The sequence below is a fragment of the Impatiens glandulifera genome, chromosome 5 (genome assembly GCF_907164915.1).
Source record: "Impatiens glandulifera chromosome 5, dImpGla2.1, whole genome shotgun sequence".
Classification (NCBI taxonomy): Eukaryota; Viridiplantae; Streptophyta; class Magnoliopsida; order Ericales; family Balsaminaceae; genus Impatiens; species Impatiens glandulifera.
Genome location: NC_061866.1, coordinates 15,273,926 through 15,346,014, shown reverse-complemented (window position 1 = coordinate 15,346,014; position 72,089 = coordinate 15,273,926). Strand labels below are relative to the sequence as shown.

The 72,089-nt window shown below is 36.2% G+C and overlaps 3 protein-coding genes and 1 pseudogene across 3 annotated transcripts in view; 2 read left to right on the top strand and 2 right to left on the bottom strand.

The window, feature by feature from the left end:
* The window catches only part of LOC124937869 (CBL-interacting serine/threonine-protein kinase 9-like), a 14,303-nt gene extending 12,184 nt beyond the window's left edge, over positions 1-2,119 (top strand). Inside the window, exons 13-15 of the mRNA XM_047478199.1 lie at positions 1,435-1,509; positions 1,608-1,724; positions 1,821-2,119. Coding sequence (XP_047334155.1) covers positions 1,435-1,509; positions 1,608-1,685 — 153 coding nt within the window. The 3' untranslated portion in view covers positions 1,686-1,724; positions 1,821-2,119. The remainder of the gene's footprint in view (positions 1-1,434; positions 1,510-1,607; positions 1,725-1,820) is intronic.
* A 31,169-nt stretch (positions 2,120-33,288) lies between these two features.
* On the top strand, positions 33,289-35,055 carry LOC124939983 (protein GRAVITROPIC IN THE LIGHT 1-like). Its single transcript, XM_047480452.1, has one exon. It carries the CDS (start codon positions 33,629-33,631, stop codon positions 34,922-34,924), a length of 1,296 nt encoding a protein of 431 aa, XP_047336408.1. The 5' UTR covers positions 33,289-33,628; the 3' UTR covers positions 34,925-35,055.
* Positions 35,056-37,603: 2,548 nt separating this feature from the next.
* LOC124939065 (eukaryotic translation initiation factor 5B-like) lies at positions 37,604-38,575 on the bottom strand. Its single transcript, XM_047479577.1, has 2 exons — positions 38,399-38,575; positions 37,604-38,302 (listed from the first exon to the last, which is right to left on the bottom strand). The coding sequence occupies exons 1-2, from the start codon at positions 38,573-38,575 to the stop codon at positions 37,604-37,606; spliced, it is 876 nt and encodes a 291-aa protein (XP_047335533.1).
* An 8,967-nt stretch (positions 38,576-47,542) lies between these two features.
* LOC124940164 lies at positions 47,543-51,595 on the bottom strand (annotated as a pseudogene).
* Between the last annotated feature and the right edge of the window lie 20,494 nt (positions 51,596-72,089).

Genomic DNA, 72,089 nt, shown 5'->3' with positions numbered 1-72,089 from the left:
GAACTCTTTAAAAAATCCTAGGATAAGGAGGATCTAGAAAGATCCATCCACTTGTATATAAACAAGTCTTGTACAACCTGTAGACACACCACACACTATTTCCTAAATAATATATAATACAACTTCATATTCTTCAAGCTCTTTCTTTCTCAAAATGTTCATTTTTCTTGCATCTTTTAATAGGCTGACTAGCTAGTATTGAGGCAATCTAGACTAGTGCCACACAAGACGGGGAGTTATTCGGTGACCGAGTTTCTGCTCTATTATAGGTTCCACTAGTATTAGTTTTGCTTCTAAATGACTTATTTCTTGGATTCGGTAATAACAGACTTTCCTTTGTTGGCCAATATTCCTGAAGTTTGATTAGTTCTTTCTCGGGACTTAACCATTCCCATAGCATCTGCAAGTGAATCTGCTTTCCGTATTTGAATTGGATTCACAATTGTTTTTCTTTCAATTCATTGACATATCCTTTGACATGAATATTCTTTTGTTAACAATTTTTCTATCACATTAAGGTATTTTTGTACAGAATTCCTTGACAGATGCCATTTATTTCAGGACTTTCCACTCATCAAATGGATCATCAAATTCACTTAAACCAAATTCTTTCAATACTAGCTCCTTCAGTTCATTCCAGGTCATAGCTCGTCTTGGAAGTAGATGTTGCAGATGAGAATTAAACCAACATCATCCCCACCCGGTCAAACGTGCGTAAGCATATTCACTCTTCGACTCTTCCAATGTACGATGCACTTGAAAGAAATCTCCACACTATAAATTCAATCGTTTTCGGAAAATCCATCTTCGAAAGTCTGGTCGGAGGTTGATGTGCATGCTCTCGGTAATCACGGTCATCATTGTGATATCAGCAATGTCAATTATGGTCTCCTCTTTGGCGATCTCGCTGATTGTCTCCTCTCACTTCATCACCCTCGGCACCTCATCTTCTTGATTCCTAATTATTCATCCTAACGTTGGACTTAGTCTACCAATCGCATCACTCGTCGAAATTCAAAACCATCATCACCTTGATCCGATCAAATCGAGCATCCTGTGCAAAAGACGCTCATCTTGCGCTTGACTACTCCTGCGAATTTCATTATGTCTTAATCTATACGTGTTTCCACTATGATTGTCAAGATCGAGCTCTCGTATAAGCTAAGAATTAGAATCAACAATTAAGTTTTTATTAGGGATTATACCTTGAAAAAGAATGATAGAGTGTGAGTTGAGATAGAAGAATCAACAATTTTATGATTAAAAATGAAGAGAAACTGTTAGAACACAAATAACATTGAACTATTAGGTAAGAGAACATCTACTATAATCTCTACGTAACACTACGTTGATATGTCTGAATAGCTTTCACTTTACAATGTGCTTGATGTGCTTCCTTCTTTAAAGATACTACTGATATCTTCCCGAAATCAGGTGTTTGAAGTGGCTCCTTCACTACACATGGTAGAGCTTAGAAAAACTGGAGGTGACACACTTGAGTTTCACAAGGTAAGTTATATTTACCACTTTTAATACTTTGAATGAGAGTTAAATAACCACCAAATTAAAAGAATTTTGCTATTTTTTTATTTGTTATGAAACTGTAGTTCTACAAGAGCTTCTCTTCAGGATTGAAAGATGTTGTCTGGGACACCCAATCTAAAGATGAAGATACAACCAGTTGATATTTCCTTGAGGTGGTGTGCCTCAGTTTTAATTTTCAGGTGTTTATTACCAAATGGATTTGGAGTTCATATTTTACATATTTGATTATGGTGAATGTTTATTATTCATTGTTTAGTTTTTGTCCCATTTTGCAGGTATAAGTACTTGTGTTTAAAGTCTTCTGGCATTGTTTGTCTGAAAGTTGAAGAAGAAAACCTTACTTAGATGCAGGACCCAATGTTAAGACTTTCTTGCAAAATCTAGTAGTTAAAGACTGTCTAAACTGTCTATCATCACTAAGTATAGGCTAAACTGTCTATCATCACTATGGTATATGATGGCAAACTTCTTCTCATCGGGAAGATTTCCTTAACTGATGATACACACCTTCCTTATTAGATGATAAACTGTGTTACTAGATTTATTTTTAAAGACAGTAACAACTAATTACATTGGCATCTTGGAAGGAAGGTGGTGGCAAAAATGAAGTATTATCATTTTTTTTTCTAATATTTATGAGTGGGATAAGAGAATTATGGAAGGGAATGAGAGAGAATGATGTGTTATCATTTTATAACTGAAGAAAGAAAAAAAAATGTGAAAAAAAGAGAAAATGACAAATTTTACTATTTTTTCAACCAAATTTCGTCACATTATTATTTTTTTCATTCATTTTTCTAAGTTATCTCTTTCAATTATAAGGATAGGACATTTGAAAGAGGGAATAACGTGTTACAATCTGATTGACTGAAAAAATAAATTATTTTTTTTTTTCTCAAATTTTTTCAGTTAATGACATACTTAAACTAAATTGTGTGATGAATGTTAGACATTGCATTGTCCGTGGGTTTTAGCCCATGATCTTGTATTTGTAAACACATGATTGCAATCATTCAATAAACAAGTGTCATCCCTTTTAAATGATACAATTTATGCATAAAAGGGTATATATAGGGTGACCAATTTTGCAAATAGGGAAAAATCCAATAGGGTGAGCTTCAATTTTTTTAGAAAATTATATATGAAATGTGTAAATTTACAAAAACTTTTATTTCTATTTTAGAAAATTAAAGAAATAAATATGTAATTAAATAAAATAAAATTAAAATTTATGAAATTATGTCATATTCTTAGTTTTTTTTTGGATGGGCTTGAGCCTATTTCATCCCTAACTTAAAGAGAAATGTGATGAAATGGCCCCCATAACAGGGGAAATTCCAAAAAGGGCACGCGTCTGTTAATGTTGGCAAAAAGGGCCCTTTTGTCCTGCGAAATGTCAGAAATACCCCTCGGGCGCCAGATTTTACGCTCATTGACGCGAATTGTCATTCACGCGATTTAGATTAAATCGCGTGATTTCATTCACGCGTTTTAGATAAAACGCGTGAATGGCAATTCGCGTTTTTCAATTTACGTGAATTCCCATCCACGCGTTTCATCTAAAACGCGTTGATGAACTCACGCGTTTTTAGATGAAACGCGTGGATGGTAATTCGCGTCTTTAGTCTTATATATAATTTTTCGGCCCTAATTTAAAACAAAACCTCCCCGATTCTCCCTCCCACCCCGACTTCCAAAACCACGTCTTCTCAACTGCCGACTTCCTTCAACATCGATCAAGATCATCGTTCCTCAACATCGTTCCTCGTCCAACATCATCGACTTTCCACCGTCTATTCGACATCATCGTCTTTTTCCACCGTCTCTTCGACATATTCCGGTGAGTTCAGGGCTTTAAGGGTTAGGGTTAGGTTTTGGAAGTGTATTATGTCGTTTATATTGATTTATATTGATGTATTTAGGGTTTAGGGTTTGGTTCTGTTTCGTTTATGTGTGTAAATGCTTTTAGGGTATATGACGAGTATTGTATCAGTGTTCTTATTCTGCATGCATGCATTTCACGTTTATTCATTCATTTCTCGTTTAAGAAATGACATTTTCGTGTTTGTTATGTGCTTGTGAAGAAATGGTATTTTTGTGTTTTCTTTGACTGTGTAGGCTTAGGGTTTAACTTTTGCTGCTTTACTGCATAATTTTCGTCTGTTCTTATTCTACTTTACTGCTTTACGTTTAATAGAATGCCAATGAGACAGGATGAGTTGTTGATTTAAGAAATGACACATCATATGCTTAATGTATTTAGAACTGTCCATTACTGCACCTTAATGTATTACTGCACCTTTACTGCACCTTAATGTATTAAGAAATTTGCAAGCATTTCTCAATGGTTAATTCGATTTGCTTATTCCCATCTAGTTCCTTGTTTTGTAGATGGAGTCCACTATAATACCCGAGTTTGCTGGGAGGGTATCTTGGAAAACTAATATGGGAAATATTGCGGCCAAGTTTGCGAAGATGAATCTAACTGAAAGGGTAGAGGAAACTCAATTCAGATTCTTATTCAAAGGGCACCCGTTACTGCGTTTCTCAGGAACGATTATACACCACATGCTCCTCAGGAAGTCCAGCTCAAATTCTATGGAGATGAAGTTCCTTGTGAATGGAGAAGAGCTGTGCTTCGGGATGAGGGAGTTTGCATTGGTTACAGGTCTCAATTTTGGGAGATTCCCTGCGGAGCAAACAATTTTCAATCAGGTTGAAGAATCTCCAACTTTGGTTCTTAAATATTTTAAACATATTCCACTTATTAGAATAGCAGACCTTTATTCAAAATTCCTGTCCTGCTCTGATAGGGAAGATGCATGGAAATTGGGGCTGGTATACCTTGTTTCCCATTATCCCCTTGACCCGAAGAGGATAATAAATATGAAACTCTTCAGCATGATCGATGACATCGACACCTTCCTCAATTTTCCATGGGGAAAGGTGTCCTTTAAAGCAACCATCAAGGGTTTGACCAAAGACCTTGATCGCTACAGGAAGTTATATCTACAGAAGAAGAATGCCGCCTTGGGGAAGAAGAACAAAGACAAAGATGTCGATGTTTCTTATACCGTATATGGGTTCGCACTAGCCTTACAAGTGTGCACTTATGAGGTGATCCAAACGTTTGTCCCCAATCTTGCAATTAAAACGACGCTTCAAACGGAAGAGCCTGTCTGCCCAAGGATAATATAGTACAAATCAAAGAGGAAGAGCACTGCCTCTGATCTTCACACTGCCCTGCAAGGCAAGATTGTTAAGAAAATGGAATTGTCTGAAGAAGAGAAGATCTTATATGCTAGGGATGACTTTGAAGATATGGGAGGTAATGTTTATGATGTCTTTTTTGATCTTGACTGCAGAAAGAAGAAATTTGGAGATATTGACGATGGAGTTCCTCATAAAAAAACTGTCATGAGGAAGAAAAGACAAATTACTCCAGCCAAAGCCAAACCTTCCACGAGAAGAACAACCCGCAACCCTACCCCCAGCACCAGCAACTCTTATTCTGTCGAGAGCGCCACGAGTAGAAAAGACGAAGACGAAGAATCCTCTCCCCCAACTCCAACAACAACAACTCCCCAGGATAGATGTAGATTGGATGAACTTTCGAAGGAGCTAAATGAATTCAAAACTAAAATGAGAAACGAAATAATTCTCATCAAAACTGAAATGAGAAATGAAATAATTCTCATTAAACGGATGTTAAACCAACTACAACAAGACTTTGGCATATTATCAGCCACACAAGGGGAGAAAAATAAGGAGAATGATGAAGAAAAGGACGAGGAAGATTTTGAGGTGAACACTGAGGTATGAGTTTGAATGATGATAAATTTCGTGCATTTGGCATTTCTTGCATTTGGTCTAATTAAAGGATTTTTTCTTTTTTGTAGGATGGGAAGGTAGACAATGTTGTGCTGATTTTGGAGAAAGACAATGTTGGGCTTGTGGAGGAGAATGAAGTTGATGTATGTATTTCTTGCATTTCTTGCATTTCTTGCATTTGGTGCATTTCTCGCATTTGGTGCATTTCTTGCATTTGGTGCATTTCTTGCATTTGGTGCATTTCTCGCACTTTGCATATTTCTTACATTTGGACTAATTGAAGACTTTTCTGTTTTTTGTAGAATGGACAGGAGGAAGAAATTGTTGGGCTCTTGGAGAAAGACAATGTTGTGCTTGGGGAGGACAATGAAAATGAAGATCATGATTTGTTGAACGAAAAAAATATCGAGGTATGCATTTCTTGCATTTGGTGCATTTCTCGCACTTTGCATATTTCTTGCATTTGGACTAATTGAAGGCTTTTCTGTTTTTTGTAGGATGCGCCGTTGTTGGAGACGGACAATGTTGGGTCTGTGGAGGAGATGACAGATGAAGATGGTGAATTGAATATCGAGGTATGCATTTCTTGCATTTGGTGCATTTCTTGCATTTGGTGCATTTCTTGCATTTGGTGCATTTCTCGCACTTTGCATATTTCTTGCATTTGGACTAATTGAAGGCTTTTCTATTTTTTGTAGGATGGGCCGTTGTTGGAGATAGACAATGTTGGGACTTTGGAGGAGAAGACAGATGAAGATGGTGAATTGAATATTGAGGATGGGCTTTTGTTGGAGATAGACCCTGGGAATGTTGAGGAGGCTGATGTGGTTGATGGGAAATCCGATGGTGGGAATGTTGAGGAAGCTGTGGAGGAGCAGGTGGAGAAGCAGGTGGAGGAGGAGGTGGAAGAGAAGGTGGAAGAGAAGGTGGAGGATAATGAAGATGAGGTATGCATTTCTTGCATTTGGTGCATTTCTCGCAGTTTGCCTATTTCTTGCATTTGGACTAATTGAAGACTTTTATGTTCTTTTTTTTTTTTTTTAGGATGGGCTTTTGTTGGAGAAAGACCCTGGGAATGTTGAGGAGGCTGATGTGGTTGATGGGAAATCCGATGGTGGGAATGTTGAGGAAGCTGTGGAGGAGCAGGTGGAGAAGCAGGTGGAGGAGCAGGTGGAAGAGAAGGTGGCAGAGAAGGTGGAAGAGAAGGTGGAGGATAATGAAGATGAGGTATGCATTTCTTGCATTTGGTGCATTTCTCGCAGTTTTCCTATTTCTTGCATTTGGACTAATTGAAGACTTTTCTGTTTTTTGTAGGATGGGCTTTTATTGGAGAAAGACCCTGAGAATGTTGAGGAGGCTGATGTGGAGGAGAAGGTGGAAGAGAAGGTGGAAGAGAAGGTGGAAGAGAAGGTGGAGGATAATGAAGATGAGGTGGAAGATGAGGTGGACGATGATTTCGTTGTGCAGAGGGGTAGGAAGGGGGTGCAGAGGGGTAGGAAGGAGGTGCAGAGGGGTAGGAAGGGGGTGCAGAGGGGTAGTGAGGTAGTGCAGAGGGGTAGTAAGGTGGTGTAGAGGGGTAGGAAGGTGGTGCAGAAGAAGGTGGACGATCATTTCGTTGTGCAGAAGAAGGAAGAGAAGAAGGAGGACAAGCAGATAGATGAGGATGCGGTGGTACTGGAAGATGCATCCCACGTCCTATTTAAGAGAAAGAGGACGGCATCGAAAGCTGTACTTAGTCCCTACATCGTCCCTCGTCCAAGAAAGAAGACGATTGTTTTCGATCCTATGTCGACTTGTAATGAGCAACTGAGGAAAGAGTTCAAGAAAGAATTTGCGAAAGGGGCTAAATTTAAAGACATCCAACTCTCTGATGGCACTGTAGACCTTAAGTTCTTCACTACAATTCTGAGGTTAAATAGGTGGCTAACTGATGTGGAGATGAATGCCGCAATTTGTCTGCTAAGAGCAAGAGCATTCGCCTACCCTAAGACGTACCCGGCGGATTTCACCATCTTAGATTGCCAGTTTGGCCCTTTGATTACTTCATACTATGACGATTTTGTTGCTGACTCGGTTGATCCAGAAAAACCAGCTGGCCATACTTTCGCTGAAATCATTTACCACTACTACTGGGTAGAGAAGATAAACATATGCCTAGTTAGAGCAGTGTTGATGTTATTTACTTCCCCCTCAACCTCAACAACCTACACTGGGTACTGTGTGTTATTCGATTGCAAGAATGGAGAATTGATGTTTATGATTGCGATCAGACAATTTACAATGACGACGAATTTGGAAAATCCATGAAAGCCATTTGTGAGATGTTGCCGCCCTTCCTTCATAAAGCAATGTCTGAAGTTGAAATGGCCAGGTATCCTAACATGAGAAATGAAAAACAGCACACAAGGCATTGGCGATGCTTGGGTGTCTATCAGATACGAACACGAGATCATCAACCAATCCAATTGCATCTCTAAGTTTTTGCATGAAATAAGTCCAGGAGTTGTTATTCTCCGAATCAACAACGCCGAATGCAACAGGATAGAGTTGTTCATTCGCATCTAATGCTATCGCCACCAATAGCTGACCTCCAACCTTGTGCTTAAGAAAACTGGCATCGACGCACAATACTGGACGACAACAGTTTTTGAAACCCCTAATTGAGCAGCCTAAGGACATGAACATATACCTGAAATGACAATGCTCATCCGTCTGGATGTCTGTTATGGTACCCTAAAATAAACATACCCATTTTGAGAACAAAGAGTAGTGGGTCAGCTACTGCTGCTCGTGGTCGAGTTCTTCAGGGGAGGGTCTCGTGGTGTCGTCGTAGTCGTCAGCTGCTGCTGCTCGTGGTCGAGTTCTTCAGGGGAGGGTCGAGTCGGAGTGGCGAAAGCGAGAGAAGAGAGAAGGGGAAATTAGTGATTCGTGGTTTTGTTATAAATTAGGGCACAAAAATATTATATACGATGAAAGACGAGAATTGAAATTCACGCGTTTCATCTAAAACGCGTGAATAAACTCACGCATTTTAGATGAAACGCGTGAATGCATTTTACGTTAATTGAAAGACGAAGAATGCCATTCACGCATTTCATCTATAATGCGTGAGTTTATTCACGCGTTTTATATGAAACGCGTGAATAACAACATTGTTCCTTGATTATTCCTTGTTCCTTGTTGTTTGAGTTATGTTGTAAACAAAGAAAGCGAATATGCGTGATTATACACAATACGCGTGAGTTATGTTGGATTGTTCTAAATAAGCATAAGTTATTATATTGTTAACAAAAGTAATAAACCATAAATAGAAGAATATTCAGTAATATAAACCACCATAAATCATAAATATCCAAATTAAGTATTGTTATAAACCATAAATATCATAAATATCATAAATAAACCATAAATAGAAGAACAATAAGTCTAAACAACTCCATATTAAGTAAGCAAATGCTGCAAATCACAAGCAGCAACAGATTGAAGAAACTTTGTATGAGGAACAAGATGTTCATCCAATATCCATGACATAGCAGCCGCTGTCTCATAAAGCCAATTGTTGGGAAGAACATCAAAATCCTTTTCAATTGGTCGACACCTGCTGTATATCTCGAAATATACTATTATAGTTTTCGCATCCCTTGGCTCAGCAAATGGATAATCTGGATTATCCGATTCTTTAATACTACCACCTCCAGCAACTATTAACTCAATGAGATCCTGTTTGTAAAGTGGGATGAAATTCCCTATAAATATAAAAATGTAACCATCGAACAGTTTCGAACGCTGAAAAACAAACAAAGAAAATAATTTCGGTTATCAAGCAAAATAATAAAAGTACAGATAGGAGGAATACGACCAAACTCACATTATTCAACAACAGAAGTCTGCCTTTTCTAGGACCACCTTGGGCTCCATGATTATCATGTCTAACCTCATAAGGTTCCTCATCAACACAATTTTGGGTTTTCAATGATGATTTTATCCCTACACAAAACAATTTTTATATTAATTTAACAGACATATGTATGAAATAAATAGTGTTAACAGAGACTCACAATCAATAGTAAGGACCCATTTCCCGTTCAGAATTGCCTTCAATACTTTTTGAGTTCGGCCGCATGCACCATTGGGATCAGTGTAAGCAATAACATGGGTTACATCTTCTCTCCACTTCGGAGACACCCTTGCACCAAAAGTGCGAGCAAATTCAACTATCAACAACTGTGTAAAACAATAATATAATGATTATTACATTCAAAACTAGTTAATATGGACATAGTAGAGAGAATAAGACATACATTATTTTCAGGTGATAATTGATTGGGACATAAGGTCATAACAGTGTTTGTTGCCTGCAAATTATAAAAAAAAGGAGTTTTGTTATTAAATACATAAATATGAACATTTCAATTAAATATAACAACCATTTTATTAAATACCATTTTGTTGAACGAACTGAGAAAACCGGTTGTGGTGGCGGTCGTGGCAGCTCCTGATCTAAATACTACAATATCCATCAATATAAACAGCAGAATATACATCAATAGCTAACCATACAATATTCATGTAATTGAAAACCAACAATCAATCAGTATATATAGGAAAACCAACAATCAATCAGTATATATAGGAAACGGCATAATATACATCAAAATTAAACCCTAAACCCTAAATACACCAATATCCATGAATATAAATGGCAGAATATACATCGAAACCTAACCCTAAACCTAAATACATCAGTATATATAGGAAACGGCATAATGTACATCAAAACCAAACCCTAAACCCTAAATACACCAATATTCATGAATATAAATGGCAGAATATACATCGAAATCTAACCCTAAACCTAAATACATCAATATATATAGGAAACAACATAAAATACATCAAAACCAAACCCTAAACCTAAATACATCCATATCCATGAATATAAACGGTATAATATAAATCGAAACCTAAACCTAAACCTTAAGCCCTAAACTGACCTGATGATGTTGAAGAACGATGATGTTGGAAGGATCCCGATGATGTTGAGGAACGATGATGTTGAGGAACGATGATCTTGATGGATGTTGAAGGAAGTCGGAATGGAAAGTCGGCCGCAGTCGGAGTGGGAGGGAGAATCGGGGAGGTTTTGTTTTAAATTAGGGCCGAAAAATTATATATAAGACTAAAGACGTGAATTACCATCCACGCGTTTCATCTAAAAACGCGTGAGTTCATCAACGCGTTTTAGATGAAACGCGTGGATGGGAATTCACGTAAATTGAAAAACGCGAATTGCCATTGACGCGTTTCATCTTAAACGCGTGAATGAAATCACGCGATTTAATCTAAATCGCGTGAATGACAATTCGCGTCAATGAGCGTAAAATCTGGCGCCCGAGGGATATTTCTGACATTTCGCAGGGCAAAAGGGCCCTTTTTGCCAACATTAGCAGGCGCGGGCCCTTTTTGGAATTTCCCCTGTTATGGGGGCCATTTCATCAAATTTCCCAACTTAAATTCGCCTCTGTTTGCAACAACACAGTCATGAGAGAGTACTATAACAATGTGGAAAATCAAAGCTTATTTATTGGTAAGGATGCAGTTATAAATTGTTTTGCGTTTTTTTATTTGAACGATCTCATTTGAGGTAGTTTTTTTCGGTTTAATCGGTAGTTGATCGAGGATGAGGTAGTGATGATATTTTTGTTCTCGCCTTAAACATTAATAACACAATTAAATATATAAATTACAAATATATTTATTTTTCATATTTTATTAGAGTTTTAAGTTTATTTCTTAAAAAATGTCTGAGATTGATAAACTATTTTATGATAATATGGATCATAAATACATTTTTTTTTAACTTAATGTTTTTTCAATTTTTATAATTAGTCTAAAAAACATACCAATATTATAAATAAAAAATTAAATACAATTCAATTGGTCACAAAAATAATCACTAGCTTAAAGAAAACATAAAAGAACCCCCAACAAATTAGAGAAAAAACAATCACAGCATCTCATTAGGGGTGAATAATTGAGGGAACTTTTCTTTTTATATATTTTGTTCCGATTTAATTCACTTTTTAAATTGTAATTTGTAACCACTTATTTTAACTTTTCAATTTATAATTTTAAACCCTTGGTAATTCTTTTATCGACAGATGCTTCTTTCACATATCTACTAGTTTAGGGGCACAAGTCAGAACCTAACCGGGGTTCAAGAGTCGGAGCCTTTCCAAATTCAAACTTACATGTCTATCAATAAATTTTTGAATATTCACCTGTCAACCCTGCCATGCCAAGACTTTCTATCCAAAGTCGGGTTCAGATAATTTTAAAAAATATTCCTTTAAGAATTAATTATGCCAGATTAATATTTGTTGGTTGAGCAGGTACTAAGTCGTATTAATTAAATACCGAATTAATTATTAAAATATTGAAAAATTAAATAAAATTTGTATCATATTTTAAAAAAGTTCACTATAAAAAGGTCATTTCTAATGCATTAAACAAAGATTTTACTTAACTTTAATTTTTTTTGGTTGATTCTTCGTTAATTAATTCTCATACTGCATTAAAAGATGATTCTCGCTCTCTAATTACTTCAATCTAATCTTCAATAATTAGATTTAATTAATCTAAGTTGATCTTTGTATGCGATAAAAACTACTCAGTTTGGTTTTGGTTCTTACACCATTTATTCTTCCCTTATTTATTTATTTTGTGAGAAGAAATTAATATTTCACATGATGAAATTAAAAAGTAAAACATTTAAAGCTTTCTAGCATTTATAGGAAATTTCATAACTAATCTTACAATTGAAACTGTCTGAGATTAGGAATTTAATGGTAAATTGCCATATGTATTTTTTTTAAGTTTTTCGATTTAATATAACTTCAAAACTAGAGAGTCGCTACCTAATTTTATTAAAATTAGAAAAATAATTTAGGCGTATGCACACCACAACTAAAGTTTATTTTATGAGTTTGTGCTTGGTTAAGTGTGAGAATTCCAAGTAGAAACCACCGATCCTAGGTTAGCCCGGAGCTAACTTCATTAGTTACAAGTTTGGGAATTCTCGATCGAGGTTGAGATTCCTCGGTCCCGTGTTAGATTTCCCGGTTGGATGTCAATCTTTGGTCAGACCTCTTGGTTCCAGTTAAAATGCCTCGTTCAGACATACCATTCCTCAAGAATATCAAAATTACAATTTTTGCAATTTTTATGGAGGCTTGGATTCTTTGACCTAAAGGTCTAGGTAGCTTCACAAAGCTCCCGAGAACATTTAGAACATCACCTCAAGGTATCATTCGATCTGGGTGATGATCAATTCATTCAAAATTGTTTGTAGCCAAAAATGGGGTTTTTGGTTTTAAAGTTATTTTAAAGTGTAAGGAGCTAGCCAATAACTTCCTTATACTTCCTATACTTAATTAGTACCAAAACAAGAATACCGACTGTTCGTTTAGACCAATTCAAGAACTCAAAATTTTTATTTTTTTTGAATTTTTTTATTTTGATCAAACATGATCAGAATGGATAAAAAATGATCAAAATAGTTGTCCAACATCATTAAAAACATGTTGGGATGCTTTATTGACATCTATTCTTGAGGATTAGCCCATGAACATCAAATCCAATTTTTGAATTTTTAAAATTTAAATTTGAGTTTTACTATTTAAGGTTGATTGATTAATTCTAACCTAAATAGAAAGCTTGAAAATGATCCTATGATCGATTTTTAATCCTAGAATTCAATAACGAGACAATATACAAACTTGTAAAATTTGAAATATAGAAATTTCAAATTCAAACTGGAAGTATGAATTAAAGGGTGATTAAAATCTTACCAAGGATTGAAGAACAATCCTTAGACCTTAAGGAAGCTTTGGGGATGCTTAGATCTAAGCTTTAAGGCCTTATGTAGAAATTTCGAAAAAATTCGAATGCTTAAGCTTTAATGGAGGATTTTTGAATTTTTTCGATTTGAATCTGGAGATTGGATTTCTCGGTTTCAGAATTGTTGACAAAGACTATTTATAACCTTCGAAAGTCAGTTTAGGGCCCTAGTGGATTGAATCAGCCAAAAGTCATTAATGACATTTTGACGGTTCTTGGATCAACTTTCCAGAATAGGCATGATTCTTGCCTATTGATTTAGGGAAATGATCATCGAAGTAGGGTGATCATTTCATCTTTTGAATAAGACGATTTGGTTGACTATCGACTGAGTTTCATCTTTGAGAAATCAAAGATGGGACTTTGTTCTTATCTTTCGGTGAACGCGAGAAAGAAGACAATTAGGGCTTGAAACAATATTGTTTTGGATGAGAACGCGGACGATGAGCGGTCTGTTGACGTTCCATCACGGTTTTGTCGCATTTCATCCGGTTTCAGCTAACAGATCGTTAGCTGATTCAGTGCGGTGCAGACGCACGCTCCTTCGGCTATAGTGGGCTACACGGACATGTTTAAGGCGTTGGATGAAAATCCATCGCCTATCCAATGAACGTGGTTTTGTCTATAGGTTTCTCTTTGGGTTTCAGTTACACCCGATTGTGAATTTATTTTTATTTTAAAACCTTAAGGGTTTGTTTGAAACTATTTCTTTCTTTCACCCTTTTGACTTTAATTTAATCTTTTTAAAATATATAATATATAAGAATAAAAATGACAAATATTTTTCCAATCTATTTTATTTTATTTTTGTATATTTTTAGGTTAAATAAATAATTTTGGGGATGAAATGGTACACATTTCATTATAAATTATTTATTTTAATCCCTTAATTTTTCTAAAATTATTTTAAGATTAAATGAGTATAACATTTATCCCAAATAATTTTATTTTTGTTTTGACCATTACCCTTAATTAATTAGATTTAATTATCACAATAATTAATCTTAATTAATTGTTTTAATTAGGTTTTAGCATTGGGATTAATTCTTTCAATTTTATTTATTTAAAAATAAATTAAAATATTTATTTTAATTTTATAAATTGGATGAGTAAACTTTTAGTGCTTACAGAGTGCCCCTCTCGAATCGAGTTTGAATACAACAAATTGTTTTTGAAAACGCTGATTCGAGTATGACATTTAAAACTAACTTATCTTGTCTAATTTATAATGAGGGTGTTTGGAAAGATGGAACTTGTAACGTGAGGCTGGATTAACATGGTGATGCTTGTGTATCGTTTTTGTCGAGGTGCTTCCAAGCGTTTCTTTATGGCTCCTTTCTTGGTGATTATCCTAACAAGGATAACTCTTGGAATCCTTTTCTACAAATCTCAACAAAGTATTCGTAAAATTTATGTGGTAATGATAATAATGGGTACTGAAACACCAACTCCTATTAGGTATGAATATCGACATATTATTCATGTTTAGTCATCCACAAATGGCTAATGGTTTAATGTTATGGGATATTGTAACCCCTATGATCTATCTCTCTAGTGAATTTCTCGGAGGTAAAGTCGAATACCTCGCTTTCATCTGCTATGAAACATCTGACAATATCTTCATCATCGTCGCTTGATGATGAGCTGTATTCTGATTCGTTGTCAACCCATTTACTTTTGCTTTCCTCAGCCATCAGATCCTTCTGCTCTTTCTTGTTCTCCTTTGTTTGGTCGTTGCCTTCACATAATTGAATCAACTTCTCCCAAATTTCTTTGGCAGACGTACATGCCTTGATCTTACAGAACATGTTATTGTCAGCGTCTTTTAAAGGATGTCTTTGGCAACATTATCCAGGTTGTTCTTCTTCTTATTTTCAGTCGTCCATTTACATCTTGGCTTCTCAATCTTTATCGGACCATTAATGATAATATACCACATGTCGTAATCGAGAGCTGCCAAATGCGCTTGCATTCTTAATTTCCAATAATCGTAGTTTTCTTTCGAGAACATTGGGATCTTGTTGAGAATAGACATGATTTAGGAATCTAATGATGCTTGAGAATAGAAAATCTCACTCTGATACCACTTGTTAGGATTGGTGTCAACTATAGAGAATGAGTTCTGAATATAGTTAACAACTTTCAACTTTCGATTCGATGTTAATTCTGTGAGGGATTAAGATCTGTTTCTATTCTTCGCAAATTTTCGCATCTCTTGAACGAGTTCAAGTGCGGAACAGCTTGATGAATTTAAATCGTCAGATGATTGAATGCAAAGAGTGGAAAGTAAATAACACAGAGAGTTTTTATGGATCTTTAGAGATAAAAACTCATACGTCACCCCTTGTTCATCAACATGAAGGATATTCACTAGAAGGTTTTAATTGGTATAGAACACTACACAAATTAGGTCAAAAAACACATGACTTAATAACCGTCTGTTTCTGAACTTCTAGCTAACTCCATATTGAACAAAACAACTTCTATTCAACTTACAACACTAAAATTTCACATAGAAAGATCAGTTGATGAATTACAAAATGATCTTCAACTTAGCAAGCTTGTTCACGTATTGAGCAGAGAGAGTATTTTTATAGATAAATTTAGAGGCTATCAAGTGAACAGTCCAGAGGATTCCAAGAGAGAGAGATTTTCTGTTTTACTCTGATTGCTTCTTATACTGAATTGTAGCAACGATCAAATCTTCTTCATGGACACGTGTACTCTTTCCGTTGGATGTACACCATGATATACTGGATAGATAGTGCGCGGATTTTTCTTGAGATCATGGTGTACTAGATAGTATAGTACATGAAATTTGAATAATAGTGTACGTGGTAGTCGTTTATTTGTTAAGATAAGCTGGATTGTCAGACTGCTGATAACGAACACTGTCGATGAGCTGGATAGATGTATAAAATTCTTCAGATGGCTCGCGCACCTCTTTAGACGGCTGCACATGAAGTCGGAAGACGTCTGATTACGCTCTTCTTCACACCACGTCTGATAAAGTCGGACGACGTCTAATTACGCTTTCTTTGACTTTGAGACGTCTGCTCACTTCCCTTTGACTTTGAGATGTGCCTGAAATAATAAAACTCCAATTATTATAAATTTTCATCTGGTGAGATTCGAACACGGGTCACCCACGTGACAAGCGAGAATACTTAAGATGTTTATTTCTTTATGGTCCTAACTCAGTTAAGACCTTAAACTAACAATTTATCCTTTTTGATTAATTAAACTAAATTATCAAAATCAGGTCAGTTCATAATTTAATCACAATTTAACAATTTCTCCTTTTTTGATTATTTAAACTAAATTATCAAAACTAGGTGAGTTCATAACTTAATCACAATTTAAAAATTTCTCCATTTTTGATTATTTAAACTACATTATCAAAACCAGGTAAGTTCATAACTTAATCACAATTTAACAATTTCATCCTATTTGATTAATTAAACTAAATTATCAAAACCAGATGAGTTCATAACTTAATCACAATTCAACAATTTCTTCATTTTTGATCATTTAAACTAAATTATAAAAACTAGGTGAGTTCATAATTTAATTATAATTCAACAATTTCTCTCTTTTTTATTATTTAAACTAAATTATCAAAACTAGGTGAGTTCATAACTTAATTAAAATTCAACAATTTCTCACTTTTTGATTATTTAAACTAAATTATCAAAATCAGGTGAGTTCATCATTTAATCAGTTTAGGAATTATCGTAATCTAACAATCTTAAAATATTTCTAAGGTATGAAAACATGACTCGGGAAGTGCCTTCGTGAAGATGTCAGCCATTTTAGGTTGTTGCTTGTCATATGCTATGTCCGTCAACAACCGGCTATCAAAATGCCCTTTGACTCTTCCAAGTTGTTGTCTTGATTTACCCGCACCTGTAAATATTGACACTTTTGGTACCTAATTTTCTTTGGGTCCACGATGGATTAGTCCCTTGGGGATCCATACTTGAATTATTATTATGGATCTCCCAATCAGTGTGTATGTGTTAGACCTGACAGAGTTCCTTTTATCATGTCTTTTGACCAAACGAGTTGGTTGTCCTTTTAGGTTTCAACCAACTTGACGTTTGATCAGTAGGCTGAACATATCTCATTTCCTTTTTAATTCCAAAATCTTCACAGTTTTGATTAGATGTACTGCCAGTTAAGTTACCCTTGATGAAACATATATATTGAAGTTTTCCTTTTGCTGGGTTTAACTGTTTGCATGGGTTGGTTGGATTGCCTTCAACAAATCTCAAACCGAATTTGCATCTGGCTGGACGTTGTTGCTCAAGTATTTTCTTGAGGAATTTCCAGACCTCGTCCATGAGCTGATCACATAGCTTAATCTCTAATTATCAAGAGATAAACTATGAACTATTCCCTTGAGCTTATCATTCTCGGATGATAACTCATTTATTTTCTCTTCTAAAACCTTTGTGTCGTTGTTCTAAGGTGAAAGCATGGGGTTGTTACTTTGGGTTTTTGAAATTGTTTCGTTCAATAAAGATAACAGACTCTTGTACTCAATGACCATGTCATTGAGTGCAACAACCAAGTCTTCTCTAGTGAATTTCTTAGAGGTAAAATCGAATACCTCGTTGTCATCTACTATGAAACATCTAGAAATATCTTCATCATCGTCGCTTGAGGATGAGTTGTACTCTAATTCGTTGTCAGCCCATTTACTATTGCTTTCCTCAGCAATCAGAGCCTTCTGCTCTTTCTTGTTCTCCTTTGTTTAGTCGTTGCCTTCACATAGTTGAATCAACTTCTCCCAAATTTCTTTGGCAGAGGTGCATGCCTTGATCTTACTAAACATGTTATTGTCCAACATTTTGTAAAGGATGTCTTTGACAACATTATCCAGATTGTTCTTCTTCTTATCTTCAGTCTTCCATTTGCATCTTGGCTTCTCAATCTTTATTGGACCATCAGTGATAACATACCACATGTCGTAATCGAGAGCTGCCAAATGCGCTTGCATTCTTAATTTCCAATAATCGTAGTTTTATTTTGAGAACATTGGGATCTTGTTGAGAATAGACATGATTCAGGAATCTGATAATGCCTGAGAATAAAAACATCGCTCTGATACCACTTATTAGTATTAGTGTCAACTATAGATAGGGGGTTCTAAATATAGTTAACAACTTTCAATTCGATGTTAATCCTATGAGAAATTAAGATATGTTTCTATTCTTCGCAAGCTCTTGAACGAGTTTAAGTGCGGAACAACTTGCTAGATTTGAAGCGTCATATGAATGAATGCAAAGAGTAGAAAGGAAATAACACAAGGAATTTTTATGGATGTTTAGAGATAAAAACTCCTACGTCACCCCTTCTTCCTCAACAGGAAGGATATTCACTATAAGACTTTGATTGGTATAGAACGCTATACAAATTCGGTCAGAAAACACAAGACTTAACAACTACCTGTTTCTGAACTTCTAATTAACTCTCTGTTGAACAGAACAACCTCTGTTCAACTTACAACACTAAAATTTCACATAAGAAAGAATAGTAGATAAATTACAAAATGATCTTCAGCTTAGCAAGCTTGTTCACGTATTGAGTAGAGAGAGTATTTTTACAGATAGACTTGGAGGCTAACAAGTGAACAGTCTAGAGGATTCCAAGAGAGAGAGAGAGAGATTTATCGTTATACTCTAATTTCTTCTTATACTGAATTGTAGCAATGATCAATTCTTTTTCATGGACACGTGTCCTCTTTCCGTTGAATGTACGCCATGATGTACTAGATAGATAATGCGCAGAATATTCTTGAGATTGTGGTGTATTGGATAGTACAGTGTAGACAATTTGAATAACACCATACGTGGAAGTCCTTCATTTGTTAAGATCAGCTGGCTTGTCAGACTGTTGATAACGAACACTGTTGATGAGCTGAATAGATGCATCAGATGCTTCTTCAAACGGCTCGCGCATCTCTTCGGACGATTGTGCACCTCTTCAAACTGCTCGTGCACCTCTTCAGAAGGCTGCACACCTCTTTAAATGGCTCGAGCACCTCTTCAGATGTCTCGTGCACCTCTTTAGATGGCTGCGCACCTCATCATACAAATGCACATATCTTCATATGGCTGCGCACCTCTTCAGACGGTTGCACACCTCTTCAGATGGCTCATGCACCTCTTTAGACCACGTTTAACAAAGTCGGACGACGTCTGATTACGCTCTTCTTCAGACCACGTCTGATGAAGTCGGACGACGTCTAATTATGCTTTCTTTGACTTTGAGACGGCTGTTCACTTCCCTTTGACTTTGAGCTATGCCTAAAATAATAAAACTCCAATTATTATAAATTTGCACATGGTGAGATTCGAACCCGGGTCACCCACGTGACAGGCGGGAATACTTACTACTACACCACTTAAGATGTTAATTTCTTTATTGTCCTAACTCAATTATGACCTTAAACTAACAATTTCTACCTTTTTGATTAATTATACTAAATTATCAAAACTAGGTGAGTTCATAACTTAATCACAATTTAACACGTTTCAACCTTGGTTTGCATGTTAGGCATCTTTTAAAATTAAACATGTAGGTTTTAAAAGATTTTGAAAATATTTGAAGCGGTAAGAAATTAATTATGTAAAAATAATTAATCATTTATTCAAATTTTAATAATCTGAGGGCTAAATAACAATTTAACCAGAATCCAAATAAATTAGTTAAACATAACTAATTTAAAAGATTATTTATTTGAAAAATTAGAGTCGGCAAGTGATTTTATGAAAATCAATAAAATGATACGTGTATAAACGTATTTATACCAAAATTTCTGAAAAGGGGTTCTGGTCTGTCTACGCTCGGGAAAGGGTTTTCGCTATATGTCCTTTGCACCTGCCTAAGGATAGTTGTTAAACTTTTTTATAATAAACAAAGTCTGGTTTTGATAAATTCATTTATAACATTTATTTCTTTTAATTAGTAGTCTAAGGATCCTAAACAAGGATGGGTTTAGATCGTGTAAATAATTGTACAAAATTATTTTAAAAGGGGCGTGTACCTATTGTGCTCGTATTAGATTTAAAAAAACCTAAAAATATTAGAGGAAGGTATTATAATTTAAAAATAAATTCCAAATGTGGCCTTATCCAAAATATTGGTTTAGGAAATATCCCAAAAATATAAAAATATCATTTTCTTACCTCTCGGGATTATTTGAAAATAGATTCGAGTTCCAAAATTACAAAAATAATTTTGGATTTTAAAAAGTGGAATCAAACATGCCTTAGAACCGGAGTCCTAAGGTCTAAGTTCGGTTTGGACGATCTAGGCTTAGTCAGACTCAGTTAAGACCGGGGAAGTCCGCACCATGGTTCGAGTCGTATGGGTCAAAGGACTAGAGAGCCGAGTCCTGGGTTCGTGAGGCTAGATCCTAAACTCTGGATGTTCGATCATAGACTTGGGAGGCTCGGTCCCAAGTCAAGTCTACCGGTTTAGGTTCTCGGTCCTAGGGTTCGGTAATTCTCATACATAGGTCTAGTGTTAGGGTTAGTTTTACAAGTCCTAGGTCTAGGAGGATCGATCCTAATCATCGGTTTTAGGCTGGAGGCTCTCGATCCTAATCATCGGTCCTAAGCTAGAGGCTTTCGGTCCTAATCATCGGTCCTAGGCTAGAGGTTCTAATTCCTAAGTTAAAATAAGGCTCGGTCCTAGGTTAAAAAAACAAGTCTCCGAGTTTGGTCCTAAATGAAGAACATCGGTCCTGATCCTCGGTCGGAGCTGAAAAACACCGGTCCTAGTCCTCGGTCGGAGCTGAAGAACACTAGTCCACGGTTGGAGGCTAAGTTTTCTCGGTCGCGACTGAAGAACAAGACTGAGGATTACCGACCATAGGCTAAAACCTTACGACCGAGGTGTTCTTATTTTGGTCAAAATTTCAGAAGTCTATAACTTTTGATTTAGATCATGAAATCATGATATGTAAGCTATAGTTAGTTCATATGATCATGAAGAACAAAAGCCCTAACCTATATCACGATTTCAAGATCTTTACAAATATTAATTTCAAAACACCATTTCTAGGTCAAATTTTGAAAATTTTCAAAGTAAGTCTTTTCAAGGTCTGATTTTTGTTCTATTAGATTTGAAATGATTAATATAGTTAAACTCAACAAAAACAAGAACATCATTCAAACATTAAAATTGTTTTTGAAGATTGAATCAAAATCCAAAAAACTTCAAAAACACAATTTGATCAAACATGATCAAATCGATGTTACAGTTGCATGGAAATAGTTCTAACATCTTAACAAACATGTATAACAACTAACTGAATTAATAAATTTAGATTAAACTCAAGAACACAAAATTTCAAAAATCCAATTTTTTTAAGTTTAAAATTTAAAAGTAGTTGGGTCAAACATGATTAAAACGTTGTTACTTGTGCTTGAAATTCATCCTAATATGTTAACAAACATGTATAACAACTAACTGTATTAAAAAAAACCATATTAAACCAAGAAAACAAAAATTTTAAAATCTAGTTTTCAAACTCAAGTTTTCGAAATTGTTGATTTAGGTTGATTTGATTTGATCTCTTTCAACAGAAAGTTCATACATGATATATATAATGATTCTAAACAAAGAAATCACATAATCAAGCTTAAGAACATATCATTTTCAATTAAAGATTGATATAAAGGCATTCTGGATTCATACCAACACATGAAGAACATTCCAAGGAGGTATTGGAAGCTATCCAGAAGCCTAGATCGAAGCAAGAGTCGCCGGATTTTTAGACTTTCATTCTGATGATTATAGGTTGTAATTCTTAGTGTTTATTTGATAATTTTCTTCACAAAACATAAAAGAATATTTATACTGCCCTAAGGTTGGCATGGGAGGGATAATTCAAGTAAAAAATACCCTATAGCGATCTTATCTCCAAAATGAGGCAACCTTATCCAAGGAAGGATAAAGTTGGAGGATAAGGGCACCTTGTAGGAGAGGATGAGGCAGAGACGTGATCGAAATCTGAAGGGATAAGGACGCCCATAGCATGAGCAGTCCATTTCGAAAGAAACGCGCCAACGACGATCGCGAGTTCGGCGAGCCCTGTGTCCTAGCGAAGAAGATGCTTGAAATAGCATCGTTTCGGCTAACGGCGTCCGCATTCTGTCAGCGGTCTTGACTAACGGGGTTAGTCCATCCCGTTAGTTGATCCGGTGTGGCAGGCACGCGCTTGATTCATTGTAGCGGGCTGCGTGGGAGCGTCTGGGCTGTTGGATGAAGCCTGGGCGCTCATCTAAAGGTCCAGAATCCTACTGCAGAATTTTAACAAAAATTTAGCTACACTGGATTTTCAGATTTTATTTTTATTAAAAAAGTTATTAAAAATCAATTTTTATTCTTTTTTTTACGTTTTTCTTTACAAAAAAAATCATAAAACATATTTATAGAATCATAATAAAAATTATGATCATATTATAATTTGATTTTTTTAATTTTGGGAATTTTTGGGTATTTTATTTAATTGTTTTAAAATCATAAATTAAACATAATTTATGATTATATCATAATTGGATATTTTTAACCTCTTCTTTGGTCTATTTTGGGTAAAATAAATAAAATATTTTATCCTAAAATTATTTTTGGAATTTTGAATAATTTCCTTAATTAAGGTTTAATTATCAAAATAATTAACCCTTAATTATGTTTTAATTTCTTTTTGAGTTATTTTGAATATAAAAATTCAAAATATTAATTTAATATTATTAAAAATAAAAATATTATTTTGAAAAAAGGGTAAGTCAAAATTTCATGCTTACAAAAATGAAAGGAATATGAATGTTTTAGCAACGTTTTATGTGGGTTACTAACAAGTAATACTCATGACGATCATATGTGAATGATCGCAAGATTATTAACAGATAAGTCTTGGTAAAAGCTAACAAGCTTGCTTATAGGGCGTACTAACAAGTAATAGGGTGATCATGTATGAATGATCGTGGTACCATTAATATTATGTTTATCGTGAGAGTTAACAAACTTGCCACGGAGGTTATCAACAGGTAAAGTTGAAGGTGATCATGTATTAATGATCGTAGTACTATCAATAAATAGATTTTCGTGAATTAGAAGTAGAATACCTATTGAAAAATAGGATTTTATCAAAGTACCTATCGAGAGATAGATTTTTCTTGAGTACATATCAAGAGATAAAAAAATTTGCTACCTATCGAGTGATAGAGTTTTGTTTGAGGTCCTATCAATGGATAGAGTTTTGGTAGGAGTATTTATCGAGAGATAGGGTTTTGTTTGAGCTGGATCGTGTACAATTAATCTCGGGTCTTGTTGTTAGATAAGGCTCTTCTTTGGAATATAGGATTGCGTTTATGTCACGAGAAAAGATACATATTGTAAACACTAAAAATCTACACTCCAATTTATAATATTAAATAATTATTCTTAATTATTTTTAATAAATATAATCAAAATAATTAACTCCATGAATAAAAACCTATTTAAAACAATTAATTAAGATTAATTATTGTGCTAATTAATAATATTAATTAAGAGTTAAGGCTAAAATAAATAAATAAATTATTTGGGATAAATGTTTTACCCATATTATATTAAAATAAGTTTAAAAAAATTAAAGGACAAAAAATGAATTTTGTATCCAATTCATCTAAAGAGAGTTATTAATTTAAATCCTAAAAATATTAAAAACAAAATTGATAAAATATTTGCCATATTTATTTTAATATTTTGTGTATTTAAAAAGATCAAAATTAAAATCAAAAGGGTGAAAGAAAACTCAATTTCTAACAAATCCTTAAGGTTTTAAAATAAAAATAAATATGTAATCGGGTGTAGCCGAAAATAGACGAATTCGGTGTAATAGGAACCGCATCCATCGGATGGACGCTCGAATCTAATCCAACGCGCTAGAGAGCTCCATGTATCCCATTGTAGTAGAAGGGAGCACGCATTGAGGAGCACCGGATCAACTAACGGGACATCAACCCCATTAGCCAAAAATGCCCAGACATCAAATACCGCCTAAAACATCGTCGTTTTGGCCTCCTATCGTCGTCTTCATCGCGACGCCGTGAAGATAAGGATGAACACCCATGTTGATTTTGGATTTTTTGAACTACCTCATTGATCCACTAAATCAACTCATTCAAAGCTAAGAATGATCACCCTACGATGGTGATCATTCTGAAAGGATCGGTGGCACCAATAGAGATAGAGGTTTAACTATTGATGACAACTTCTGGAAAACGGTTTGATAGAAATCCTGTTAGAGATTAATATCATTTTCTATTTTTCACAAACCTTTGCAAACTCTTAAAGCAATTCAAGTGCGGAAACGTTTGCTTGGGTGTAAAACTAAGAACGAATGAAAGAATGAAGGACATAATGTAAAAGACACAAAGAGTTGTTTATGGATGTTCGGAGCAAAACTCTTCTACGTCACCCCTTCATCCAACCACCGTAAGGATTCACTACACTTTTCTTTGAATCAAATACAGTTTCAGTGCTAGCTAACTATTGAACAGAACAGACTCTGTTCAACTTACAGACGATTTAAGAATATAGCTCATCTAGACAGGGTTTTGGTTCAATCTCTCTCATGATGTAAAAATTTAGTAAGTAAACAAGTGAGAAATTCGAAAGATTGATTGTAAGACCAACAACTCGTCCGTTGTCCTATAAGATCTTTAAATAGAGAACAAGTATCAACGGTCGAATCTTCTGCACTGACACGTAGCAAGCACCCATTGGACAGCCTCCATAGTACACAAGTACAACAGACACTGTGCAAAGATCGTGGCCATACCAATCTGGCAGTGCGCCAAATATTCTTCTAGAATTGTCCTACAAGAAACAAGTAGTGGGAAGAATATTTGCTTATGTGGCATTCATTCATTGGATGCAACTGGTTGTTATACTGATCTACACGTATTAGAGGAGCAGGAGTAGCGTATAAGTAGTTGATCATGGGTAGACAAATGCTAACTTCAAGCAACTGCTGAAGTGATGCATTAAACGTGCTCTATTAGACTGTCAAGTCTAATGAAGTTAGACGCCCCCGTCTAATATCAGGATCCATTAGACCACCAAGTCTAATGAAGTTAGACGACACATCTAACTATGTGTCCCTTTAGACTAGTCTTAAGGAGTTAAACTCCCTGCGTCTAACTTTCATCTGTTAGACGACACGTCTAACTACGTAAATTAAACTACACGTCTAACTACGTCTGTTAAACTGCACGTCTATCTACGTTTGTTAGACTGCACGTCTAACTACGTATATGTTAGAATGCACGTCTAACTACGTATATATTAGACTGCACGTCTAACTACGTCTGTTAGACTGCACGTCTAACTACGTATCTAATAGACTGCACGTTTAACTACGTCTGTTAGACTGCACGTTTAACTATGTCTATTAGACTGCACATCTAACTACGTATCTGTTAGACTACACGTCTAACTACGTCTGTTAGATTGCACGTCTAATTATGTCTGTTAGACTGCACGTCTAACTACATATCTGTTAGACTGCACGTCTATCTACGTCTGTTAAACTGCACGTCTAACTACGTATCTGTTAGACTGCACGTCTAACTACGTATCTGTTAGACTGCACGTCTAACTACATATCTATTAGACTATACGTCTACCTACGTATCTGTTAGACTACACGTCTAACTACGTATCTGTTAGACTTCACGTCTAACTACGTATTTGTTAGACTGCATGTCTAACTACGTATCTGTTAGACTACACGTCTAATTAAGTATATGTTAGATTGCACGTCTAACTACGTATCTGTTAGAATACACGTCTAACTACGTCTGTTAGACTGCACGTCTAACTATGTATCTGCTAGACTACACGTCTAACTACGTATCTGTTAGACTGTACGTCTAACTACATATGTTAGATTGTGCGTCTAACTACGTATCTGTTAGACTGTGCGTCTAACTATGTATCTGTTGGACTGCACGTTTAACTACGTATCTGTTAGACTGCACGTCTAACTTCGTATCTGTTAGACTACACGTCTAACTTCGTATCTGTTAGACTGCACGTCTTACTACGTCTGTCTGCATACGTCTAATAACCAACACGTCTAATGAACTTGATTCAAGCTATGTCTAACTTAGCACGTTTTGATGCACCTGCACAAAAACAATTAGATGGCTTAGTTTTATTCTTATTTAAGTTTTACACAATTTCATCACCAAAATACTGTTAGTCAAAATAATTTGACCCTTAGTTAGAATAATTTGAACCAATAATTTCCCCCTTTTTGATGATGTTAAAACTTTGCATAATTGATTAGATAAGATAAGCACCCATCAAATTAAAGAAAGAGTGATACTTGTTCTCAAACTACAGAAATAGGTTCCAAAAACTAATATTCCAAAAACCAAGTTCAAACACCAACAAAAGATAGTTTAAAAGAAGTGAGATTATTGATCTTCCCTTTTCACGATCGGATAATTGAATCCTTCACCGCTCAGAAGGTTTCGAAATGGAGGGAGAGAATGGCCACCACGACCACCTCTTCCACCACTTCCGCCACCACGGTCAACCTCCACCTCTTTTGGTTGGTATGCAACTTCCTTCATCAGCTAGTTTTCTCTTGGATCTGGTGCCGGACGAAACACCTCCTCTACTTCTTCCACCACCTCTTAAACTTCCTTCCCCCTTTTTAACTTTATCATCGTCACGGGAAATGATGTTCTTCTCTTTATTAGCAGCAACTTCAGCATCTTCAACGGCTTGAATTTGTCTTACAAAGGAATTAGCTTGTTCCATTTGCTCAGAATCAGCTCTATTCATATGACCTTGAACCTCAACCATTTGAACTTGAATCAAGCTTACTCCAACCATAACTTCTTGATGAAATTCAATGTTGAATTCTCTTTCGCAATCAAACATATCGGACTGTCGTTTGAACAGGTTCTTTTCGAATTTGGAGTAGGTTTTGTTGATGGCGTTGATCTCATACGTCTTCCTCTGCATAGTCTTCTCTATTTCTTTATGAGTTTCAACGAGAGAGGCAAATTCTTTCTTGTTTGATCTTTGATTCTTTTCGATTTTCATCATTTTGGATTGCAATTCCAAAACAGTCTTCTAAAGAGTGCTCATCATTTCTGACATAGAATTTAATAGCTTTGCACCTCTAACGGATGTTCCTTCATTTGATGAGACTTTTTTGGAGTCGGCGGGAGCGGTCCGAATAGGACTGACATGAGTTTGAACCTACAAGGACTGCTCTGGTTCATCCTCCTCAGAAACATCTTTAGACTTTTCTTCATCACCCAGAATGTCTTCACACACCTCGTGAATCTGATCAGACAGACCGTCGGAGTGAAGAGGAAGGTTAACAACATTCTCATGAATGTTCGCAGCTGTAATTACCGGAGTTGGTCGACTTTAAATTAATTAATCATAATTAGTTTAAAATATTATTTATTTAAAATAGATTCGCCAATTGATTTTTGAATTTTAATCAAAATTGGCATACATGTATAAACGTATTGACTAAAGTTTTTTTTAGTTCGTAGTTTTTTTTTGAAAAAACGACTTAGCGTCATTTCATTAAAAATTCCCAAAAACGGGAAAAAAACCACGAGTTTAAGAGATCATTCTAGACAGGCCTAGAATGATTTTGAAGTCGTAACATTCTGAATAAAAGCTAAAAAGCTAAAAACATAAATGAATTATCTGTTTACAATGCTTTCAATTCTAGTGAGTTTAAAAAACGGTAAATTCCAGTTCCTACAGATATTCCAGTTCTGCTCCGTGCTTGGAATTCTTCTCCACGTTCCCGCGAGGGCGCTGCAATCCGATACAATATCTTTCCATAACTCGTCAATGCTCCTGCAGGTTCTATCATATACCCTTGCATTCCGTTCTTGCCAAATGTTATACACCACTGCTCCAAAACCGCACTTGAACACGCTTGTTGCAAATTTATTTCCCTTGGCTTTGAATATTGCTTCTTCTTTGATTTCATTCTATTCGCTCGGGAAACTGATCAGCTCCAGGCTTTTATAGAATCTGTCCCAAAGCTCCAAAGCAATACAACAGCTCCTGAATAGGTGATCTATGGTTTCTTCATTTCCTATGCATAGAAGACAGCTCGCGTCCGGGATACTTACTATACGATCACGAGTGCTGAGTCTTTCCCAGAAGGCGAGCCATAGGATGAACTGGTATCGAGGGATAATCTTCGTTGACCATACAAGAGGAGCCCATTCTACTTTCTGCGCTTTTTTTCGGATTACCTCCCATATTTTCTTCAATACCAGCTTCCCATTGTCCTCAGCTTTCCATTCATGAATATTCGGTCTGTCGTGTAGTTGTATGTTACTTATATGATCAAGTATCCTCTTTCCTTCTGGAATTCTTCTCAAGAGCAAGTTCCAATTCTCGTCTTTGATGTCTCTGATTTTCGCTTTTGCGCAGTCCCTTCTAATACGAGTATTTTGAAACTCCTCCTTGTCGATGATAGGCTGGTTTTCAAACCAAGGGTCGTGCCAGAATAGAGTGCCTTTCCCGTCCCCTAGTCGGATGTCATAAAGATTTACAATATCGCTTCTTAGTTTAAGAATCTTTTTTAGAGACCAACTCATACCTTCGTGAATTTTGCAGGTCCAGATGCTGGTTTCGTGTTTCATAAACCTCGTATGCACCCATTTGATCCATAGTGACTCCTGATTGCGCTCCAAAGCCCACAGATACTTGAAGGTTATAGCCTTGTTCCACTCGATACAGTTCTTCAAGTCGATGCCTCCCTCGTCCTTCAGTTTGTAGAGAGCGGTCCATTTGACTTTTTTTCCTCCTCTTCCACTACTACCCCAGATAAAGTTTCTCATCAGCGTGTCGAGTTCCTTCATTAGCTTCTTCGGAATGACCATTTGATACGCCCAATAGCCAACTATGCCCATAACCACAGTTTTGATAAGTTTGATCCTCCCTGCATAAGAAAGTTTTTTCGCTGCCCAGCCAGATATCGTGTTTTTTACCTTTTTACTCAGCGGCTTACAGTATGAGATCTCGATCTGCTTCGCGGTTAACGGAATTCCTAAGTACCTTATGGGAAAGCTGCCTTCCTTGATGCCCATGATGTTGAAGATGTTCTGCTTTGTTTTGTCCTTCACGCCTCCATAAAATGCCACACTTTTGCTTTCATTAATAGTTAAACCTGTTACCTCAGAAAAGAACGTTAGTGCAGCCCTAATAGTTTTAATGGAATCAATGTCTGCGTGCGCTAGAATGAACAAATCGTCAGCAAAGTATAAATGTGTTACCTCCTCTACCTCACAGAATGGGTGAAAGATGTATGGACGGTTCTTTCGGAACATCGCGAAGATGCTCTTAAAGATCGCCATGATAGCTACGAAAAGGTAAGAAGAGAGGGGGTAGTTCGTAGTTTGGTGATACTCGGAAAAGGACTTTCGTTCTTCATCCTTCATACCCATTTTCGCGCTTCATCCTCCGTACAAATTTAAAAAACTATCTCTATTTATAAAGTTGACTTTTAAAAATCGATTGTATAACATTTGAGTTATAACCAATTATTCTTCTGGTCTTAATCATGCTTCTAAGTTTTAACGTCATTTAAAATATTAAAATAACTATATTTAAATGCTGATACCTATTGTTGAAGATAACTAAAGAGGATTATACCTGAAGAATATCAATCATTTTTAGGGGTGTTAGAGTTTAGAAATAAACACCAAACAAGCATTAGTCAAAATATCTTTTGTGGAAATATCCCAAAAATATTTTGAAATAAATTTCTAATTTTTTGGGTTTTTAGAAAATGGTTTGTGATTTCAAAATTACAAAAATAATTGGTTTTTGAAAAGTGGAACCAAATAGGCCTTTTGGACCATAGTCCTAAGCCTTGGGTCATCGGGGTTTAAAACCCTCAGTCCGGATCGAGGAGCCTTTCAGCCGAGGTTAAGAATTTTTGGTCGGAGTGCTGAAGGTTTAGGTGTTAAGTACTGTCGATCCTTGGCTAAGATTACCGGTAGTGGTGTACAAGCACATCGGTCCTAGGTTAGCCATGGGCTAAGTACATCGGTTTGGGTGTATAAACCCCCCGGTCCTGGATTAACTTTGGGATAATTTCATCGGTTCTAGGTTCTGGGACACTTAGTCCTAGGTTGAACCTCTCGGTATTCGATCAGACCTCTCGGACCTGGATTAAAATCATTAGTCGGACCTCTCGGTCCTAGCTTAAGAACATCGGTCCGACCTCTTGGTTTTATAGAAATTATTGGACCTAGGTTTGAATTTCTCGGTTCTACGTCTCGTTCCGGACCGAGGATCCTCGGTCGGATCTCTCGGTCCTAGGCTAACATACCTCAGTCATCAAGAACGCCAAAGTTCACTTTTTAGCTTAGATTCTTTAATCCATTGGGTTTGGGTAGCTTCACAATGCTCCTAGGAACATATTGATCATCATCTCAAGGTACAAATCAACATGGATGATGATCAAATCGTTCAAAACAATTTGTGATCAAAATTTGAGTTTTTTATTTTAAAGTTGTTTTGAAGAGAAATGAGATATCAAATAGTTTCTTTATATCTCATATACTTGATTAGTAGTACCAAAACAAGAACATTGGTTGTTCGTTTTGAACAAATCAAGAACTCTAAATTTTCAATTAGTTTGAAATTTTTTATTTTGATCAAACATGATCAGGATGGATCAATCATGATCCAAAAAGTTGTCCAACATCATTACAATCATGTTGAAATGCTTTTTGGGTATGAATTAAGAGAATTAGCCGAAGAATAGCAAATACATTTTTTTGATTTTTAAAATTTTATTTTGGGTTTTTTGTTTTAGGTTAATTAATTGTCTCTAACCTATCCAAAAAATTAATAAATGATCTTAGGATCAATATAAAACCATAAAACACCATAAATAGGAAGCATACAAGCTTATACAATTTGAAATATAAAAAATTCAAATTCAAATAGTACATATAAATTAGAGGGTGATTGGAACCTTAACAAGGATTAGAGAACATTCCTTGATCCTTAAGGAAGATTTTGGGATACTCAAATTCAAGCTTTAAGGCCTCAAATAGAATATTTGAAAAATCTGAAAACTTCAAGCTTTAATGGCGGATTTTTGATTTTCTTCGATTTGAAGGTGGTGAGTGAATTCCTTGGTTTCGGAATAACTTAGGGGGTATATTTATAGCATCCCTAAGTCGTTGGAGGCATCAAGTGGATCGAATCAGCCAAAATTCATTAATGACATTTTGACTATTCTTTCGGCCACTTGACGATATAGGAATGAATCCTATGAAAGTAGTAGAAATAATCACCGAAGTAGGGTGATCATTTCAGCTTTTGAATCAGCCAAAAAGATGGACTATCGGCTGAGTTCCAAATTTGAAAAATCAAAGAAGGGTCTTTGATCTTATCTTCTCCGGCGATCGCGATGAAGACGAAGGTGGTGCATTAAATGACGTCGTTTCATGTGCTTTAGTGCGTTATGCTAGTGGTCCGTTGGCGATTAGGCATTCTTTTAGCATCCTGGCTAACGAAGCTAACGTTTGGTTACTTGATCTGGTGTGATGCACACATGCGCTTCCTCGGTTACAACTAGCTACGCGGGCGTGTCTAGAGCATTGGATGAAAATTCAGCGCCCATCCGATGGACACGGTTCTTGTTGTAGCCGATCTTCACAGTTTCGGCCACACTTGATTGTGAATTTTATTTTTAATCTTTTTTTAAATACACAAAATATTAAAATAAATATGGTAACTATTTTAAAAAAAAAAATTCTTCATATTTTAGGGTTAAATAAATAATTTTTGGTGATGAAATGGGTACCTCATTTCATCCTAAATTATTTATTTTAATCCCTTAATTTTTTCCTATAATTATTTTAAGATAAATGAGTACAACATTTATCCCAAATAATTTTATTTTTTTGTTTTGACCATTTTTCTTAATTAATTATACTTTAATTATCACAACAATTAGTCTAATTAATTGTTTTAAGTGGGTTTTGGTCATGGGGTTAATTATTTTGATTTTATAAATTGGTGTGTAGATTTTTAGTGTTTATAGAGTGTCCCTCTCCAATCGAGTTTGAATACAACAAACTGGTTTTAAAAACGTTGATTCGAGTATGACATCTAATCACTAGGTTATCTAGTCTAATTTATAATGAAGGGGGTTTAGAAAGATAGAACATGTAATGTGTTGATTATTGGTATGACCTAGTGATGTTGTATGTAGCAATTCGTCGAGGTGCTTCTAAGCGTTGCTGTAGGGATCTTTCTTTGGTCATTATCCTAGCAAGGATAGTTCTTGGGGAATCCTGTTTTACAGAACTTAACAAAGTACCTCTTTAAAATTTATGTGATAAAAATAATTATAAGTATCGAAACATCAATTCCTATATAACATGAATATCAACAATTATTTAGGATAGTCATGTACATATGGTTGATAGCTAATGTCATAAGATATGTAGGGAACAAAGAATAGATTCAACATAAATTTTAAAATATATTTATCTAAATTTTAGTTAAATACATATAATTTACTGTTACAAAACTAAAAAGATATAACTAAAGTTCAGTGGAATGGAAGAAGAACAGACGAAGAAAACGATAAACTACATAGTCTTCTCTGAAAATTTGCTTACTTTTTGAAAAATAAAAATGGTAGAAATAAAAAAGCACTTGGATATTTTTTTTCTTCCCAAATCATTTTTAATCTATTCTAATAGAGGAATGATAGGGAGCACGACTTTAGGGGAGGGACTCGTACAGCGAAAGTGACATCGCTGCTATACGAAAGTGACCTTGCTGTTATACATACAAAAGAGACCTCGTCATTTCGTATAACAACAACTTTTGTTGTGCGAGTAACTCTCCAAAGTCGTGCTCTCAATTATTCAGTAAAGAAAAATTTTCAAAGATATGATGAATCTCTTGAAGACCAAAGGCGTGCACCCACTATGACTCCGATTTGATCACTTCCTAAGCTTTCACTTTCTTTTGTTTTAAGGGTTATTCCCAATGTCTTTCTTTACCTGTGTCGAAGACGACGCGACTTCCCATTCCCGACTGACTGATTAACACTCTTTCTTACCTGTAATCCAATTTCTCAAAAAGATCCAGAAGAAGTTCGTTTCTTCGTCTTTTGCTTAACGGAGAATCAATCTGTTGAATACAAACAATCTGCCTCCGAATCTGCCAAAACAAAATTAAAATTGTTGCATCATCATAGTAATATCCTTCTTTGAAACGAGGAACAAACGATCCTTCTTCTCCAAGACTCCGATTAATAGCTATGCAACCCAGTAGTGGTGGTGGTAGTAGTAGAGAAAACCAGCAGCAGAAAGTACATCCTCATCCAATGGAAGCTCCTACAGATAACAATAATCCTCCTGAACCGGTAGCAAATCTCATCTCTAAGATCTTCACCAATATCTCTTCTTTGAAGTCAGCTTACATCAAACTCCAAGAAGCTCATACACCTTACGATCCCGATAAGATCCAAGCTGCTGATAAACTCGTCATTTCCGAACTCAAAATTCTCTCTGAACTTAAGCATTTATACAGAGAGAACAATCCTAAGTTGGTCTGTGTTTCTCCTCAAGACTCACGTTTAGCTGCTGAGATCCATGAACAACAAAACCTCTTGAAAACGTATGAAGTCATGGTTAAGAAGTTCCAATCGGAGATTCTGAACAAGGATTCCGTGATTATTCAGCTTCAGCAGCAGATCCAAGAGGCAATGCAGAGGCGGGAAAAACTTGAGAAAAATCTAAAGCTCAGGGGATTATCGGCAAAACAATCTGAATCTGAATCTTCACTTTATAATAATAATAATGAAGATCATGGATCTCCTCTCACAGATCTAACTCCTCATCTCTTCATTTCAGCTGTCGATGCTGCTTCTAAAGCTATTCATGACTTCTCTAAGCCACTAATTAACATGATGAAAGCGGCCGATTGGGATCTCGATGCTGCGGCAAACTCGATCGAGCCTGATGTTGTTTACGCCAAACGATCTCATAAGAAATATGCTTTCGAGGCACATATCTGCCAAAGAATGTTTAGTGGATTTCAGAAAGAAAGCTTCTCTGTAAAAGAAGAAGAAGAAGAAGAAATCATCACCAAAGATAATTTCTTTCAGCAGTATCTCGCATTAAGAGAAAAGGATCCTCTGGATGCTGTAGGACTAAATCCCAATTCAAGTTTTGGGAATTATTGCAGGAACAAGTACCTACTAGTTGTTCATCCGAAGATGGAGGCTTCATTTTTCGGGAACTTGGATCAAAGAAACTATATAATGGGAAGTGGTCATCCTCAGACACCTTTCTATCTGGTTTTTCTGAAATTGGCAAAAGCAATATGGCTTCTACACAGATTGGCTTATTCTTTTGAACCAAGAATCAAGATCTTCCAAGTTAACAAAGGAAGTGAATTCTCAGATGTGTTTATGGACAGCGTGGTAACGAACTTAGTCATGGATGAAAACGGTAAGAAACCAGAGGTTGGACTGATGGTTTTGCCTGGCTTTTTGGTTGGCGGAAGCATTATCAGGAGCCGAGTGTACTTGAGTGGTATGAAGCTTTGTTGATTGATTTATAAGACCAATTACAGTTGTGTGTAATATATAGCTCTCTTTCAGTTTCACTACCTCTGTTTAACTAATCTTCTGTATAATGGATTGTTAATTGGTAATTTGTTTTCTCTTTTGAATCTCCATCACCATCATATCTTTGTTCAAATAATTTGTTTCTTCTTTTTATTGTCTTGACATCTTATATGTGAGAAATGAGAATGTGCTTTGTCATTCTCAGCAACCTCAACTGAATATAGAAACAGTTTTGTATATGTATATGCTAGAAAATGTCAATGAAACACTTTTGTATATGTATCATCTCCATGTTGATCTCATTGTGCCCACGTGGTTGTCGGATTTGAAGACTAGGTCTGCGGCTCCTATCTTTATTGAGTTTGTTAACAACGACGCATATTTTGATGGTCGTTTGAGCCTTTGAGGGTGCGATAGTTTTGAACATGTTGACTATTGGTCGGATGTGCCTATGTTGGACGGATGTTTTATGGTTGTTGACATTTAGAGTGTTCGAAGTTATTGAGTTGACAAAGGGTTTCTGATGTAGTTGTCGCTCAGGCGATGTCTAGTTGAGGATCCCGGGGTCAAACCGCCGACTAGTTTGATTGTTGAACCCAGACAATGTCCTAGTGAAGGCGGCTAGGTTATTAATGTTGATTGACAACCGTTTGTACTTATGTGTTTTTAGTAGTACTAGGAAGAATTCCCGTGCGATTGCACATAGATAAAAATATATTGTTATAATGTCTCGTGTTTATCAAATTTGGTATTAAATTTAAAATATAAAGTGTTATTAGCATAGTTGTTTAAAAAGTTGTACTTGATTTGTTAGGTTATGAGTTTGAAACATACTTGTTAGGATCTAGATCGTCGCTGGTGAACCGGGGGTTGGACCGGTTAGCGGTTCACACTCGAAGGGTGGTGGTTAATCCGGTTAGAGATTAACACCGGGGTTTCAATACTACACAACCTGTCACAAACCCTTGAACTAGGTTGAAGCGCGGAAGAGGTTTGCTTTCAGATTGAAGCGGCACGCTTGTATGATAGGCAGAATCGGTATTGTATAATGGAGGTTTGAAGTTTGATGGGTCGGCTTCGGTAACCTGAAAGTTCGGCTTGGATAGGGTTAAGTCGGTTATAGTGGTATAAATCGGTCAAGTAATGAAACCGGCAGACAGTAAATAACAAGACAGATTTTATGGATGTTCGGAGATAAAACTCCTACGTCACCCCTTCCTCTCGAAACCGCGAGAAGGATATTCACTAAGGAATACAATTACAAACCGATCGAGACTTATTTCCTGCTCGATAACACTTTTACAATTTACACCGAAATTGTAAAACACACTTTTACTTTTAACACTTAGGCTTTCTAAAACAGCACAATCTTATCACTTGTAGTAAATGCTCTTAGCGCTCGTTATCCCAAATGTATGTCTCTAGTTGTCCCGCATTTACTCTTCTTCAACTGCCCCTTTTTATAGGTGAAATATGCCAACGGTCATATTTCACTGTCTTGAGTCTGATTGGCTGAGCAGAGGTGCAGTGATTCAGTGTTTCAGACCTGCGGTCGTTTCCTCAGACCTGATGGTCAACCTCAGACCTGGTATTCTGTCTCAGACCTGCTGGTCTGTTCTTCCGGTTTGTAAGACAAACCTGCCGGGTTTGTCTTTTACTTGATGTAGGCACTGTCTGTTGGACAGTTGTCTGTACTTGGAAGATTTCCTTTCTGCCTTATCCCGAAGTGGAAAGATCCGGTAGTACTGTCTTCTGCAGCCTACAGTCTTTCCTCAGACTTGCATGAATATGGAAGTGTTCAGTCTGTTCCTTTGATATCGTTCTCAACAGATACCCAAATTGTCTTCTTGTACTGGTCGGCCGCTTGACTTAGCCGAGTGGCTTTTGGTATGAGTAATGTAACCGGACTTCTTCCGGTTATTTCTCTACCTTGTGAATGATCGGCTGTTTGACGATTCCGGTTTTAAGTTTTGGCCGATCCTTTCTTTGTGCGGTCAAGTTCCAAGTATTCTTGGTCGGTTTAGTATCTTGACCGGGTAGTTTTCTTTAGCCGGTTCTGGTCCGGTTCCTTGTTCCTGCATGGAAAGTTTATTTAAGTTAGGTATGTTTGAACCGGTCTAATTTTATCTAACAATTTCTCTCTTTTTGATTATTTTATTTAAAATTATCAAAATCATGTAAGTTTGCAACCGTAGGCCGGTTGTTTTGTTTGGCCGGATTTTTGAACTGACTTGGGAGAATTTTTCGAAAAATGTTGAGAAAATTTTTGGAAGAGTCTTTATAAGAGTCTTTATCTTTTATCTTATCAATTTCTCCCTTTTTGATTATTTTATTTAAAATTATCAAAACTAAGTAGAAATGCAAAAGATGGCCGGTTTCAAAAAGTAACTTTATATATATATATATATAGATAACCGAAAGAGACAAAATATATATATAAAAGCACTAAGGCAATAAGAGGAAAGATAGTCCCTATTCAGAGTCCGTGAAGTCATATAGGCTCTTCTTTTTCTTCGGTTGCTGTTGACCGGTCGGTTCGGAAGATCGGCGTCTTGTAGACCGGGACCGCAGTTGTTCTTCGACTTCATCTTCGACTTGGTCGGCCTGCTGCGATGCACTCGGGATGACCGGTTCAGAGACCTCTCTGAGCAGCTCGGCAATTTAAACCTTCTTAAGGGCCTCCTTCTTAGGGGCCTCCCTCTTCCGCTTTTTCGGCGCTGAGGCGGAGGCGGCCGCCTTCTTCCTCTTGTTTTCTTCGGCGAATTCTTCCAGCTTCCGTTTTTGCCTTTCCAACCGTGCGGCATCCTCCGCAGCTTGAGTGGCCACTTTCTCAGCAAACCCTGGGAATATGACCTTAGCCTTGTTAATCCGCGCGGCTTCCTCTTCCTCTTCGGTAAGCTGAGATGAGCGCGGTGCCTCTTTATCTTTGCCTGCTTCGGCATCCAGCGCATCCTGGATCCTTTTAGCCGTCTCAGCATCGGCCGCTATAGCCGCGGCATCCGCGTTCACCTTTGCCTTTAGCAGTTCGGCAACCTGTTCAGAGAGCGCCTTTAGTTCGGTCACGAGACCCACATTCGTCTTTTCGAGTTCGGAGACCCGGTCAAGTGTCGTGCCGACCAGATCATTACTCATCGCAGTTAACCGTTGATCGGTTTCTCTCTCAAACTGGTCGAAATCTTTCTTTAAATCGGAGGTTACGTCCTCCAGAATTGCAGTTCGCTGAACAAATTTATTGCGCTGAACCGCCTCTTCCCGCATATCATCGCCGAGTTCTGAGAACCGTTCTTGATTTCTCTCCAGAAGATGCCTTGTGACGTCGGCGAACTTGAGGGCCGAATCAACTATTCTGTTGGATCTATCCTTGAAAGGTTGAACCACTGTATCTTCGAACTCTTGAATACGGTCATCAATCCGTACCGATGTGGATGCTTCAAGCTTTTGAAGTCGGTCCTCAACCCATTCTTTAGTAAAGTCTGAAACAGGGACTTCCGGTAGTGGGGGAGGTGATTGCTCGGCGAGATTTGGATCGGCTCCTTCACTGGATTCTATCGGTGTCGCATTCTCCCTTGGAGGTGTTGGGCAGTCAGCCGGAAACCTTTCGATCTTGGGAGCAGTATAGACCGGTACCTGCATTCGGCTGCATATGGCTTCCAGCCGCTCGACTTCTTGAATTAGTTCCCCTTTGGCTTTTTCAAGCCTTGCTAACACCCGCGGCGCTACGGTGTCCACCGATTCCATCTTGTTGAGCTCTTCCGTAATTTTCCGGATTTTTGTCGTTAGTTTCCGAAGTTGAACCTTCGGTAACAAGAGACAAGTTCGGTGTTGTACCTCTTGGAGTGTGTTGGAGTTCGTAATGTTCATCATCAGGTCCTCCACTTCCTCCAGTCTGTTTATGCATTGCTCATCTGTGTGGCTCGGTAGGATCTCTCTATACGGTGTATCAAACCGGTGCTCGTGCCACTCCAGGTATAGTTCTTCAACCGACTCGGCTCTTCTTCTGATGCCTTGAAGGAGTTTCCTAGATATCCTATCGGCCTCTGCTTCTTCGGCCTCCTCCCTCTCTGTGTCGCCGCCTTCATCATCGGCTTCTTTATCAACCTCTTCTCCACCCTCGGTGGTCTCAGGGTTGGTGTTTGGTGCGGCATCATTAGGACTCTGGGCCGAACCGTCTTCATTGACCGTTCTATCATCCTCGGTCTTTTCCGTGTCGGTTTGCTCAGAGGCCCACTCCTCATCTTCTGTGTGCTGCGGTGGTTCTGAGAAAGTTACCTGCTCTTTTCCTTTGCCTTCGGCCTTCGCTTTGGCTGGGGCAGCTTTCTTGGCGGTTTTCTTCTTTCGGCCACCTGTGGAACCGGGGACCGGCTGCGTCCTTTCAAGGAATTGCCTTGATCTGATGAGGCAACGTTCTGCTACAGCGACGCCGGGACCGATGTCGAGATTTAGGTGGAGGAAGATCTTACCGAGGGGCACGGCGTATCCCCACGACCGGTTTGAGTCCGGTTTCACCATGTCCATTAGGTTTCTGAACACCGATCTTGCCCAGTTGACCTCTCTTCCCTCCATCAGACCGATCAGCATCTTGATTTTGTCTCTTGTGAGGTTGTTGAGGTTTCATCCCCTCGCCAGGATCGCCCTTGTGAAGATGTCACATATCGGGATATATTCCAGCTTCAACATTTGTTTGCTGCCGGATGTTTTGATCGGCTCTTTAGTTGCCGATAGAATCTGGCAAGCCGCCTCAAAGATGTCCTGCTCTATTTCTGCCGTTGCATCCTGGCCGGTTGTCGGAAGATGCAGGCTCTCGGCCACCAATGCTTCGGTGAGCACTATTTCAGAACCGCATACAGTCGCGGTGATCTTGTCGTAGGAGATGGTTGCGGTTTTGAAGAACTCTTCGACCGCATCTTTGTATATAATATGAGGACCGCCGAGGAAATATTCCAGACCGGTTTTGATTACCCGGTCAATAACTTCCTTCGCCTCGGGCGTACCATTCAACCGGATTTCCTTGAAATCCACCTGAGAATAGAGTCTGAACAAAGACGAATCACGCCCCATGTTAAAGAATTTGAGAATGTGAGAGATAACCGCTTCAGAGAGTGAGAGAGCTTAGAGAGAGAAAGCAGATTCGCGTGAGAATGAAATAAAATGACCGAAAGTCCCTTTTATAGATGCGGTTTGGAAGCCCAACCGTCCCATCAATAATGGGCGGGAATTTTCCCTCCAAATTGAAATAAGCGTCAAACCGTGTGCGCCAAATATGGGCGGTAAACCAAAAAGGGGGCGGCAGTTTTCGGCGGGAAATTTCCCTCCAAAACCCTTTGCTAATGTCATTGATGACGCACTCTTCTTCTTGAAACCGATTGAGGATACGGTTTCTAAATCTAACCGGTTATTCAGAGTGTTTGCAATTTAGTTTAAGCAATTTTTATATGACCGGATAAGAACGCGGTTTGAAGAGGTTAACCGGTTACTTAGATAAATGTTCAAAGAATTAAGAAGACACGGTCATTTAAACTGAAATGATATTAAGTTCAATAAATATCGCAGAGAGAAAACCGACAGAAAATTTGGTATTGAAATAGGCATACATAGATAATGGAAAGTACAGCCTATGAAAAGGTCATTCTAGAAATTCGGTCCATTGCCGAATCCTTGTCGAGGATGTTTGAGGATGAGGCCGGTGTGCCCGGTCCGAACTCTGGTCGGTACCCAAGAATTAGCTTGCTGATATGCGGTGCATACCCGAGACCTTTCTTAGTCAGCACCATATTCTTGAGGTTGTCCCATATGACCGTTGACCAGTTGATGGCCGATTCGCAGAGGATGTGAGTCATGATGTTGTAGGTATTTCTAGAATACCGTTGATTCGGCGATTGACACAGAATCGACCGGGTCACGATTTCGAGCAGTAGCTGACCGTGACTAGCAAGCTGTGTTTTTGGCCCAAAGTGTTCTACTGGAGAAGGGGTGGCCGACAGATATTGCGCGGTTTCAAATCCCGCAAGGTCCTGCATAGTCGGAAAGTCAGAGAATCCTTCTATCGGTAGACCGAATAGGGAGGCAAATTCAACCTCATCGATCCAGAAGGTATGGTCTCTGACGGTAGATACGATGTATTTTCCCCTGATGCAGGCACTTCGAAAGAAGGCCTTGACATCCTCTAGGAGAATAGGACCGGCCTCTTCAAGAAAAGGTTGAAGACCGGTCTCAGTGAGAGAGTAAAACATGAGTTTCTGATCAGGGTTTCCGTTCCTCTCTCCCATGCAGGAGTTGAAGTCAATGCTTAGGAAGTTTCCCAGAGTTCGGCTAGGCATGATTTCGGTATTGAGAGAGATGGGATTCAAGGGATTTCAGAAGTGTTCTAATGCTTTTGGATGTGGTAAATTGAGTAGAGAATAGCTCCTTATATAGGGTCGGTTTTGGAGGGAAAATCTAAGCATTGATTGTCAGTTTTGTTTTATTAAGGAAAAGAATCTTTATCTTTTCAAGGCGCATTGGGAAACGGCAGATTGCAATGCCCGAGGTAGGTGTTAGTTGGGAAGTAACCAGGTTAGTTGGATATTAAATGTGCAGGTGGTTGGGAGTTATCTCATTAATTGGGAATAATCTCATTAAATGCACTTAAACATAACCGAGATTAATTAGAGTGAAACCGAAAATAACATAGAACAATGCCGAAAATGACATGAAGAACGATGAAGGAAACATGAGATCAAGAAAGACACAAATAAAGCCGAAAGAGACATAGAAGAGGCCGAAACGATCAAACTTGAGTTGGATAAGAATACAACCGGTGCATGAAGCAAAACGACCGGGTGCAAGAGGGAGTGACTTAGTGTGCACGGGAAGGGGCTTCACGGGGGCGATTGAAGTTCCTCCTCCTCCAGGCTCTCTCAAACCGATCATAGAATGAGTCGGTTATCTCTCTGGTTAACACCTGGGCGTGGTTCAATCCCTCGCTAGGACATGTTGGGACACCAAGTTCCACGAGAAGGCTGCTTATTTGGGGAATGAGTCCGACCGACCGGATGCCGACCATCCAGATGAGGACGTCGAATAGCACCCGGGACCAGTCGCTTAAGAAGTGTAATCAGGTTTGATACGGTTTCACGTTTAGATGGTAGGAATATTACCCATGTAAATCTAGAATAATCATCAATAACTACCATGGTGTAAAGCATACCTCCTAGGCTAATGACCTGAATCGGTCCAAATAAATCCATGTGAAGAAGATCTAAGCATCGGCTAGATTGGATATTTCCTTTACTCTTAAAAGATGACCTAGTCTGTTTACCCATTTGACATGCTGAGCAAACCTTATCCTGGTTAAATACTATATCAGGAATACCTTCAACTAGCTTTTTACCACGAATGTAGTTTAAGGTTTTCATGTTTAGATGGTTTAGTCTCTTGTGCCATAGCCAGGTTTGATCAGTCTTAGCTATCATGCATATAGGATATTCTACTCTAGTTTTCCAGTCTACCTTGTAAATGTTACCTATCCTATTTCCGGTCAGTAGTACGATACCTTGAGAGTTCTTAACTAAGCATGCATGTTTAAGAAATTCTACAGTGTATCCAGCATCACACATCTGACTAATGCTAAGAAGGTTAAAACGTAGGTTTTCAACTAGAAGTACATTATCAATAGTTAGGTTACCATGGACAATCTTACCCTTGCCCACAGTTTTACCTTTTGAATTGTCACCAAAAGTGATTAAAGCACCGGTTACTGTTCTGATATCGGTTAACAAATTGCTGTTTCCGGTCATGTGTCTGGAACAGCCGCTGTCCAAGAACCATTCAGAGTTTCCTAGTCGTTTCTTTGGATCCTGCAAAATGTACATATTTACAACTATTTGGTACCCACATTTACTTGGGTCCACATGCGATTAGTCCCTTGGGTACCCAAACTTTGATAAACCGGACGGTCTTCTTTGCTAGGGTTTTAACTGTCCTTTTGGCACTCGGTCTCGTGTATCTAGGTTTTCCTTCAAATGTTCTAAATGGTGATGGTCTTTGGTTCGGTGATCTATGGTTTGACCTACGTGGTTCAGGAAAGGCTTTCTTATGTCTGAGGATTTCGGCTTTTCTTTTCACAGGGTCAAGCCATGATCCGGTTGGACCAACATAGTCGTATTTTAGCTTTTCTTCCCTATAGTATGCGGTCTCCTCTTCTTCAGCGGTCCAAGAGCTCTTAAGAAATTTTATAAAGGGAAGATTTCCTCTTGTAAGCCTTGCTTTCTCTATGGGTTTTCGGTCTTTAGAGCTATTCTCTGTGTATCCCAGGCCACGCTTACAACGAGGATGCCTGTAGTGTTTATTCATGTTCTTTACTATATCGCTAGATCTCTTATAGGCGGCCATCTTATATTGAAGTCAGGCATTTTCTTCCTTGGTTAGTTCTCTAGTTGGTTCACTAGATTGTTCGGTCTTAGGATCTAATTCGGTTTCTAAGGTGTGGGTATCATCAGGTTGTATGACCTCCGGTTCGGTTATGATGAGTACCTCTGGTTCTGTCGGAATGGGTACTATGGAATCTGTTCTGATGTTGAGGTGCTTAGGTAGCATGGTTAGTAGGTTCTTATATTCTTCTACCATGTCATTTAATGCATTGTATAACTCATCTTTAGTAAATTCCTCACAAGGAGAGTCAAATATCTGTTCTTCATTTGCCATGAGGCATGTGAGTTCATCGTCGCTATCACTGTGAGCCCATAGACTTCCTCCATCGTCGGCTATCAGTGCTTTCGGTACCTCACTTCCTTCACCGGTTTGTTGATAATTGTTTCTGTCATTTTGATAGTCCGGTTTCTGGGTATCCCTCCTCGGTTTCCTGCATTCCCACTTAAAATGTCCCAAACAGTTACAGTTATAGCATCTTACATTGGATTTGTCACCATAGTAGTTGTTTGTCGGTTGACTCCTTTTCATGAATCTCCCAAACTTCTGTGCAAGCATTGCCATGGCATCCTCAGTGAACTGTTCGGCGGTTCTGATCGGTGCGGGTGCAGGAACCGGTATCGGTGCAGGTGCAGGAGCAGGTGCAACCGGTTCTGTAGATGTGATTAGTGCTCTGGTTGATGTTGAAGCCGAGACTTCCTCTTCGGTTCTAGATCTCATTTCGAACTCATATGCCTTGAGATCTTCGAATACATCGTATAGTTTCATCTTACGTAGGCTCTTTGATTCCCTCATTACCATTGTTTTTATGTCCCAAGCACTTGGAAGAGATCTCAAAGCCTTCATAACTACCTCTTTGTTCTCATACTTCTTGCCCAGAGTTGCTAGTTCATCTAACACACCAGTGAACCGGTCACTGTATTCCTTCATGGTTTCTCCTGGTTTCATTTTGATGCTTTCAAACTTCTGTGTGGCCACCATTATTTTATTCTCCCTTGTTCTTTCATTTCCTTCAAAGATCTGGATAACCGTGTTCCATGTCTCCTTCGCGGTTTTGCAGTCTCTGATCTTGCAGTATGTGTTTCTGTCCACACTGTTGGAGATCCGGTTTCTTGCATGGTTGTCCAGATTGTTTCTTCTCCTATCTTCAGCCGTCCATTCCTTTCTGTCTTTATCAATGAATATTGGTCCTTCGGTTAGAATGGACTCCATTTCATCATCCAAGGTGACTAGGTGCAGGTGCATGCGTGCCTTCCAGTTGGCAAAGTCATCACCTTCTAGCATTGGAGGCCTATCTTGATACATGCTTGCTTGAGTATTGAAACTAACTGCTCTGATACCAATTGTTAGGATCTGGATCGTCGCTGGTGAACCGGGGGTTGGACCGGTTAGCGGTTCACACTCGAAGGGTGGTGGTTAATCCGGTTAGAGATTAACACCGGGGTTTCAATACTACACAACCTGTCACAAACCCTTGAACTAGGTTGAAGCGCGGAAGAGGTTTGCTTTCAGATTGAAGCGGCACGCTTGTATGATAGGCAGAATCGGTATTGTATAATGGAGGTTTGAAGTTTGATGGGTCGGCTTCGGTAACCTGGAAGTTCGGCTTGGATAGGGTTAAGTCGGTTATAGTGGTATAAATCGGTCAAGTAATGAAACCGGCAGACAGTAAATAACAAGACAGATTTTATGGATGTTCGGAGATAAAACTCCTACGTCACCCCTTCCTCTCGAAACCGCGAGAAAGATATTCACTAAGGAATACAATTACAAACCGATCGAGACTTATTTCCTGCTCGATAACACTTTTACAATTTACACCGAAATTGTAAAACACACTTTTACTTTTAACACTTAGGCTTTCTAAAACAGCACAATCTTATCACTTGTAGTAAATGCTCTTAGCGCTCGTTATCCCAAATGTATGTCTCTAGTTGTCCCGCATTTACTCTTCTTCAACTGCCCCTTTTTATAGGTGAAATATGCCAACGGTCATATTTCACTGCCTTGAGTCTGATTGGCTGAGCAGAGGTGCAGTGATTCAGTGTTTCAGACCTGCGGTCGTTTCCTCAGACCTGATGGTCAACCTCAGACCTGGTATTCTGTCTCAGACCTGCCGGTCTGTTCTTCCGGTTTGTAAGACAAACCTGCCGGGTTTGTCTTTTACTTGATGTAGGCACTGTCTGTTGGACAGTTGTCAGTACTTGGAAGATTTCCTTTCTGCCTTATCCCGAAGTGGAAAGATCCGGTAGTACTGTCTTCTGCAGCCTACAGTCTTTCCTCAGACTTGCATGAATATGGAAGTGTTCAGTCTGTTCCTTTGATATCGTTCTCAACAGATACCCAAATTGTCTTCTTGTACTGGTCGGCCGCTTGACTTAGCCGAGTGGCTTTTGGTATGAGTAATGTAACCGGACTTCTTCCGGTTATTTCTCTGTCTTGTGAATGATCGGCTGTTTGACGATTCCGGTTTTAAGTTTTGGCCGATCCTTTCTTTGTGCGGTCAAGTTCCAAGTATTCTTGGTCGGTTTAGTATCTTGACCGGGTAGTTTTCTTTAGCCGGTTCCGGTCCGGTTCCTTGTTCCTGCATGGAAAGTTTATTTAAGTTAGGTATGTTTGAACCGGTCTAATTTTATCTAACAATACTTATAGCATTTTTAATTTTATTTTTAACCGTTATATGTTTATGGACGGGTCAACCCAGAATCCGACCCAAATATTCATTTACTCTTACATATATATTTCAAATTAACCACAACTCTCTCGACTCGACAATCCGGACACTTTCAAAATTAAGCATCATTATATATATATATAGATAATGTTTCGTTTTCGTTTGGCTTAATTTAGTATTTTTTTTACATTCTGATGTTTCTTTTGTATTGATTATAAATGTTTGTCTTGAATTATATTCATATAATTTATGACAAATAATATTTTAACCTTTTTTTTTTATAGGTTTTCATGATTTTATATAGTTGTAATATTCATACTTGATATTTCCTATTTAAAACTATGTTGATAGTGTGGTTGTTGAGTTGTAATTGAGATACATATATAACAATAATAATGGTATCTTGTGTTTATTCATATTATATTAGAAAATAGAAATCATCTATCTTTTTTTTATCTAAATTGAACCAAATAAAGATAATAAAAATAGAAAAAAAAATTAGGTAAATTTGGAAATGTAGTATTTTTTTTTTATTTACCTATAAATGTAATATGTCCCTATACACTTAATTAAATTTTAAATATTAGATGAGTTTGTTTGAAATTATTTTTGATACATTTATTATTATTTAAAATTATTCATTGTACATTTATTTTTTGTTTGAAATAGTTATGCTATTTTAAACGGACAATATGAAAAATAACTCCAATATAAATAATACTTATTGTATGGTCCAAATTTAAACTTTTGATAACTAATTGAAAACAATCAATTATATGGGTTGTGTTTTTTAGATTTAGATTAGAACTTATCTTGATAAATAAATTTATTTTTTTTTTCAAATCAAATTACATTCATTATTATTCTCACTAAGAGGATAATCGCTCTTTTGGTGTAAATTATGTTTAACCGGTCGATTCAAGTCTATTACTAATTTGGATTATAATATCATATTTTATATTTCATAATCTCTATCCTATTATATAAAGGAGATGGTTTTAGGGACATAACAGAAACATATAATATTTAAATATGGAAGAGACGAATGAGTAACAACATCGTCGTCGTCTTCGTCTGCATTTTTTTTTTGGAAATAAAACATAATAATTGGGTTGTCATTTGAGAATGAAGTTAAAGAATTCATCACAAGATAAAGGTGAAAGTTTTTCTCGTAATAGAATTTAGAAAAATAAAAATGAATATCCACGTATAAAAAAATTTATGATTATTTTCAATATAAATTAACAGTTTTATAACATTTTAAATAATTTTATATATTTAGGGTGTAATTTCAAACAAAAATAAATGTATAAAGATTAATTTCAAATAAAATTAAATATATAAAGAAAAATTTTCAACAAAAATAAATATATAGGAATAATTTCAAATAAAGTAATATATAGGGAGATTTTTCAAACTTAGTTAAATGCATAGAAAGTATTATACCTATTACCTTTAATAAGTATTGTTTTTTTACTAGCTGAATTTTCTTAAAAGGCTCAATATACACATACACAATATGTAAAAACCACATAATGAATGAGCATTACAATGATCACAAAAAAATAAAGTAAAATAATAATTTAGCAAGGAACCAACCTTCACAAACAAGTGATAATGGATGAAAAAAACACTTTAAAACACCACCTATGGCTTTGATGGGGAAGGAGATGTTGGAGGCTTCAGATCTGGATACTGCAAGAAAAAAAATACATCATATTAATAATTAATATCTTACAAATTGAAGAAAATAAAGATAAAGAATTGATTAAATATAAAATTACAAAAGGGTATGGAGACAGTGGTCTTGGAATTCCTGAAATAAATTCAGTTTTAACTTCTTCTTCTGGTTTAGACTTTAGTGACTGCATTAATATTTTCAGGGGCAGGCTGCACTGATGATGATACTTCTGTTTTCGGTTGCTGGGTGAGAGCAGCAACAGCTTCTAATTTCTCAGTTATGGCTGGGCTTGGTTGTACTGGTGCAAGAAGAGCTTTTCTAGTTGAAACATATGGTAAGAGAGCTTTCCCAATTTGCTGAATTTCAAATTTAACCAAGAGAGTTAATAATAAAAAAAATGAATTAATAACAAGAATAGGTATTTATAAAAGAAAAAGAAAACCTTGATCTCATCAGCAATTTCATTTGGAGCAATTTTAGTTGTTACAAATTCATCCACTTTCTGCAGAGTTTGTTTTCTATCCTATAATAAGAGGAAATAATAAACAAAACTGAATAAGAACTTGAGAAAATAATAATAATAATAATAATCATAAAACAAGCAAACCTCAGCAAAAAGGAGTTTCTTGCTGACAAATTGAATAATTGCAGCTGAACCCAGAATCTGTAGTAGTGTCTCTACCTGTATACAAATCAGGAACCAAATTTAGAACCTTTTAATGTAAAATTATTTGAAAATAATCTGGTTTATTTCAAAAAGAGAACTTGTTTTTATGTAGAAAAATACAATTTAATTGGATTATTTGAGTAAAATGACTAAAATATCTTTAATATTTAATAATTTGAAATTTTATAAATAATAAAGTAATTTGGTTCATAAGTTAATTAATGAGATTGAAGAAGTTATAGGTTGAAAGACATGTAGGTTATTTGAAAATAATCTCAGATACCCTTGTTTCAGAAGTGGTTTCACAAACAATAAATGAAACCCCCAACTCTCAAAACACTACATCAAAGCAAGAATCTGTTGTAACATTCAATCTTGTAAACTCTTCCATAAATTATTTAAATCACCAATTAAAATATGAAAATACTCTAATTTTTAATTGTATTTATGTCATTTGTCTCAAATAATGAACTTTCATCAAAACAATAATTTCAACTTAACAAAAATCATTTCTAGCTACTATTACTACTTCAAACTCAATTGAAGCAAAAAGTTTGGAAAGACATATTCACCTCAGTAAATGCTAATAAACCCAATCCAGTTGCTGCAGTAAGGCCAAGGGTAATAGAAAAGGCACCAGCACCCTCCTGCAAAATTCGGCACCAGTATTAGTTATTTAGTTACTATATTTCGGTCATCTACAAATATGGAATGAGAAAATATACACTTATCGCATCATTGAAACTGCTAAAGTCGATACTAAATGTCTTCTTAGGTTCTATCCAAGGAAGACCACTTTTCTGCAATATTTAGCAATGAAACTCTCTTTATTAGTATCCAACAAACAAAATTAATGAAATTATTGATCAAGAGGGAAAGTAGATCAGGCTTGTCTTGAATAAGCAAACCAACCAACCAGCCAGCCTTCTACCCCATCTTTAATGGCATAAGCAGTTTTAAATCCATTGGAGGTTACTAGCTCTGCTACTAGTTCTGAGTTCCCATCGTCTCTGGCTTCCATCACAAATTCAGCAATATCAGTTTTTCGTATTTTGATCTTTCTATAGTATAAGACCTTGTTTTATGTGGCTTATTTGAATTGAAATTATTCAATATTCTATTGAAATATCTTTCTTTTTTAACAAGTATCATTTATAGAGGTTGTTAAAACAAAAGGACAAATACAAGAAATGAAGCAAATGGACATGTACAAGAGAGACTACCCAAAACAAAAAGATCATTTAGGAAACAAAAATGAAAAATCAAAACTACTATGCAATCCAAAATCATCTGGACACGGGTAAAAAATAATAATAGAGCTCAAATCAATCTAAAAGGACGAGAATGGTAATCAAAACACCTCGAGCTATATAAGTACATCAAAAGACAAAAAAATCCAATTTTTGTTGATCAAATGGGAAATGCAATACCCAAGCCAATCAATCCAGGAGACCTTAATTGAGCTAGGCATTCAATATCCAAAGAACTCCATAATAGTTCCTAAATCATTGGAAGCAAAGGAGCAATGGAAAATGATGTGAAAAATTGATTCATCATCTAGATAACAAATAAAATCAACTAACAATGATATACATTTCCTTATGAGCCTGTCCAAATCCAAATATGAACATCTAGTTATTTAAATCATCAATTAAATTACTACAATATTTCTTATCTATATAAATTAAATATCAAACAAAGATATTTTTTATTTTTTCTATTAACACAAATAATCAATATGTGTGAATATAGTAGATTTTAATTTATAAATGGCTAAATGCGGTTTTAGACATTAATTTTTTCACACCATAAAATTTGGGTTTCCTTATTATTAAAATTATACCAAACGAGATTTTGTTTTAACAATTTCAAACGATATTATCTTACATAACATTTATAGATAATAAATTATAGATTAATACTCTAATTTAACTACCAAATTTCAGGGAAATAAGGATTTTGACTATTTTTTTTTTAAATTCGTAGTCAAAACTTTTAATTCGCTGAAATTCAATAATGAAATTAGTAACATGGATATTATATATATATATATATATATATATATATATAAAAAAGTTAACTATGGTTTAGATAAAATTTCGTTGTGCATAACTTTAATAATAATAATAACACTAAAATTGTAAGATTTATAAAAAAAATATTCGAAATCCCAATTGTCCCAACTAGGTTTTATTTGCTAGGCCTTATTTGAGGAGGTGATTTTTTGGATTTTGTCTGAGTTTTATCCAAAACACCATTGTTTGATAAAAAGTAGGAAAAAACTGGTTTTTAAAATTTAAAGACTAATTTGTCTTGGTATTTAAATGATAAAATTATTTGATTTGATGGTTGATAAGATGTTTGAGTTTTGGGATAAAAACTGAATTTTATCCCAAAAACCTCTTCATCAAACGACGCCCTAATAAACTTACTTGTCTATAATGAACAAAGATATAATCTCTGGTTCTTTGAACTTGAAAGACAATTTCTTCAAGAACCCAACTTTGTCTTCCCCGTTATATGTAACTGCAACCGGTTTCTTCTTCAGCCCTCGAATATCTGGACTACCGACTTGTCTCAATTCAGATGGCGACCTTATGTCAAGCAATTGGACATTTCCATCACCCAATTTACCATATGCACTCTTTGCAGATGCAACGCCCCATGGCTTTTTGGGTTTATTTCCGAGAACCAGAGACAAGACAAAAGGAATCACAAGAACGACAGCACCGCCAATTATAACCGCTGGATTCTGGGTCGCGTAGTTAGAAACAGTGTCGATCACTCCGCCGACATCAAAATCTGAAGTGGGTGTGTCGTTAACAGACTGCTGTAAGGCTTCTTCATATGTCAATGCTCTGGCGCAACCAGAGGTTATTATTGATGATAGTAGCGATACTCCGCCATTTAGATTTCTTGATATATCTTTGAGTGGGATGTGTTTAAGGTTACATAAAATTGGGTATTTTGAAGTGGGTATGTATGAGATCTTTCTGGATTCTTCTCTTTTTCTTATTCGGTTGGAAAGAATGGGAATTGGGGTAAATCCTACAGCATTGAGAGCTTCCATAGAAGAAAACACTTGCTTCTATAGTTCTATTGTGATATATATATATATATACTATCTTCTGATCAGAGAATACTCAGAAATGATTTAATCACTATGAGAAGAGACTTGGAAATGGTGTTTGGGTTCAGTTCAGTGCGACTAACTAGTTGGGTGACGGTGTAAATTTGAACTTGGCATTTTGGCTTTCTTGAACATGTGGTTGAGAGATGTCCACGGGGAATATATTATTGTTTTTTTTTTTTGATTCAGGTACTGAAAAATAGTACAAGCCGGTACGATAAAAATTAAAATACACCATCAAACAAACGGTACTAGAAAAAATTATAAACGTGCAGAAATAAATTTATTTTTTAATTTTTATATTTCTCAACCTAATTATATTTCGGTCGAGATCTTTTATTTCGATTTTCGTATTATCTATTTTTTATTTATCAGAATAAAAATATATTTTCATTATTATATTAATAAATTATGCCGGGATATTTGATCAATTCATCTGATGGTAATTTGTTATTTTATTTGCGCTCGTGGTGCTTTATTTTTTTTTATACGATTTTGCCCTTGTCGCGAAACGCTAAGTGACTTTAGCGTTTTGCGAAGTGGATCAGGGGTTTGTATAAATACTCAAATATTTTCATTTTCTTATTTTTCTTTCTCTCTCTTCTCCATTTCTCTCCTTCACTTCACGGCGGCCGGCGACGACGGCGGCCGGCGGCGACGACGGCGACGGAGTTTCCTTCACTTCATACAAATCTATACAGATTTACAAGTTTTTCTAACCTAACTAATTCATTTATGTTTTTATCTATTGCGGATTTACAAGATCTAACCCTAAATCTAATTTGCATGCAGGTTTTCGATTCTAGGGTTTAGGGTATGCAGGTTTCCGATTCTAACTATTTGAAGGTCGTCGAGGTAGATGTTGATCTGATGAATAGTTATGTTCATGTTTACATTTTCTTCATTTCAAAAACCTTTTCATAGGTTCATATTTGCTCGTATTTGTTGATTCTTATTTGTTATATGGTTCATATTGGTTCATGTTTGAGCATTCCGTTAGGCTATTATTTGTTATTTGATCATATTTGCAGAAAATCTCTAATAAGCGTATGTGTTTCCGTTTTAGATCTACTTACCGTTTCGCTACGGACGTACCGTTTCGATACGGACTTACCGTTTCGCTACGGACGTACCGTTTCGCTACGGACGTACCGTTTCGCTACGGACGTACCGTTTCGCTACGGACTTACCGTTTCGCTACGGACTTACCGTTTCGCTAAGTAGTACCTCGCGATTCGCTAAGTGTCAAGATTTTTTGTTATTTATAGTTAATCATGAACTTCATTTGACAAGGTATCTACATCACTTCATGGTTATGAAGAGAACCTGTGTTAGTAAAATAAACCTTATAATTTTACATTAATGGAAACATTTAGATTCTTCAGAAAATGCCTTTGAAGAAGCTATCATTAATGGAGTTCAATGATAGCTTCTTCAAAGGCTTTTTCTGAAGAATCTAAATGTTTCCATGTTTATAAGGTTTATTTTACTAACACAGGTTCTCTTCAAAACCATGACTTTGTTGTTGATACCTTGTCAAACGAGATAGATTACCTATGAAACCAATAAAAAATTTTGTACTTGACGATTCGCTAAGTACTACGAGCTCCAGCTAGGAGAATGGTTTGAATTCGATTTCGTTATTAAATAAATATAGTAGCGAAAACGTATTCAAACCATCCTCTCTTAGCTGGAGCTCGTTGACCTCGCGATTCGCTAAGTACCTCCCGATTCGCTAAGTACCTCCCGATTCGCTAAGTACCTCGCGATTCGCTAAGTGCCTCCCGATTCGCTAAGTGCCTCCCGATTCGCTAAGTGCCTCCCAATTCGCTAAGTGCCTCCCGATTCGCTAAGTGCCTCCCGACTCGCTACGGAAGTTGAAGAGACGCGCGTACGCACACGCGCTATACCTTATATATTCAAAAATTTCAGAACATTTCATTTCAACCGCCCGACTCTCTCTCTCTCTCTCTAACCCATTGTCTCTTCACTGAATCTTGTCAAGGCCGATCATTTCTGCTTTCTTCTCGTTCGTCATTAAGGTTGGTTCATTCTTCTCCCTCCCGATCATTTTCTGCTTTTTTGTTTATGATTTTCGGTTTTTGCATGTTAAGTGTTTATTTGTCTTTTTCTTTGTTTTTATTAGTTTATGAAACGTATGGTAAAATGCTGTCTTCTGTTCAGTATATTTTTTCGCCATTAAGGTTTCGCTAGGTACCTCCCGATTCGCTAAATACCTCCCGATTCGCTAAGTACCTAGCGATTCGCTAAATACCTAGTGGTGACCGATCATTTTCTGGTTTTTTGTTTATGGATTTTGGTCTTTGCATGTTAAGTTTAGTTGTTTGTTTCAGATTTTTTGTTTAGGGTTTTTGCATGTTAAGTTTTATTGTTTGTTTCCGATTAGTTATGTATGGTTCTCTAGGAACAACAACTATGTCCAAGAGGTAACTACTGTCCTTTTAAAGTGTACGATTTTGACTCCTCTTTTGTGGGTATAAATAAACCCTTTGTGCTATTCGAATGGAAATATATTTAAAATCGAATAGCACAAAGGGTTTATTTATACCCAAAAGAGATGAATCAAAACCCTAAACAAAAGTGTCTTATGTTCAGTTAACGGCTTCGTTAGGTACCTCCCGATTCGCTAAGTACCTAGCGATTCGCTAAGTACCTAGTGATTCGCTAAGTACCTCCCGATTCGCTAAGTACCTCCCGATTCGCTACGGACTAATCGATTCGCTAATTGTTGTGTTTGTTCTTAGATTTTTGATGATGTTGTTCCTTTTATAGATGGCAGAAACAATTGTTATTGTGTTTCCCGGTCGGATTTCGTGGAAAAGTGCCCTCACCCTGAAGAAGATTGTTAATAAGTTCGAGGAAATGGATCTTCTGGAGAGTGTGTACAATACCCAGTTCAAATCATTATTCACAACCCCGCTCTTGCAGTTCTCAGGAACTATTGTACATCATATGTTGATGAGGAGGTTAAGCTCAAACTCCAAGGAGATAACTTTCATGGTGAATGGGCAAAAGCTTGTATTTGGTATGAAGGAGTATGCGTTGGTTACCGGCCTATGTTTCGGCATTTATCCTGAGTTGGAGCAAGAAAAATTGCGTTGTTGTCCACCTCTCTCGGTGAAATACTTTAAAGGGAGCATGAGTGTGAAAATGTGCGACTTGGAGAAAGCTTTTTTCAAATGCAAAGACAAGGAAGATGCATTCAAGATGGGGCTGGTATGCCTGATTTGCCAGTACCTATTCACATTTGACCCAAAAGAGTTATATTTCCAAAAATACTCAACATGGTGGAAGACAAGGACACTTTCCTCCAATATCCATGGGGGAAGGTCACCTTTAGAGCCACCCTCAAGGGTTTAAACAAGAACATGAAACATCTTAGTACCTCATATTTTGAGAAGAAGGAGAAGGCTGAAGATCCTTATACTCCTTTTGCATATAACATATATGGGTTCGCATTGGCACTTCAAGTGTGGACGTATGAGGTCATCGAAAACTTTATCCCTAAATTCGCCATAAGGAATCAGATTAATGACCCTCTACGCCCAAGGTTGTTACTCTATCATTCCAACAGAAAAAACACATCGATCGAGGTAAAGACTGCCCTAGAGACCACAAATGTGACTGAGATGGAAGAGTCCTCCATGGAGAAGAGGTTATACAGTAGTGAAGAATTTGAGCAAATCGACGAGACAACTAATGATTTTTTTGAGGGATTTACTGATGGGAAGGTAATAAAAGATGATTTTGATGAAGATGAAGAAAGTGAACATGAAGAAGTTACTCTCAATTCCCCCAAACCTGCCACTAGGAAGAGAAAGGCTGATGCTACTCTTAAAGAAGCAGCAAACTTGAAGAAGAAGCTTGCTTATGAATCGATTCTGGCCCGCATTCTTACTCCCCCCTCCACGACCTCAAGTCCTCGGGCTGAGACACCTCCTCCTCGGGCTCATACACCTTCTCCTCGGGCTCCAACACCTTCTGTCTCGGCATATGAATTTATCCAACACTCAGTTGTGTAATACCTGTGTACAGGGAAAATATAACGAATTATTAATTGGTTAAACAGAATGAACACGTGAGCTAAATATTAATACCTTGAACAGAAGTCATAAGAAACCAAATTCCGACTACGGGCAGCAGCCATTGCATGCGTACAAGGAAGACCCGAAACTTCGAATACTCTACAAGTGCAGTTCATGTCTTTCAAATTGACTTTGAAATGGGACTGATTGTCATGCACATAAAACTCGAATCGGTTAAGCGATTGGACTGTATAGAATCTGGCCTTCTCGAATCCCTCACGTAACACCTTCTCATAATTTGGAGATAAAACTTCTTCGTGATTAGACGCTCTTTCTCTTCTATCGTTAAACCAATGTTATATTGTGAATCTTAAATACTCAGCCATTTCTGAAATGGGATACTTTCTGGCTTCCCTGCTCTGACTATTGAAACTCTCAGCATAATTGCTTGTGAGTTGATTGTATCGCTTACCGGGAAAAAATGCTCTACTCCATCTTTGGAACCCAATTTCTTCCAAATAGGCAGCAATCCTGTGATCTTTAACCTTGATCTTGTCAAACCACCGATTAAATTCATGGACAGTGTACGCCCTTGAAGCCGAATCAAACTCCGCATGACACTTATCACTTTTGAATTTGGCCACAATATTCATCTTTATGTGATATGTGCACGCACCGTGGTCTACTTCTGGGAAAACAGCACACAAGGCATTAGCGATGCTTGGGTGTCTGTCGGATACGAAGACGAGATCATCAACTAATCCAATTGCGTCTCTCAGTTTTTGCATGAAATAAGTCCAGGAATTATTATTCCCTGAATCAACAACGCCGAATGCGACAGGATATAGTTGCTCATTCGCATCCAATGCAATAGCCACCAATAATTGACCACCTGCTTAAGAAAACTAGCATCAACACATAATACAGGACGACAAAAGGATTTGAAACCCCTAATTGAGAGGCCTAGAGACATGAACATATACTTGAAGTGGCCGAGCTCGTCTGTCTGTATGTCGGTTATGGTACCAAGATTACACTTCTCCAACATGTAAAGGTATGATGGCAGTATTCCATAGGAATCCTCAACCGTTCCTCGCACATCTATTAAAGCATTTTCCCTTGCCCTCCATGCCTTATTATAAGTCAAAAATATCCCATAAGTTGTCTGCATGTCTTCAATTATTTTCTTAGGCAAGTGGTTATGATGATGGTCCATGTACTTGTTCTTCACGCACTACCCAATAACCCATGCTGGTGTTTGCATTTTTTTCTTGGGCCTCGACAAAACTGAGCATGAGTGTTGTTGCTCAAATTTCCGGATCTTAAACATCTCAGAAAACTTACCTTTCACAGCCCGCAAGCTCCACTTGCATGTCTCATCCAAACATTTGAGTTCCCAAAGATTTTTTCTTGACTTCTCCACTTTGAATTCAAAATGATTGGTCATCGCATATTTATATAGAGCAAGTTGAAGTTCTTTTTTATTTTCAAACAACGAACCGACTTCCAATACGGTTTCACTAGTTAATGCCATCGCAAATGTGGGGTCTGGCGGTGATGTGTCTGTCGGGTCTGTCGATGGTGTACCCATTGAAGATCATCTTGAACTAGATGGTGTACCCATTGATGATCTTCTTGCACTAGTTGGTGTACCCATTGATGCCTTTCTTGCACTAGTTGGTGTACCCAATGATGATCTTCTTGCACTTGGTTGTATAGGTATTGATGCTTTTTCACCACTATTAACATGCAAGTCATGAGTAAGTGGGATGTGAGGCAAAGAGGTTTCTCCGGCTTCATTTTGACTTTCAACAAAGAATTCCGAGGGTACAACAGGTGGTACAATTTTTTGAGTAAGTTGTGGTGGTAGTATACTTTCTTGAGTTGGGTATGTAAGTAGTAGTATCTTTTCTTTAGTAAATGCTGACTTCTCCACTACAGATACACACAATGGTGACACTGTTCGACCCAAAATCAAGCGTGATAAATACGTGTTCAAATCACCATCATTATCAATAAAAACAGGTTTTGGATTTCTGATATTCGGAATATCATACTTCACTTGGAGTACTAAATCGTATGTTGATATCTGCACATTAAGTCTATCGTAGAGTATATCAAGTAATTCAGCATAACGAGTACTTTGGGGTAGATCAAATGTTTTGATTGAAGATGCATCAAAATACAGTATTCCATCAGCATCAAGTTTCCACTCTCCATTATAGAAAACGAAAACTTCAGCTGCAATAAAAAACATGATTTGATTTAGAGACGGATAATTAATACTTCGCGAATCGCTAGGCACTTAGCGAAATGGAAAGGCATTCGCGAAACGGGAAGGCCTTCGCGAATCGTTAGGCACTTAGCGAAATGGGAAGGTCTTCGCGAATCGTTAGGCACTTAGCGAAACGGGAAGAAAACCCTAATCAATCTCAGAAACCGAACATCAATAAAACATGCTTAAAATAGACGTACCTATTGGAACAGTGCTTGTGCACGTCGTGGAGCTCATAGTGGATTTCGAACGAACCGTCGCCGCCGAGATCTCCGACGAGTTCGCCGCCGCCGCCGGAGTTTAGAGAGAACGAGGAGAAGAGCGGGAAGAGAGAAAAGGAGAAGAAAAGAAATGAAAAAAAAGTACGGAGGTTATATTAAATAGTAAGAGTAATCTGGACATTTCACATATCGTCACTTCGCAAAACGCTAAGTCACTTAGCGTTTCGCGACAAGGGCAAAATCGTCCAAAAAAAATAAAATCACCACGAACGCAATAAAATTAACAAATTACCATCAGATCAAATAACCTCATCTTTGAGGTTATTTGATCAAATTTCCCTGCAGAATAGGTTAAAAAGAATAAAGAGCTTCGGGTTAAAACACAAATGAGTGAAGTATTCACTCTGTTTTACATAAAAGATAAAACATATTAATTATTTTATAATTTATATAATATATATTATATAAATATATATAACAACATATTTATAAATTTATTTGTCATATATTTAAATTTATTTATATAAATTAATTTAAAATTTATATAATTATATATTAAATTTATATAATACTATACAAACATAATTAAAAATTCATTGGTGAGATATTTACATTAATTTGTATAAATTATTTTATAAATTTTATAATATAAGTGAAAAAGCGCTAAATACTAAAATATATGCGGGTTATTTTCCATCTCAAATCTGTTCTTCTAGATTTGGTGCTCCACCCTGCACCATATTCATAATATATGTTGATTTTTCATTCTCTCTTTGTATTAATTTTGACTTATTCTATAAACTCACAAATTTTTGTAAAGGTGGTACATGGTGTAGACCAAATTTGGAACAACAGATTTGAACCCGTAATTTTCATGTAAAACTACTAACACATTCATGTAAAAACATTTATGCCTTCATGTAAACCCTACTAGAGAATAATAAAAGATGAAACAAACGCTAACGAGTGAAAATTGTTTCACTAGGTATTTACCGCGCTTAAAGGAATAAAACAAGCGCTAGCTAGTGAATCTTTCTTTATTAGGTATTTACAGCGCTGATATGAGTGAAACAAGCGCTAACTAAGAAAGTGTTAGGATCGATGACACAATAGAAACGTGGTTGAATATTGTTGTTCAATTTTTCACTTTAAATGCGATTTTAATCTTTTTAGAGATTGAAAATCTGTTTCTATTCCTTAACAAATCCTAGCAAGCTCTTGAACGGTTTCAAGTGCAGAAAGTGCTTGTTAGATTTAAAGCAGAAGATGTACGAAGAGAATGATGCAATAAAAAGACAATACAAGATTTTATGGATGTTCGAAGATAAAACTCATACGTCACCTCTTTTTCTGTTTCTAGAAGGATTCACTATAAGATTTTGATTTGTATAGCCTCTACACAAACTCACTAAGATCACAAGTCTTAACACTTGCTTGTTTTAAACTTCTAGGTATCACACTCTCTATTGAACAAATAATGTTCTGTACAACTTACAATACTGAAAATTACTATCAGGTAATACAAAAGATTATCTCTCAATGTGACATGGTGACTTGACGTATTCACTTGTCAAGAACGAGCTAGAGAGAGTAATCAAAGAGCTGAGAGATTCAGAGATCAAGTGATCAACAAATCAAGAGATTCGTCGTTGTACTCTGATGCCTTTTTATAATTGATGCATGACAACGGTTGAATCTATTTCATAGATACGTGTCATTTTTTCGTACATCTAGCGTACGAGGTAGTGTACATAAGGATAATATTCGTTGGTGCATGGCGTACATGATTGTAGTGCACATACTGATGGAATATTCGGTAGAACATAGCGTACATGATAGTAGTGCGCGGACTAAAAGAATATTTGTATACGTGGAAGTTGTACATTCGTCGTATTAAGCTGATGTGGAAGTCTACTGATAGACAGCTCTTCTGATGAGTCGGTTGTTGGCGCAACACTACTGTTGGAACAACACGGTTGTTGCCTACTCGGATGTTAATGCAACACAACTGTTGGCGCAACACTGTTATTGGCTACTCGGCTGTTAGCGCAACACAACTGTTGGCGCAACACTGTTGTTGCCTACTCAGCCGTTAGCGCAACACAGTTGTTGGCGCAACACTACCGTTGCCTACTCGACTATTAGTGCTACACAAATGTGCTGACGTCAACTCTACTGTTACGCTTCTTCAGGCTGCTGCTTGAACAAACTTATTGTCAGCGCCTTTTCAGCTCTACTGATGGAACAAGGTTGTTGTCAGCGCCTCTTTCGTCTACTGCTAGCGCTTCTTCAGACTATTGTTAGCGCTTCTTCAGACTGCTGATTGAACAAGCCTGCTGCTAGCGCTTCTTCAACTTTACTGTTTGAACAAGCCCACTGTCAACGTTTCTTCAGCTCTGCTGTTTGAACAAGCCTACTGTCAGCGTTTCTTCAGCTTTGCTGTTTGAACAAGTCTGCTGCCAGCGCCTCATTAAATTTACCTGCGCATTAAAACATTTACTGAACTTAATTTTATTCATTTATCAACGCATCATCAAAACTATGTCGCTTTGATTCTAATTATCTTAAGTCTATTTTAATCGATTAAAGCGTTTTTCATAATTCAATTTAATTAACGATTTTTCTTTTAATCGATTAAGCATTTTTTTTATTCTCTGATAAGGCTTATATGAAGGTATAAATGATTTTACATGAATTTATAAATCTGTTTACATTGATGTGTATTAATGTGTTAATGGTTTTACATTAACGTTTATATATATTTAATATGTAGTTATATAAATTATAAAATATTTAAAACAAATTCATTTATGTATCTTACAAATAAAATTATAAATATGTTTTTAAATATAATTATAGATTATAAAATAATTAATATATTTTATTTAGTATGGTCTATTAGGGTTTATATGAAGGCAAACATGTTTTTACATATAAATGTACTAATGTTTTAGATGAATGTGTTAGTGATTTTACATGAAAATTAAAGGGATTATATTTTCAGTGCAGCGGAGTGAAGTGAAGAAAACTTCACTGAATAACGCTTCATTCAATTTTACATTGTAACACTGATGTAAAACGGAATAGCGCTTCCTCCTTCAGTCCATTGCGCATCTCGGACTGGTAATGTAAAACGGAGTACTCCAATTAAAATATTATTTATTTTTAAAATATTTTTTTACCAATAACTTATATTAAATAAAATTATTTAACTAAAGTAAAATTAATGACTTAAATAATCTAAATTGAAAAGTTTATATTCATCAAAGATAAACAACATTCTAGCTCTAGAGTCTCCCAATCAAAGTTTTTTTTTTCTCTTTTCTTGGTTGGAAATTTAAAAATAATTTTTAAAATAATCAAATATTATTAGCCAAAACTCATGCATTACATGAATTTTTTATAAACAAATATAACTTTGTTTGAATTATTATATATAAAAGAGATTTTCAATTGTGTTAATAAATATATAAAAAATTGATGTACATAACAATTAAACCAATAAATATTAAAACTCAAATATAAGACTTTTTTTTCTTTTTAATTATAAGATATCTTAATTTGATATATTTACGCTTTTAAATTTATTGAGAGAAGTTAACATGATAAAAGATAAAATTGTAGAAGAAATTAGATGTTTAATATCAATAGTAACTTAACTCCTCAAAACAAAATTACGATTCATAAAGACCATATTTTGACATATACTTGATAGGTCTCTTTTTATCTGTCAATTACTTTCTCAAAAAAAAAAGTTTCATATCATCATTTAGATGCCCCTTATAGTCACATTTAGAACTATTAGTCAAAAAGGAAAGACTTTACATATGTTTCATCGATAATAGTCTTTCCATTTATAATTTTGATCACAACATGGCCTAAACAAGGAGTGTGTTGTTAACTTTAAACCATGATTATACATTGAAAACAAATTTTGTGTCATATTTCTAATTTAGACGTTGTAAAATTTAAAAACATGATCAGATACATTAAAAAATGTTTCTTTCTATTATGTTTAACTTTTCAATAAGGTGAATTATTTTGTACATTAACTGTATTTGCAAGTGATATTATGAAATATATGATAAAAATGGATGAGTTATGACTTATTAATAGAAGATATGTTTAAGTATATTTTTAGTCATAAATCTCTTTATTATATTTCTTATTCTTAGTTTGAAAAAAATATAACATCCTTGTTATATTGAGTGTTAATATTGTTTTTTTTTTTCTAATTTGTTATTAATCTTTATCTTGGAGTCTCTTATCATAAGAGGAGTGATTAACAAATAACACTAACACTAAAATAATTTGATTTTTTCACCTGTACAACCTGTACAATAGAGCAAAGTCAAGCCAGTCTAGTTGAACATGCACAATATTGATTGGTTTTCTGTTAACATCACAAATGAAAAAACCAAAAACACTTTCAATTTGAAAAGATAATAAAATGTGTAAATTTGGGTTGAACTGTTATGATCACGAGACCTATAATGGGAAAAAAGTGACTGGTGAAGCTTACTTCCATATTATTTTAAAGATTGTTAATGTTTAACTGCTAAATAAACATGGACACGCATTTCTTTCTATCCCTCCGGGAGCTCACTTGTTGCCGCATGGGCGAGAGGTTCACCAACATCGGTCGTCTAATATATTTGTCTCTTTGTCAGTATTAGAAACTGGTTTAAATATATAAAGAATGCTCTTCTATAACATTAGAAAATTCAGATGTTGGAGCTTCTTCATTTATCACCAATTCATGTTATCTCTGTGTTTTTCTATTTCATTAGAAAATGAAATTGACATTAAGTGTTACCTTTTTATATTTGGAAATAGATATTGGAGTTTATTCATAATATCACAAATCCGCATTATCCTCATCCAAAACAAAAAATTGTGTTAAATCAAATAAAAAACTCTAACTGTAATTCAAAATTTGAGATTTATCATTTTTGCAATGTTACAATATTTGTTACTGTAACCCCAGAAAATCCTTTCCGCAGCTTAGCACATGTCGGACGACACGTAGCAATACTAGGGATCTGGACTGACTCAAGGTTTAATGTGTTTCAACCTTGGTTTACGTGTCAAACTTCTTTTGTAAAATAAAAGATTGTTTTTTTTAAAGATTTTGATAGTACATGGGAGCTTGTAAAATTAACTATGTAAAAATAATTAATTTTATTCAAAATTTAATAATCCGGGGATTTACTTGACTTGAAATTCGGTTTCAAATTAATTAAACATAATTAATTTAAGAAAAGATTATTTATTTGAAAACAAAGTCGTCAAATAATTTTAGAAAAATCAGTAAAATATACGTGTATAAACATACTTTATACCAATGTTTCCATAAGGGATTCGTTATTTGGTTACGCTCAGAAAAGGGCTTTCGTGCTGTCCTTCGCGCCCATTGAAAACGGTTTTATTTTTAAAATAACAGTCTGGCTATAAAAAGTTATTTATAACGTTTATTTCCTTTAATTAGTAGTCCGAGTGTCCTAAATAAGGATAATTTTAGATTACGTAAATAATTGTACAAAATTATTTAGAAGTGCGTATCTATGATTGCGTTTATATAAGATTGAGTATAAGACCTGAAAAATATTAGAAAAATATTAGAATTTAAAAATAAATTTCAAATGGGGCCTTAGTCAAAATATTTGTTTAGAGAATATCTCGAAAATCTAAAAATTATTTTTTAACATTTCGGGATTATTTGAAAATGGATTGGGATTCCAAAATTACAAAAATAATTTTAGATTTTGAAAAGTGGAACCAAACATGTCCTGTGTCTTAGGGCTTGGGTCCATTTTTATCGGTCTAGGACCGGATGGGCTCTGACTAAATCAAGGGCGGTCTGAATCGGGGCTCAGGATACCCAGTTAGAGGATTGGAGGGTTCGATCCTAAGGTTCTGGAGGCTCAGTCCTGAATTCAGATTGTTCGGTCATAGGTTTGGGAGTCTCGGTCCCAGATCTAAATTTCTCGGTCGTGGGACCTAGGAGTCTCGGTCCTAGGTCAGACCTCTCGGTCCTATGTGAGAATCCTCGATCAGATTTCACGATCCTTGCACAAGAACATCGGTCCTAGGGCTCGGTCCTAACTCAAGAACACCGGTCCTTGGTCTCGGTCCTAAGTAAATTTTCTTGGTCCTTGATCTCGGTCAGAACCGAGGATTCTCGATCCTACTTTTCGGTCATCGGTCCTACAAGACTCGGTCCAAGAGGATCGAGTGTTCTTCATTTGGCATGAAGATTGTATGTTTGTAACTTTTGATACACATCATGTGTAAGTTGCTAACAACTCATATGGATGTAGGGATCATAACCCCCAACCCTAAACTCGATCAATCAAACTTTACAACGATTTTTTTTTAAATAGTTTTTAGGGAAAATTTTGGGAACTTTTGATTTATGCCATCTCATGGCCTAATTCTTGTTCCAACCGCTTTGAAATGATGTTTACAATCAAACATGACCAAAACAAGAACATCAATCAAGTTATGTAACAACTTTTAAAACTGAAATTCAAACTCATTTAAAAAAAAATCAGTTGGATCAAACATGATCGGAATGTTTGTTTTATGATCTGGAAATCATCCTAACATGTTTATAAACATGCTAGGAAACTATTTGAATCAAAATTCAAGCTTAAAAGGTCAAGAACACTAAATTCAAAATTTCTAGATTTTGAAATCAATTTTTTTTTATTGAGGTAGAATTGATGAAATCTCTTTCGACATAAAGCTTAGAAAATATTTAGGGATTGATTTCAACTATAGAAAGCATGAAATTGAGCCCTAAATAAGATCAACCCGATCGAACTTAGAAAAATCTAATTTTGAATCCTAACTTGAATTACATTAGGTCTGGAAGCTTACTAGCAATTGGAGAACACTCCAATGAACTGTAGGAAGCTTTCCCAAACCCCAACTCAAAGCCTAGATTTCCGGAACGATTTCTTCAAAAATACAGCCGTCGAAGTTCTTAGAAATTCTTTGAATTGGCTATAATATTAGGATTACGTTCGATGGTTTGGAAGAAGAACACTTAGGGACTATTTATACCCGAGCTAGGTCGATTTTATAGTCGAATTCATCTTTATTTTGCTTTAAAGTTCTTCTTCTCTGTTTCTGTTTTGTCCTTGGCAGCCTAGTTCTAGGGTAGATTTTGACTTCTAATCCCAAGAAAATGAAGGTGAGGGAGAGACGTCCACGTTGGTGAAAAATGGAAGGATAAGATTGAGAAATGAAGGAGATAGGATTTTTAGAAGGATTGCCGACGTCGATCGCGAGTCTCCGACTTTTGTGTTGTCAATCGAAAAAGACGAACAATATGACGTCGTTTTATTTAATACGAAACGTGTCATTGCGTTATGTTGGCGGTCCGGTGTAGACCCGGGCGCGCACTGATTTGGTTATAACCGGCTACATGATGTGTTTCTAGGCGCTGTATGAAAATCCAATGCTGATCTGATAGATGAAATCCCTATTGCAACCAATTCTCTTATATTCGGTCACACTGGATTATCAGTTTAATTTTTAATATAAGAGTTATTTGAAATCGAATATTAACCTTTTTTTCGTTTTTCTTTACCAAATTAATTCACAAAAATATTTTTGACAACATAAAAATTTGTTTATTTATTTTATTTTTGGGTATTTATTTAATTGTTTTATGTCCTAAATTATACATAATTTATGTTTAAAATTATAATTAAATTATTTCAACCCCTTTTTGGGCTTAATTTGGGTAAATCAAATACAATATTTTAACCCAAATTATTTTTGATTTATATTTAATTTTTTTTAATTAGGGTTTAATCATCACAATAATTAGCCCTAATTTGATTTCAATCTCTCCTTTTGATTATTTTGAATTAAAAAATTCAAAATATTATTTTAATATTAATAATATTATCATAAATTGGGATATGTCAAATTTTCAATGCTTACAGTTACAAACCATTTTCTCGTGTAAAGTTTAAATAGACATCATTTTACTTAAACTACAACCACTCTAACAAAGTTTTTCATGATGGCATAAATGATTAAATATATAATTCTTGAAATAAATATTGCATTAGTATATGTTGGATCATAAGACAACGCATACACAACTATAAATAATAAATTTCCAACATACTTACTTGATTGATATCATTTTATTATTCTTCTTTTCATTCAAGTGAGAAATGAAAAATTAATCTAAGAGTCGCTACGAAAAACATTCAAAACATGTTATGATTTCTCTCATTTATTCTTCTTCTTTTCATTCAGAATATTCTAGATGATTTCCCTCTCGATTACTATCTATAGTACCACCTCTTCAAATTGTCGAACGAACATTGAAAAAAATATTATCACTCTCTTAATTTAGACATAATCTCTCAAATTCAGATTCACATATACCATCATATAAAATATCACCCTCACTCAATTCGAATCACCATTCCTTCCATCCCTAAAATCTGCACCCATATATACTACTATTCTCTTAGTAATCCCTTAAATTTGAACTCATATATACCATCATATCTTATTATACTCTCTCAATTCGAATCACCATTCCATTTTTCTTCAAATTCGGACTCACATGTACCATCATATCAAATATCACCCTCCCCCAATTGCAACCACAATTCTCATAATCTCTCAATTTCGCACCCACATATACTACCATCATTATCATTTTAATATTTATAATACCCCGTCTAAAATTCGCACTAATTGGGACTCGAATTATGATCTCAAGTTTGAAATATAACACTCCAATCATTAGAACACTTATGATTGTTAAAATCAATTTATGATTTTATATATTTATATATATTTTGTATATAAACTCTTGATCATTTAGTTAATCAATAATCTTTATCTATAGTATTAGAAAATTAAATTGACATTCAGTGTTACATTTTTGTATTTGGAAATAAATGTTGGAGTTTCTTCATTTAGTCACTAATTTGGGTTATCTGTTGTTTTGGCACAATTAGAATCCCACATCGGAAGATAATGGGAGTGAAAGAAGTTTCTTAGTATATAAAAGAAACTATATTCACAATTAGCATAAATCCCACATCGGAAGATGATGGGAGTTGGGGAAGTTTCTTAGTGTATAAAAGAAACTCTCCCCTCTTTGGTTTATTGCACTCAAATTTGTATCTCTTCTTCCTTATTAATTGATAGCCTTAGTGCTCGGAGACGTAGGCAACATTTTGGCCGAACTCCGTTATCAAATTCTGTTAGTGTTCTTTCGTTTGGTTTTTTCTTCTTTTGTGTTTCTGTCAGGGTTTTCCCCAACAAGTGGTATCAGAGCCGAAGGTTCGTCTTTGGCATGGTGGAGTCTTCAAAAGGGGCGTCAACTCCTTCGTCATTCTGGACGAGGACACCGATGTCGAATTTGAAGTTTGCGGTGGAGATCTTTGATGGAACTGGGCGTTTCGACATGTGGCAAGGTGAGGTTCTAGATTGTCTTTTTCAGTAGGGTCTAGATGTTGCTATTGAGGTCGGAAAGCAGATGATATAGAAGAAAAAGATTGGAGTATCATGAATCGGTTGGCGTGCGGAATAATTCGGTCGTGCCTGTCCAGAGAGCAAAAGTATGCTGTGAAGAATGAAACTTCTACACAGAAACTGTGGCAAGCATTGGAGGACAAGTTTCTGAAGAAGAGTGGTCAGAATAAGCTCCTTATGAAGAAAGGACTATTCTGGTTTGAATACTAATCAGGTACTACGATGAATGAGCATATAACTAAGTTTAATCAGTTAGTAGCGGATTTGTTAAACATTGACGTTAGGTTTGAGGATGAAGATTTGGCTTTGATGTTGCTATCGTCCCTTCCTGATGAATTTGAACACTTAGAAACAACGTTACTTAATGGGAAGGGAAATGTTTCTCTTGATGCTGTAAGTTCTGCTTTATATAGTCATGAATTGAGAAAGCATGATAAAAGGAAAAGCAAAGTAGGTACAGCAGATGAAGCATTGATGGTCAGAGACCGTCAGCAGAGCAAATCAAAAGGGAAAGGAAGAAGATCTGAAAGTAGAGTTGCCAAAGATGAATGTGTTTTCTGTCGTGAGAAAGGACATTGGAAGATTAACTGCCCAAAGTTGAAGAAAGAGAAAGATTCTGAAGATGCGAATGTTGCAGAAAACAAAGGTGATGCAGATTCAGAATACTCTTTATCGATGTCACACACAACATCACATCCTGATGCGTGGATATTGGACTCAGCCTGCACTTATCATATGACACCAGTTCGAAAGTGGTTCTTTGACTTTAAGGAGCTAGATGGTGGAGTTGTTTTAATGGGAGATGCTAATACATGTAAAATAAAGGGGATAGGTTCAATCAAGCTGAGGATTGATGACGGATTCACCAGAATTATTAGAGATGTTCGGTACATACCGAATATGAAAAAAAATCTCATTTCTTTGGGGGCCTTGGAGTCGAAAGGCCTACATGTGAAATTGGAAAATGAAGTTCTTAAGGTAATATCTGGAGCGCTAGTAATGTTGAAAGCTATCAGGAAGAGTAATAATTTGTATTACTATCAAGGTAGTACAGTTAATGGGACATCATGTGTATCAACTTTCGGGAGCAGTAAGGAATTAGAGGCAACAAAGTTATGGCATATGCGATTGGGGCACGCTGGTGAGAAATCTATGCAAACTCTTGTCAAGCAAGGATTATTGAAAGGTACAAAAGTTTGTAAGTTAGATTTTTGTGAACATTGTATTCTGGGAAAACAAAGGCGAGTAAAATTTGGCACTGCTATGCATAATACCAAGGGTATTTTGGATTATGTGCACTCAGATGTCTGGGGACCTGCCAAGACTCCTTCTCTTGGAGGTAGACATTATTTTGTTACTTTTATTGATGATTTTTCCAGAAGAGTTTGGGTGTTTACTATGAAGAACAAAGGTGAAGTGTTTGAGATTTTTCTTAAATGGAAAACTCAAGTTGAAGACGAGACAGGAAGAAAGATCAAAGTTCTCCGGACTGATAACGGTGGAGAATACAAGAATGATCCATTCCAGAGTTATGCCAAGAGTGTGGCATAGTTCGACACTTCACAGTTAGAAAAACACCACAGCAGAATGGAGTATCAGAACGTATGAACAGGACATTGGTGGAGAAAGTTCGATGTATGTTGTCTAATGCTGGGTTAGACAGGAAATTTTGGGTAGAAACTGTATCATACGCTCAACATTTGGTAAATCTCCTACCATCATCTGCACTTGGTGGCAAGACTCCATTAGAGGTATGGTCTGGAAAACCTGCAACTGATTATGATTCTTTGCATATTTTTGGTTTTGCTGCATATTATCATGGAGTTGAATCAAATTTGGATCAACGAGGAAAGAAGGCTCTTTTTATGGGATTTACTACGGGAGTTAAAGAGTATCGCCTCTGGTGTTTGGATGCAAAAAAAACCATTATCAGTAGAGATGTTACTTTTGATGATTATTCAATGTTGAATAAGGTAACACCAGACAAGATTGATTGTACTCCGCAACAGGTGGAGTTTGAGCAGATAAAGATAAGCCCAACTAAAAGTAACTCTCCGACGACAGACGAAGAGTTAAATGTGGAAGAGGTTCTAACCCAAGAACCTTTAGAACAAAGTGAATCAATTGATGTGAATAGGCCAAGACGAGTTATTCAAAAACCAGGTCGGTTTGCTGACATGGCGGCCTATGCACTTCTAGTCGTAGATGATGTTCCATCCACTTTTTCAGATGTCAGTCGAAGTACTGAAAATGGAAAAATGAGAAGTGTTATGGAAGATGAGATGCAATCTATTCAGAAGAATGAGACATACAAGTTGAGGCATCTACGAAAAGAGAAGAAGGTTATTGGTTGTAAATGGATCTTTGTTAAGAAAGAAGGATTTCCTGAAAAATTTGATGTTCGCTACAAGGAAAAATTGGTAGTTAAAGACTACGCTCAGAAGGAAGGAGGTGATTATAATGAGGTACTTTCTCCTGTTGTTAAACACTCTTCCATTAGAATTTTGTTAGCCTTGGTAGCGCAGATGAATTTGGAGCTAGCTCAACCAGATGTGAAGACCGCAGACATACACAGTCATTTGAACGAAGAAATCTACATTTATCAACAAGATGGATTCAAAGTTGCTGATAAAGAAAATTAGGTTTGCAAGTTGAACAGATCATTGTACAGGTTGAAGCAATCGTCGAGACAATGGTACAAGCGACTTGACAAGTTTATGATGGAGCACAAGTACACAAGAAGCAGATTCAGTTCATGTGTGTATTTGCGCAAATTGCAAGATGAGTCTTACATTTATCTACTCTTGTACGTTGATGATATGTTGATAGCATCAAAGAGCCAATATGAAGTTGACAAATTGAAGGCTCGATTGGGTAAAGAGTTCGAGATGAAAGACATGGGGAAAACCAAATCTAATTGTTTAGATTTGGTAAACATCTTCCGCGTTTGAGTCGGCGCTGAAGAGCGCCAATTGAAAGCACTGAAGGTTTATTTTTAATATTGAAGATTAGTATTTGGATATTGTGTCAAGGTGGAGATTTGTTGTTTTTGCACAATTAGAATCCCACATCGGAAGATAATGGGAGTGAAAGAAGTTTCTTAGTATATAAAGAAACTATATTCACAATTAGCATAAATCCCACATCGGAAGATGATGGGAGTTGGAGAAGTTTCTTAGTGTATAAAAGAAACTCTCCCCTCTTTGGTGTATTGCACCCAAATTTGTATCTCTTCTTCCTTATTAATTGATAGCCTTAGTGCTCGGAGACGTAGGCAACATTTTGGCCGAACTCCGTTATCAAATTCTGTTAGTGTTCTTTCGTTTGGTTTTTTCTTCTTTTGTGTTTCTGTCAGGGTTTTCCCCAACATTATCCTCATCTAAAACAAAAAAACATGTTAAATCAAAAAGAAAACTCTGATTGTTATTCAAAATTTTACCTTTATAATTTCTACAATGTTATAGGGTTTGTTACAAACTTTTTTCTCGTGTGAAGTTTACATAGACAAAATTTTGTTGAAAGTTTCCTGATGGCTTAAATGGTGAAATATTCCATTCTTGAAATACAACTTGCATTAATCATATATGTTGGATCATAAGACAACGTAAACACAATAAAAAATGAGATACTTACTTGATTCATATCATTTTATTATTCTTCTTTTCATTCGAGTGATAGATGAAAAATTAATCGAAGAATCACCATGGAAAACTTTCAAAACATGATATGATGCTCTCATTTTATTCTTCTTCTTTGCATCTGAAACATTCTAGATGGTTTCTCTCTCGATTACTATATGTAGTACCACCTCTTCATATTGTTGAACATTGACAAAAAAACATTATCATTCTCTCAATTCAAACATAATCCCTTAACTTCGGACTCATATATACTATTATATCAAATATTGCCCTCTCTCAATTCAAACCACCATTCTCTTAATCCCTCAAATTATCACATATATATATACCACAATTACCTTAGTAATCCCTCAAATTTTGACTCATATATACCATCATATCAAAGATTATAATTTCCCAATTAGAACCACAATTCCCTTTTTTTCTTAAATTCGGACTCACATACATCATATCAAAGATCAACCTCCCCCAATTTAAACCACCATTCTCATAATCTCTCAAATTCGCATCCATGTATACTACAATCATTATTATTATACATCATATCAAAGATCAACCTCCCCCAATTTAAACCACCATTCTCATAATCTCTCAAATTCGCATCCATGTATACTACAATCATTATTATTTTAATCTTTATAATACCCCGTAAAATTCGCACTAATTGGGACTCGAACTCTTCAACCATTTTAGTCTCAAGCTTGAAATGTAACACTTCAACCATTAGACCACTTGTTATTGTTAAATTCAATTTATAATTTTATCTTAATCTATGTTTAAATAAGGGTCTAGCACTATTCCTTGCTTCAAGATGACTCTTAGCATCCATTAGTTTAGACAAGATGAGGATAAGAATATAGAACATCTTTAAGGCACATCAGAACACAATA

Coding starts and splice junctions, on each gene's coding strand:
- LOC124939983 (XM_047480452.1), top strand. CDS start 33,629: ATGCAACCCAGTAGTGGTGGTGGTAGTAGTAGAGAAAACCAGCAGCAG.
- LOC124939065 (XM_047479577.1), bottom strand. CDS start 38,575: ATGCAGGTACCGGTCTATACTGCTCCCAAGATCGAAAGGTTTCCGGCT. Junction 38,303..38,398: donor CAGACTTTACTAAAGAATGG/GTTGAGGACCGA, acceptor CAACCTTTCAAG/GATAGATCCAACAGAATAGT.